The sequence below is a fragment of the Lolium perenne genome, chromosome 7 (genome assembly GCF_019359855.2).
Source record: "Lolium perenne isolate Kyuss_39 chromosome 7, Kyuss_2.0, whole genome shotgun sequence".
Classification (NCBI taxonomy): domain Eukaryota; kingdom Viridiplantae; phylum Streptophyta; class Magnoliopsida; order Poales; family Poaceae; genus Lolium; species Lolium perenne.
The window spans coordinates 218154450-218226538 of NC_067250.2; the positions used below are offsets into that span (position 1 = coordinate 218154450).

Here is a 72089-nt window from a genome sequence, read left to right on the forward strand (position 1 = left end):
TAATAGGTGCACTAGTTCGGCGAAGAGATAGTGAAATACATGTGGTATGAATAAATATGAGCAGTAGCAACGGCACCAGAAAAGTGCTTTGCTGTCCAGGACTGGCGTGTGGTTGATGGTGGTAATATTGCGGACAGTACAAATGCAGTAAAACAGTAAACAAGCAGCGATAGCAGCAGTATTTAGGAACAAGGCCTAGGGATCGTACTTTCACTAGTGGACACTCTCAACATTGATCACATAACAGAATAAATAGATAGATGCTAGACTCTACACCCTCTTGTTGGATGATGAACACCACTAACTGTGTAGGATTACACGAACCCTCAATGCCGGAGTTAACAAGCTCCACAATATTCGATGTTCATGTTTAAATAACCTTAGAGTGCATGACAGATCAACATAACCAAACCAAGTACTAACATAGCATGCACACTGTCACCTTCACGCTACGAAAGGAGGAATAGATCACATCAATACCATCATAGCAATAGTTAACTTCATAATCTACAAGAGATCACAATCATAGCCTACGCCAAGTACTACACGATGCACACACTGTCACCATTACACCGTGCAGGAGGAATAAACTACTTTAATAACATCACTAGAGTAGCACATAGATAAATTGTGATACAAAACACATTGCAATCATAAAGAGATATAAATAAGCACTTCACTATGCCATTCATAACAATGAATAAGTATTCTGTGAAATATAGCCTAAGAGACCCACACGGTGCACACACTGTCACCTTTACACACGTGGGACAAGGAGTCTCCGGAGATCACATAAGTAAAATCCACTTGACTAGCATAATGACATCTAGATTACAAGCATCATCATATGAATCTCAATCATGTAAGGCAGCTCATGAGATTATTGTATTGAAGTACATAGGGAGAGATGAACCACATAGCTACCGGTACAACCCTTAGCCTCGATGGAGAACTACTCCCTCCTCATGGGAGACAGCAGCGTTGATGAAGATGGCGGTGGTGTCAATGGAGGAGCCTTCTGGGGGCACTTCCCCGTCCCGGCGGCGTGCCGGAACAGAGAGTCATGTCCCCCAGATCTTGGCTTCGCGATGGCGGCGGCTCTGGAAGGTTTCTCGTACCGTGGCTTTTCCGTCTCGAAGATTTAGGTCAGTTACCTTTATATAGGCGAAGAGGCGGAGTCGGAAGGGCGACGAGGCGATGACACAATAGGGGGCGCGGCCCAGGCCCTGGCCGCGCCACCCTGTCATCTGGGGCCCCTGTGGCCCCCCTCTGGCGGCTCTCGGGTGTTCTGGAAGCTCCCGGGGATTCTAAGATGCTGGGCGTTGATTTCGTCCAATTCCGAGAATATTTCCTTACTAGGATTTCTGAAACCAAAAACAGCAGAAAACAGGAACTGGCACTTCGGCATCTCGTCAATAGGTTAGTTCCGGAAAACGCATAAATATGACATAAAGTATGCATAAAACATGTAGATATCATCAATAATGTGGCATGGAACATAAGAAATTATCGATACGTCGGAGACGTGTCAGCATCCCCAAGCTTAGTTCCTGCTCGTCCCGAGCAGGTAAACGATAACAAAGATAATTTCTGGAGTGACATGCCATCATAACCTTGATCATACTATTGTAAGCACATGTAATGAATGCAGTGATCAAAGACAATGGTAAATGACATGAGTAAACAAATGAATCATATAGCAAAGACTTTTCATGAATAGTACTTTCGAAACAAGCATCAATAAGTCTTGCATAAGAGTTAACTAATAAAGCAATAAATCAAAGTAAAGGTATTGAAGCAACACAAAGGAAGATGAAGTTTCAGCGGTTGCTTTCAACTTGTAACATGTATATTTCATGGATATTTGTCAATGCAAAGTAATATAACAAGTGCAATATGCAAGTATGTAGGAATCAATGCACAGTTCACACAAGTGTTTGCTTCTTGAGGTGGAGAGAAATAGGTGAACTGACTCAACATAAAAGTAAAAGAAAGGCCCTTCGCAGAGGGAAGCATTGATTGCTATATTTGTGCTAGAGCTTTGGTTTTGAAAACAAGAAACAATTTTGTCAACGGTAGTAATAAAGCATATGCATCATGTAAATTATATCCTACAAGTTGCAAGCCTCATGCATAGTATACTAATAGTGCCCGCACCTTGTCCTAATTAGCTCGGATTACCTGGATTATCATCGCAATACATATGTTTTAACCAAGTGTCACAAAGGGGTACCTCTATGCCGCCTGTACAAAGGTCTAAGGAGAAAGCTCGCATTGGATTTCTCGCTTTTGATTATTCTCAACTTAGACATCCATACCGGGACAACATAGACAACAGATAATGGACTCCTCTTTAATGCTTAAGCATTCAACAACAATTAATGTTCTCATATGAGATTGAGGATATTTGTCCAAAACTGAAACTTCCACCATGATTCATGGCTTTAGTTAGCGGCCCAATGTTCTTCTCTAACATTATGCATGCTCTAGCCATTAAATAAGTGGTAAATCGCCCTTACTTCAGACAAGACGGACATGCATAGCAACTCACATGATATTCAACAAAGAGTAGTTGATGGCGTCCCCAGGAACATGGTTATCGCACAACAAGCAACTTAATAAGAGATAAAGTGCATAAGTACATATTCAATACCACAATAGTTTTTAGGCTATTTGTCCCATGAGCTATATATTGTAAAGGTAGAGGATAGAAATTTTAAAGGTAGCACTCAAGCAATTTACTTTGGAATGGCGGATAAATACCATGTAGTAGGTAGGTATGGTGGACACAAATGGCATAGTGGTTGGCTCAAGGATTTTGGATGCATGAGAAGTATTCCCTCTCGATACAAGGTTTAGGCTAGCAAGGTTATTTGAAACAAACACAAGGATGAACCGGTGCAGCAAAACTCACATAAAAGACATATTGTAAACATTATACGACTCTACACCGTCTTCCTTGTTGTTCAAACTCTTTACTAGAAATTATCTAGACTTTAGAGAGACCAATTATGCAAACCAAATTTTAGCAAGCTCTATGTATTTCTTCACTAATAGGTGCAAAGTATACGATGCAAGAGCTTAAACATGAGCACAACAATTGCCAAGTATCACATTGTTCAAGACATCATACCAATTACTACATGTAGCATTTTCTGTTTCCAACCATATAATAATTAACGAAGCAGTTTCAACCTTCGCCATGAAAATTAAAAGCTAAGAACACATGTGTTAATATGAACCAGCGGAGCGTGTCTCTCTCCCACACAATCATTTATTCAAAAAAAAAAAAAAATAGAAACAAACAAACAGACGCTCCAAGTAAAGTACATAAGATGTGACCGAATAAAAATATAGTTTCAAGAGAAGGAACCTGATAATTTGTCGATGAAGAAGGGGATGCCTTGGGCATCCCCAAGCTTAGATGCTTGAGTCTTCTTGAAATATGTAGGGATGAACCACCGGGGCATCCCCAAGCTTAGAGCTTTCACTCTTCTTAATCATAGTATATCATCCTCCTCTCTTGACCCTTGAAAACTTCCTCCACACCAAACTCAAAACAAACTCATTAGAGGGTTAGTGCATAATCGAAAATTCACATGTTCAGAGGTGACACAATCATTCTTAACAATTTTGGACATTGCTCAAAGCTACTGGAAGTCAATGGAACAAAGAAATCCATCTCACATAGCAAAAGAAGCAATGCGAAATAAAAGGCAGAATCTGTCAAAACAGAACAGTCCGTAAAGATGAATTTTATTGAGGCACCATACTTACTCAAATGAAAAAGCTCAAATTGAATGAAAGTTGCGTACATATATGAGGATCAATCACGTAAATTGGCATAATTTTCTGAGTTACCTACAGAGAATTAGGCCCAGATTAGTGACAGCAAAGAAATCTGTTTCTGCGCAGTAATCCAAATCTAGTATGAACCTTACTATCAACGACTTTACTTGGCACAACTATGCAACAAAATAAGATAAGGAGAGGTTGCTACAGTAGTAACAACTTCCAAGACTCGAATATAAAATAAAAGTGCTGTAATAAAATAAACACATGGGTTATCTCCCAAGAAGTTCTTTCTTTATAGCCATTAAGATGGGCTCAGCAATTTTAATGATGCACTCGCAAGAAATAGTATTTGAAGCAAAAGAGAGCATCAAGAGGCAAATTCAAAACACATTTAAGCCTAACATGCTTCCTATGAAAAGGAATCTTGTAAATAAACAAGTTATATAGGCATAATGCAATAAGCATAGGAAAACTAGACAAGCTCATCTTCAAGATTTTAAGCATATAGAGAGGTGTTTTAGTAACATGAAAATTTCTACAACCATATTTTCCTCTCTCATAATAACTTTCAGTAGTATCATGAGAAAACTCAACAATATAACTATCACATAAAGCATTCTTATCATGAGTCTCATGCATAAAATTATTACTCTCCACATAAGCATAGTTATTCTTATTAATTGTAGTAGGAGCAAATTCAACAAAGTAGCTATCATTATTATTCTCATCATCAAATATAGGAGGCATATTGTAATCATAATCAAATTTATCCTCCATAACAGGCGGTAACAAAAGACTACTATCATTATAATCATCATAAATAGGAGGCAAAGTATCATCAAAGTAAATTTTCTCCTCAATGCTTGGGGGACTAAAAAAATCATGCTCATCAAAACCAGCTTCCCCAAGCTTAGAATTTTCCATATCATTAGCAACAATGGTGTTCAAAGTGTTCATACTAATATGTTCCATGGGTTTTTTAATTTTCGGATCAAACCATCCATGTGTTAACTCAGGAAAAAGAATAAGAAGCTCGTTGTTGTCCATTATGCCTAACTAGTGTAAACAAGAAACAAAAAGATGCAATTGAAGGATCTAAAGGAAATAGCTTCGAGTACTTACAACGGCGAAAATAGCTTAGTAGCCGAGATCCGGAGTGTGAGTACCTTTTACCTTTCCTCCCCGGCAACGGCGCCAGAAAAGTGCTTGTTGTCTACGGGTGCTTCTATTCTTGTAGACAGTGTTGGGCCTCCAAGAGCAGAGGTTTGTAGAACAGCAGCAAGTTTCCCTTAAGTGCATCACCCAAGGTTTATCGAACTCAGGGAGGAAGAGGTCAAAGATATCCCTCTCATGCAACCCTGCAACCACAAAGCAAGAAGTCTCTTGTGTCCCCAACACACCTAATAGGTGCACTAGTTCGGCGAAGAGATAGTGAAATACAGGTGGTATGAATAAATATGAGCAGTAGCAACGGCACCAGAAAAGTGCTTTGCTGTCCAGGACTGGCGTGTGGTTGATGGTGGTAATATTGCGGACAGTACAAATGCAGTAAAACAGTAAACAAGCAGCGATAGCAGCAGTATTTAGGAACAAGGCCTAGGGATCATACTTTCACTAGTGGACACTCTCAACATTGATCACATAATAGAATAAATAGATAGATGCTAGACTCTACACCCTCTTGTTGGATGATGAACACCACTAACTGTGTAGGATTACACGAACCCTCAATGCCGGAGTTAACAAGCTCCACAATATTCGATGTTCATGTTTAAATAACCTTAGAGTGCATGATAGATCAACATAACCAAACCAAGTACTAACATAGCATGCACACTGTCACCTTCACGCTACGAAAGGAGGCATAGATCACATCAATACCATCATAGCAATAGTTAACTTCATAATCTACAAGAGATCACAATCATAGCCTACGCCAAGTACTACACGATGCACATACTGTCACCATTACACCGTGCAGGAGGAATAAACTACTTTAATAACATCACTAGAGTAGCACATAGATAAATTGTGATACAAAACACATTGCAATCATAAAGAGATATAAATAAGCACTTCACTATGCCATTCATAACAGTGAATAAGTATTCTGTGAAATATAGCCTAAGAGACCCACACGGTGCACACACTGTCACCTTTACACACGTGGGACAAGGAGTCTCCGGAGATCACATAAGTAAAATCCACTTGACTAGCATAATGACATCTAGATTACAAGCATCATCATATGAATCTCAATCATGTAAGGCAGCTCATGAGATTATTGTATTGAAGTACATAGGGAGAGATGAACCACATAGCTACCGGTACAGCCCTTAGCCTCGATGGAGAACTACTCCCTCCTCATGGGAGACAGCAGCGTTGATGAAGATGGCGGTGGTGTCGATGGAGGAGCCTTCCGGGGGCACTTCCCCGTCCCGGCGGCATGCCGGAACAGAGAGTCCTGTCCCCCAGATCTTGGCTTCGCGATGGCGGCGGCTCTGGAAGGTTTCTCGTACCGTGGCTTTTCCGTCTCGAAGATTTAGGTCAGGGACCTTTATATAGGCGAAGAGGCGGAGTCGGAAGGGCGACGAGGCGATGACACAATAGGGGGGCGCGGCCCAGGCCCAGGCCGCGCCACCCTGTCATCTAGGGCCCCTGTGGCCCCCCTCTGGCGGCTCTCGGGTGTTCTGGAAGCTCCCGGGGATTCTAAGATGTTGGGCGTTGATTTCGTCCAATTCCGAGAATATTTCCTTACTAGGATTTCTGAAACCAAAAACAGAAGAAAACAGGAACTGACACTTCGGCATCTCGTCAATAGGTTAGTTCCGAAAAACGCATAAATATGACATAAAGTATGCATAAAACATGTAGATATCATCAATAATGTGGCATGGAACATAAGAAATTATCGATACGTCGGAGACGTATCATTAAGCACCTATGGAGCTGATTAATTCCTAATTACCTAGTTGGCTATCCGCAAAAAGAAATTACCCAGTTAGGTCATTGATGTAGCAAGAAATTTAGAGGCGAGGAAAGAACGCCATGTAACGAGATCAACATGCATTAAGCTACGTGCCAAATGCATTACAGCCTGGGCGTCTCCTCGAGCAGAGCGCTGGACAACCCATATTAACTACCTCTTTCTCAAGAGAACGGAGTCGTCCACTCTGCATGCCGTAATCATAGGTCATTATCATCACAGACTTGATTGATATGGTTCTGCAAGATCGTGCATGTGCTGTCCACAACACCGATCCGTGCCAGGGTAAATCTCACCCACTCATCTAGCTCCCCACGGTCAATGAGGGAAGGTGATCAAGAGAGAAACAGAATTAGCACAGACCCATCGTCTCCTTCCCGCTCGGGCCCCCCTTCTCAAAATTGAAACATCTACAAGTCGACTCTATAAGTAAGAAGCTCTCGTGACACACCGCGTGTGAATTGCGCGTGTGACTATGACTTAGACTTTGACTCTTGCTCGGAGAGGAGAGGAGAGGGCATGGAACGCTGGCCAGATCACGCGGTCGGACGGCCAGGAGAAGTAGAGCCATGGCCGGCAGCCGAACAACGATTCGTGATGGCAAGCGACCTGCAGCAGGTAATCATCCATCCTCCTCCTTCATCTTCCCTGGATCCACCTCCTTCATCTTCCCTGATCCTCCTTGTGATTTACAATTTTCCAAACGAAGCAGTTTGAGGTGTGACCCCAAAAATCGCGTCTCTTTCATTGCTTTGTAAGACTATCACATTAGTCTAGTCGTACGGAATTTGCGATTCCCTTGCTGGTCTTGATATTGATTCGCCCAAAACAAACTGGACATGGAAGGAGAGGTGTGATCATTTGATCAGCTGTTTCTTGCTGATCATTTGAGCAGCCTGGCCGTCGGTAAGAAGCTCCAGGAGCGGAACACGCGCAAGTAGTCCCCGTTTAGCACAGTGTAACTTGAGTCCACGGGAAGTTCCGCACCTTGCGTGCGTTCACCGGAGTTTCTGCCTCCTCTGCGTAGAGGAGCACCTCCTAGGGCATGCGCCTACAGGGGAAGCCGTGGTGTGGTTGCAACTCCTGTAAAATGAAAAATAGAAGGTACCCTTATTCTAGTGATCATTAGGAAACAGTTGCAGCATACCTTGACAGTTGCAGCATCTTTCTCAAACAAACCGTCATTAGGAAACAGGCTTTAAATACCTTGACAGTTGCAGCATCTTTCTCAAACAAACCGTCATTAGGAAACAGGGATCAAATTTCTCTATTTTCAGAAAGTTCCAGAAAGTGTGCAGTTCACAATTCAGCAACCAATACACAATTCTTCAGGATCCTTCTCAAGAAATTCGCAATAATGTCAAAGGAGAAAACATTTAGACTTCATAAATCATTCATATAATCTCTCAATGAAACAATAATTTCTTTAAAGCCAAAGATCAGATCTTATGCACCCAAAGGAAACGAATACTAATTCCCGATTAGAAGAGCAGTAAGATCGAGTTCTAGGTGCAAGGGGAGTGCCCCGCCTGTGTTGGTCATGGGCTCATGGCCAGCAACAACATAAGGGGGACCTGACTTTTTGCCATGAGAGTGAGAGAAAGAGCACGATGGACATAGGGGCACAAAGAGGATGCAACAACCACTCCGCCTCTCATATATATAGGTTGTCTCTTTTGCTGACCTCGCAAGAAAACACGACTGCAGCCTCCGCAAACCTGGCTTCTCTTTCCCTCCAACTATTCTCGACCGACCATGTTGCGTAGCCACCATCCGCCGTGTGATCATCCAACACCATTAAAGGAAGATGGAGAGAGCCACATCAACAACGACGGCGCGGAAGGGAGAGGAAAGGATGAAGATCGATGAATAAGACCAGGGCAAATCAGTTGCAATGGTCAAGTCAAGAAAGCCAATGGTATCATCTGCAATGGTATTAAAAAGCGCCTGCTAGAACCGCTTGAAAAGGCTCGACATACCTGGCCAGAAGAATTGCCAAGTGTCTTGTGGAGTATTCGAACAACACCAAACACGGCGACACAAGAAACTCCGTTCTTCTTAGTCCATGGAGCTGAGGCAGTACTACCGATTGAAATAGAGCATGACTCCCCAAGAGTCACAGAGTATGATGAAGAAACTTCAAGAAGAGCTTTGGAGGACGATGTAGATGCACTCAACGAAGCTCGAGATGAAGTACTTTCACGGGTCACCAAGTACCAGCAAGACCTGAAAAACTACCACAGTCGACGATTACGGCCAAGATCTTTTCAAGTCGGAGATTTAGTCCTACGGCTCAATCAGCAAAGTACTGAAAAACTCGAGTCGCCATGGCTTGGCCCTTACATCGTCACAGAAGTAATTGAAGGAGGAGCATACAGGATCAAGGACAAGAAGACAGGGGTTCCCGAGAAAAACCCCTGGAACGTGGCGCAGCTCAGGCGGTTCTACGCTTAGAGTCGAAATATAGTCCTCCTTTGTAAAAATACAATGTACTGAAACGCCCGCGAGTTTTCAGACGCACTCTTTTCCTTTTCAGGGCACCGAGTGGGGCTGGAAAGGTTTTTAATGAGGCGGGCTCACGGTGCTGCAATATAGTAAAAGATAGTGATGGTATACATCTTTTTCTTTGACAGGCTCGGGGGCTCATAACCCACGACAGCAAAATACATATATTCTCGCAAAACAGTAAATTCTTCGAGACAAAAAAATAGTATAAGCTCCGGCCAAAGGCTCGGGGGCTTCGCAATATAGATTACACTTTACAATATAGACAACTTCATCAATACAAAGAATTCGACGAAAAATATAGACATAACTTTTCGCAATATAGTACAACTCAGTCAATGCCTAATATACTATCTATGGATAAACCTTTGTTATTTGCAGCAGTTGTCTTGTGATCAGCATAGCTCCCCTTGACAAAGAATTCAGAATCCATCCGAAGAAGTTCATCCATCATCGCTTCGGCTACAGGAGTCACCATATCATTGATTTCATCGACGTTATTCTTTCGTCTCGATTTCTTGGCTAGGCATTCAGAGACAATCTTCGTCAGATCTAATTTTGGATGGCAGATATGTATCATGATCATGGCGAATCTTGCTCCAGCAGTCAATTGAGCTCGTACAAAGTTGTGAATACGAGGAGCATCCCGAAATTTTTCCATCAAACCAAGAAGAGTCTCGGGTGCCTCGTCTCGAGGAAACATTGTCTTATAAACAAGGGACAATGTTCTGGTGGAGCGATCAAGGGAATCGCGAACTTGACAGGCGCGGTCTTGAAACCTGACAATCTGTCGGGTCCGTTATGGAGTGGCCTAGAATAAACAACCATGATCAAGAGAAAAGTTAACGAGAAGATTGGTCCTCGCGTTTACCCTTTCGTCCTCAGCAGCAGCATCGAGAAAGGAACCTATTTGGAGACAGCACGAGAAATTCAAGAAAGATATAGCAGAAAAATAGAAAAAGTTCTGGTTTGAACAAACATACCGGACATATCAGCATTGGCTTCATTCATCAATTCAAACATGGAATTCTCTCGAGTGGTTGCCTTCTCAGCTTCAGAAACGGCGGTTTCCTTGGCAGCTATGGCTTCTCGAGCTTGTTGAAGAGCAAGTTCCTCTCTTTCGGATGCTTTGCGGGTTGCTCCATCATCACAAGAGTTTGCTTTTTCATGGATTGAAGTTGTTGGCGAAGTTCTTGCAAATCTTGCGAGAAGTGTTTACTCAAAGAACCTTCGATAAGGTTATCATCGACAAGTGTTTTCTTCGAGAAGAGGAAGCAGGAAAAGTATCGGCAGGATGAGGATTTGCGGAGTAGTTATCAAATATCAACTGGAAAAGAAAATTTCAGTATCAATGATCACGCAAAATAGAATTCCATTGATCTTTGGAAAATTTACACAGCTATTACAGAAGGAGTCTTCAAAAGAACTACCACGACAGTTGTCGCCAAAACTATTGTGACAACAACATCAAAAGAAACAGTAAAAATAAAAACAGAAAAAGATAGGGCATTCTACTAGACCTCCGACTTCGACGAGCTAGGAGCAGGAGTTGGCTTGCATCCAAGATAGGCGAGGATCTTCTTTGAGTTGGGCTTTGCAGCCCTAATCAGCGATTGCCACTTCGTGGTCTCCATCTCCTGTGTGTCGCCAACTTTGGTCCAGTCGACGTTTTGCTGGCTGTCAGCAACCAGAGCAATAGTGCTTTCCACGGCCACCTTCATATTTTCTTGGCGAAGCTTAAGTCCAAGATCTTCTGGGGGATTGAGGCACTTGGCAAGAGCAAGAAAAGTCGCGGGTTCCTTTTTCTTCGGGAAGAAGTAAGGGTAGAGCCGCGACAATTCTTCCCTAGCCGCAGTAAGACCTTCGCGTGCTTCATCTCCGTGAAACTCAAGGATAGCAAGTGCGTCAAGAAGGGGATCATTTTCGGGATCTTTAAGTTCATATTCTTGAGATGTTTTCCCTGTGAAGGCAAAAATTTATTGATCAACAAACGAGTAAAGAAAAGCAAGTCCAAAGAATGCAAAATAGCTCGGGCACTTACTGACAAAGCGACGGCTTTGCGATTCCAAGCGCTTGGTAATCGTTTCTTCACGAGCAGATTGTGCGGTTATATGCTCGCTCAAAGAAGTTTCCGCCTCATGAAGCCTTTTTCGGAGGTCTTCGACAGAGGCAGCATCTGCTTCAGCCTTCTTACGAGCTGATTTGCTTTGCTCTAATTTAATTGCAAGAGCGTCAGCACGTTTGTTGGCCTCGGCAATATTTTCTGGAGAAAACAGACAACGGTAAAACGTCACGACAAACATACTAAAGGAGTATGTAGCAAAGAGGGCAAGGGAAAAACAGTACCTTCTAGTTTATTCGCATGATCACGGTACCCGATGAATTGGGTACCGAGGCGAATAAATGACTGCATCACGGACTGGCAAGCAAACCAAAGGAGAAAAGAAGTCAATATAGAAGGTGAAAAGTCGGCAACAATTAAAAAAATAGAGGGAAGAGGCAAGTATTAACAAACGTCGAGACGAAAAGAAAGAAGAGAAATACTTACGTCATCCAATGAAGGAGTTGCGGACGTATTGGCCACCAAGACAGGGACCGTGGATGGTTCTATCCTAGCCCTCTTCGGTGAAGAGGCTCGGGGGCTTGCGACTGGTGTTGGATGCTTTGCATCTTGAGGAGGAGGCGAAGATTCATCCCCATCAGGATGAGCTTCAGAAATAACTGAAGTACGAGACGTACTCGTTCGAGTAGTCGCGTCAATAGGTTGAATTTCATCCTCATCATCACTACAAAAAAGGCGGCAGGACAATAATCAATATAGTCAAAGTAATCAATGGTGAGCAATAAAATAGCGATAGGAACTTATGAGCTGATGAGAGCATCGGCGTAAGGGTCGAAAGTTGTCCTCTTTTCAGTAGGAACAACTTCTTCGGCAGCAGGAGTGCTGGTCTTGGAGGGACCAGAGTCGACAACCTCATCCCTTTTCCTCTTGTTCGTTGGGGAAACAGCGGGAGGAGGAGAGTGTGCCGATGCGGTAGCCTCGGATTCAGCCTCCTTTTCAGAGGATCCCGCAGATTTTCGAGAACCTGCGGGTTCACTCTTAGGGCAAGGAGCACCCTGGTTGTCATCAGTGACAACGGCTCGTTCTTCGACTTCTCCACCTTCAGGAAGGGGGGGAAGAGAAACAAGATCTGGATGGTTCTGCAAAAAACAACGGGGGATGTCAATAAAAGAGTTATGCAAAGGATATCAAACAAAAATGAGCAAGTCGACAAAGGTTACCTTGGGGAGCGCATTGGTGGCGCTATATGGTTTTACGCGACAAGAAGAGGGGACAGCATCTTTCTTGCTGAGGGAGGAGATTTTCCGGACAAGTTTTTCTAAATCCTTGACCGACAAATCCACCGACAGCCGATCCACATCATTGTCGCCAGCATACTTCCAGAGGGGATTTTTGTGAGCCTGCAGAGGCTGCACTCTGATTCTAAGGAAATATGCCGTGATTTGGATACCCGACAGTTCTTTACCGCGGGTACTTTGAAGCTCGTGGATGCAAGTCATTAGTGCCTCCGTCGCCGTTTTTTCTTCGTCGGTAGCCTCTGCATCCCAGGACCGACGGCGATAGATTTTCTCGGCACCATCAAAAGGAGCAATGTTGTCTTCAACAGACCCATGATTCTCCTCGTGGATATACAACCATTTTTTGCGCCACCCTTGAACTGAGTCAGGGAATTTGACATCGAAGTATTCGACATCAGGGCGAACGCAGATACAAACACCACCTATGTTATAGGCGACATTGGCAGAGCCATTACGGCGACACAAAAAGATGCGTTTCCATAACGCCCAGTTAGGCTGGACGCCGAGGAAGGATTCGCAAAGAGTGATGAAAATGGAAATATGGAGGATAGAGTTGGGAGTGAGATGATGAAGTTGCAATCCGTAAACGAAAAGCAACCCCCGAAGAAAATTGTGAATGGGGGCAGAGAGGCCACGGATGAGATGATCAACGAAACTAACCCGATACTCCATTAGAGGGGTTGGGTAGCTCTCTTCGCTGGGGAAGCATAGCGCCTTTGGCTTCTTGCTGATTCCCAGTTTCTTCAGCAGGTTAATGTCTTGGGCAGAGATTTTGGATCTCTCCCACTCAGCGCTCCCCAGATCTGCGGAAGCCATCTTCGATTCAGGAGTGTTGTGCCTGATCAATCTGCGCGGTGGCATCAACAATGGCGCAGGAGTACAGCGTGAGAGTAGTTGAGCTCAAGGAGCTATGGGGCGCAAGAGGAGATTTTTGCAGAGGAGAGCAGAGGAGCGGCGCAAGCGAAAGTGCGGAAGGAAGAAGATGAAGACCTTAAATAGAGGTGCGGCGAATCGGCGCACCGTTAGATGGAAAAAGTGTGAGGCAGATGGTGTACACGTGGAGCAAGGGTAAAAAAGTAATTTCGCCCTGCAAGCGATACAGTGCGTGCGCCAGGAAAAGCGGAGGACGTGTGTCCCCCACTTGCAAGACGTGTCAATACGATGCGTAATTTGGGCCCGCAAGGCAGCGAGAGAGAATTTCTCGCGATTTCCAGGAACAGCGGTCGTGGCTATCGTCAGCAATGATGTCACCTTAGCAAGAGAAAATTTCGACTCAACAGTTTCATAAAAAAGGCGACAGCAAAAGATATTGGAGAGCCTTTGATCAAATACAAGTTTTTGATCAAATGCTCGGGGGCTACTTTGGAAAAATGAAAAATTCGAGAAAGACAAAATAGAAATGGTGAGAGCCTATGATCAAATACAAGTATTTGCTCATAGCCTCGGAGGCTACTCCCATCGGGAGCGCTGTTCGCGCACCCGAGAGATTTGAAAAACTATGTGACAAATGAAAAATATAGCGACGTAAGGCGTGGAGCCTACACCCAAGCACAAATCCTTGGCTGTAGCCTCGGGGGCTACTCCCATCGGGAACGCTGTTCGCGTACCCGATGAAATTATAAAAAAGAAAAATAGAAGAACAAGAGAGTATATTTCGAGTTATAAGTAACTCTATATATACTCCCATCGGGAGAGCAATATAAGTCATCCGTTGACTCAATAAAATGTGACATTCCAACAACAGAATAAGCACTCGACAATATATTCTCAGAACGCCAAAGTTGCGAACAATTTCTGAATGCCGCAAAACTTTGCGAAGGTAAGACCCCAGATCCGTTCTGTGTGGCGTGGCGCCGTCTCTGACGTCGGTTTGCTACTTTTATCCGTATCAACAGATACGAAGAAAAATCCTAACCGACGCGTTAGGTACCCGATAAATATGACTGGGACTCGACAGAATGGTAAGACCTTAAGCGGCACCTGTCGAAGTTTACACCAGTATCCCGAGATCATGTCCAGGGACGTGATCTTGAAGTAGGTTTTTGCGGATTGCCACTAGAGCAGTTAACTAGTACCTGATCCGTCAGATGAACTAGCACCAACTACCATTATCCCTGTACGATATAGAAATTCATATGCAAAGAAATATAGAAAAGTTCAAAGCTATCGAGTAAATATAATGGTGGAGATTTTCCCTGACTCCACGATTCAAGCAAAATCTCGGGGGCTACTGACATAGGCATCCCTAATGGGCCTGCCGAAGATAGTACCCGGGGTTTACTGAAGGCCCACGACTCGAAGAATAAGAAGAATCGGAAGCCCAAATTGCTATTAAGGAAAGCTAGAGTTGTATTAGGAGATAATATTTGTAATCTTGCGGGATGAGTTGGAAACCCTCCCGGACTCTGTAACTTGTACATTACGAATCCCTCGGCTCCACTTCCTATATAAGGGGGAGTCGAGGGACAAAGAAAGCATCGAATCATTGTCTCACAAACCCTAGTTTTCATATCGTCGAGTACTTTTCGGCTGAAACCTTCGAGATCTACTTGCCCTCTACTTCCAACTAAACCCTAGTCTACAACCCGTAGGCATTGACAAGTTAATACCTTGTCACCGGTTCCGGCATCATCAACCTGCATGGGCGAGGGACAACCTGCATGGCTGGGGATCCCATTAAGGAGAACGCGGCATGAGGCCGTGGAGAAAAGTGTCATCATAAGAGCCTGCCATCTTTGGGGGAAGCCGAGGCGTTGCATAAGATCTAACAAATAATCTCATCGCACCGTGTCAAAAGCCTTGGCGATGTCCAGTTTAATGACGAGGTCCGGAATTTTGTGTTTTTAATATAGAGAACCCAAACAAGACAGTAAATAAAGTAAATGCAAGTAACTAATTTTTTTGTGTTTTCAATATAGAGAACGCAAACAAGACAGTAAATAAAGTAAAGCAAGTAACTAATTTTTTTGTGTTTTTGATATAGAGAAAGCAAACAAAGAAATAAATAAAATAAAGTAAAGCAAGGCAATAACAAAGTAAAGAGATTGGATGTGGGAGACTCCCCTTGCAGCGTGTCTTGATCTCCCCGGCAACGGCGCCAGAAAAAGAGCTTGATAACGCGTGAAGCACATGTCCGTTGGGAACTCCAAGAGGAAGGTGTGATGCGTACAGAAGTAAGTTTTCCCTCAGTAAGAAACCAAGGTTATCGAACCAGTAGGAGATGAAGGCCACGTGAAGGTTGTTGGTGGAGGAGTGTAGTGCGGCGCAACACCAGGGATTCCGGCGCCAACGTGGAACCTGCACATCACAATCAAAATACTTTGCCCCAACTTAATAGTGAGGTTGTCAATCTCACCGGCTTGCTGTAAACAAAGGATTAAAAGTATGGTGTGGAAAATGATGTTTGTTTGCGAAGAACAGCAGAGAACAATGATTGCAGTAGATTGTATTCAGATGTAAAAGAATGGACCGGGGTCCACAGTTCACTAGTGGTGTCTCTCCAATAAGAAATAGCATGTTGGGTGAACAAATTACAGTTGGGCAATTGACAAATAGAGAGGGCATAACAGTACACATACATATCATGATGACTAATATGAGATTTACTTAGGGCATTACGACAAATAACATAGACCGCTATCCAGCATGCATCTATGCCTAAAAAGTCCACCTTCGGGTTAGCATCCGCACCCATTCCAGTATTAAGTTGCAAACAACAGGCAATTGCATTAAGTATGGTGCGTAATGTAATCAACACAAATATCCTTAGACACAGCATTGATGTTTTATCCCTAGTGGCAACAGCACATCCACAACCTTAGAACTTTCTGTCACTGTCCCAGATTCAATGGAGGTATGAACCCACTATCGAGCATAAATACTCCCTCTTGGAGTTACAAGTATCAACTTGGCCAGAGCCTCTACTAGCAACGGAGAGCATGCAAGATCATAAACAACACATATATGATAGATCAATAATCAACTTGACATAGTATTCCATATTCATCAGATCCCGACAAACACAACATGTAGCATTACAAATAGATGATCTTGATCATGATAGGCAGCTCACAAGATCTAAACATGATAGCACATGAGGAGAAGACAACCATCTAGCTACTGCTATGGACCCATAGTCCAAGGATGAACTACTCACACATCAGTCCGGAGGCGATCATGGTGATGTAGAGTCCTCCGGGTGATGATTCCCCTCTCCGGCAGGGTGCCGGAGGTGATCTCCTGAATCCCCCGAGATGGGATTGGCGGCGGCGGCTCTGGAACTTTTTCCGTATCGTGGCTCTCGGTAATAGGGTTTTCGCGACGGAGAGTATAAGTAGGTGGAAGGGCAGAGTCGGAGGTGGCACAGGGGCCCCACACCATAGGGCGGCGCGGGCCCCCCCTTGGCCGTGCCGCCTTGTGGTGTCGGCGCCTCGTGGCCCCACTTCGTATCCCCTTCGGTCTTCTGGAAGCTCCGTGAAAAAATAAGACCCTGGGCTTTCGTTTCGTCCAATTCCGAGAATATTTCCTGTGTAGGATTTCTGAAACCAAAAACAACACAAAACATGAACTGGCGCTTCGGCATCTCGTTAATAGGTTAGTGCCGGAAAATACGTATAAATGATATAAAGTGTATATAAAACATGTGAGTATTATCATAAAACTAGCATGGAACATAAGAAATTATAGATACGTTTGAGACGTATCAGCTTGCTTTGGATTTTGTCCGTAGCCGGTACAATCGTTGCGTTCTACCAGAATTCGAACTTTAGGGTTTGATTTAACTAAGAGCATCTCCAGTCGCGTCCTCCAAACCGTCCCCCAAAGGGATTTGAGACGCGCCGGATAAAAAAAAGTTCCCAGCCGTGTCCCCCAAAGCCATTTTTTTTGTCCGCGCGGTCCGATACGGTGTCCGGCGCCCCGAGCCCGTCCCCGCCCCACAGGGGACGCTCCGGGGACGCCGGACACACCGAAAAGCGAGGCGGGGAGTGGCGGGCCGACGCGTCAGTGGCACATTGAATTTTAACATAACCGTCGCCTACCTCGCGATGGAAATTATTGGCGCGCAGCGACGGTGAAGTTCCCGCAGAGGCGCAGCGAAGTATCTCGTCGCGACTAGCTCTGCGTGCCGACGTTAGTGAGCGCCACCGCTCCCCCGCCTCCCCCCGGCCTATAAAAAGGCCGCCTCTCATCATTCCTCTCACACACAAACCCTAGCGCCTCTCTCCCCAACCCTAGCCGCCACCATCTCAAGAGTCGACGCCATGGCTGGTAGAGGCGGAGGACGAGGCCGCGGTCGTGGTCGTGGCCGTGGCTGCGGCATAGCTGCATGCTTGATGTCGCCTGCGACACTGTCGTCTTCATCGTGGGACCTGTAGGAGGAGCAGCAGCACGTGCTGTCCGAGTTCGTCGTCGTCCTCAAGGCCGACCCACACGGCATCCAGAGTCTGCCGGACACCTTCGCCGACTTCGTCGCCGGCGACGAGCTGGGCTCGCTGCATCTACGGGGGGCTGCATGCGGCTGCTGCCGGTGGATCGTGGACGAGGACGACGATTGACTATTCTTTCTTTGCAGCGAAAATATGCTCGGAGGTTTCTGGTTGTTCTTCCTCGGAAGAACCAACAGGGCACCGTCAACAGCTGGATTTTCCAGTTTGGGTGACTGGGTGTGCCCTCGAGTGTTCTTTCTTGGCAGCGAACACACGAAATCTTCGATGCCCGGCCTAGTTAGGTTTAGTTATTTTGCAATATTTTATATTTCTGTCAAGCATGGTTCAAACTATGTATTAGTTTATGCAAACTATGGTCCAAACTATGTCTTCGTGTACGTTCCCAATTATATATTAGTTTGTGGAATGTTTCTTCTCTTTATTGAAATAAAAATAAAAAAAAAGTATTTTAATGTTTGGGGGCGATGTTTGCGGGACGCGACTGGGGAACGACGTACCCCAAACGCGGCATGAACAAAACACGTCGCCTGAATGCTCGATCCGGTACCGTTTGGGGATGGTTTTAAGGACGCGACCGGAGAAGCTCTAATGCCTACACAGGTTTGCTTTGAACTTTGTTCCTAGCCGGTAGAATTGCTGCGTTCTACCATAATTTGAACTTTTTTTTTTGCGTAGACCAGAATTCAAAGTTGAGGGTTTGATTTAACTAACGCCTACACAGGTTTGCTTTGGACTTGTCCGTAGCCGGTAGAATCATTGCGTTCTACCAGAATTCGAACTTCAGGTTTTGACTTAACCAACACGGGTACACATGATTGCGGTTTGATTTAACCAACAGTGTACACAGGATTGCTTTGGAAACACACATGGCACTCGTACTCGCGGAGGCACTCTATACATAGAGATGGGCTGGGGACGCTGGATAATATTTGGGGCACGTTTGGACCGAAGCGCCGTTTCAAGCGTACGACTGGAAGAGGTTAAGTGCCCGATATGTCCCAATTTACTTTGGGGGACGCTTTGGGGTCGTGACTAGAGATGCTCCGAGGGTTTGATTTAACTAAGGCGTTTGCTTTGGACTTTGTGCGTAGACGGTAGAATAGACGGTAGAATCGCCACGTTCTACCAGAATTCGAACTTTCAGGGTTTGATTAACTAGGGACTATCTATTTCACATTCGGTTGTTTTTCTTTTCACCAACACTCGAAAAAATATACCAATAAGATTGTTTCCCTCCTTCCACCACTTCTGTCATTCCCTTTATTAGTTCCGAACGGGAATCTGCAGGTCTCTTCTTCCAAGTGCCTATCTACATCTCCCGTGTGAAAACACAAATATATAGTACTGTACCTACAAATAACCAATACGAAGAGGAAAATTAGTTCTTACTCCCCTAGAAACTAACGTATTTACACTGGATTTACATGTGTTTTACGGAAAAACTGATGTATTTACAATGGTATCTTTTGGGAAAACTCATGTTTTATAGTGGATTTACATGAGATTGACGAAAAAACTCATGTATTTACAGCGCGAGAAAACTCATGATTTGTGGTTTTACAGTGGTTCATACAGTGGTATTTATGAATAAAAACCCATGTATTTTCATTTGTATTTACAGTAGAACTCTTACAGTGGTATTTTAGGGGGGGGGGGGGGGGTCATATTGATTTACATGAGATTTATGGAAAAAAAACTCATGTATTTACAGTGGTATTTATGAGAAAACTCATGTATTTACGTTAGAACTGACAGTGGAATTTACAAAAAAAATAATGATGTATTTACAGTGGTTTTATAATGGTACATGCAGTGGTACTTATGGAGAAAAACTCATGTATTTTAATTTTTATTTACAGTAGCACTTACAGTGGTATTTACAAAAAAAAACTCATGTATTTATAGTTGTATTTACGAATAAAACTCATATAAATACCATAGTAAAAAAATGAACATTTCTTTAAAAGCAGCGACTCATAATCAAAATGACTTCCCTATGGTTTGGAATTGCAAAATGAACATTTCATTAAAATTTGAAAAAAAAATAGAAAAGGTTTGGAGACACGCCATGCAAAATCACTGAATCACCATTCATTAAGCAAAACTTCCGTACATGAGTATGGCAACATGGGAGGTTCCAGTGATGATGAGTACTAGAAGGGCCTTGCGCGCGTTGCTGCGCTGTTTTCGCTATTTACGTGTTCTTCCCTATTGTGCGCATAATGAGCACTAAATGAAATAGCGGAAGTAAAATCCAAATTTCTTTTTCAAGAACACCAATATATAGCATAATGGCTTTCACAAAGGATGGCACTTTGGAAATAATTTCAGTTTCAACAAAATTCATAGGCCAACAAATGGATCATTGTTCCGGAGCATAGTTGCAAAGGTAAAAATGCAAGCCAAGATAAAAAAAGGAAGGAAATCAAATTTATTAAAAAAAGGTTTGCTCTTTGGTAAAGGATATATATCAAGAATATAAATATTGATACACAGATCTGAGATACTACCTCTCTCAACTATGAAAACCAAAATTCGAAATATTGAGTCACTCGACAAATATCGAAATAATAATTTTCCTTGTAAGTCAAATAAATCCTTTCTTTTCCATTTTCGAGTGTACACACATCAAGGGCAAACCCAGGGGACCGTCTTTCAAAATTGTTCTTAGCTATCTTAAATCTAAATCGAAAATATATCATGGACATAAGGTGCAAACCGGTATAATTGGCATCTAACCAAGAATACATAACATATGTGAGACAACAAAGTACAACATTTTATATCAAGTTGTCCATAAAGAACATAAAGGTCACCCATTTACCATAACTGTTTATACAACTATAAATAGCATATGTAGATTTGTACAAACGTGAGATTTTAATCTGAGCTCCTTTGTAATTATCGTCTCAGACTTGTATATATTCCTGAGCTCCAAGAATGCAAAATTCAAAAAGAAAATATCGCTCGGATCGGAACAGTCAATAGCTCTCACGTTTGAGATAAATATATGCTTCCATAGAAGTATTAGTAGCCTAGGTATTTACATAAGTCTGAGCGAGACAAATAAATTCAAATAACCGATTTGTTACTATAAACATTCATCATTAGTTACATGGCCTTCACGAAAGGCATCCGTCAAATACCGTAGGCTCAAAATAAATAAATTTCTACTTGGGTCCATTACTCAAAGCTCTGACACTGTCAAATTTTTTTGACCATAAATTCACAATGTACACAAGCAGGTTAATATTACTGTGATCTTACATTCATAGGCATGAAACTGAGGCAAATAAATGTTCACTGGTGTGGTGGTTTGCTATGTAGAGTGTGACTTATCTTAATCAAGCTGCATTTGGGGGCTGCCAAATGGGCTCAACTGGAAACGAAAAGCATTACTAAATACAGTAAGCATAGCGGGAATTCCATATATAAATAGCCCAATACTACCAGAATCATTACCTTGCAGGTCTTCTCCCCTTCAGACCCTGCCTCTACCTAGCTGAAATCAGTCATGGTCTCTACACGTAAACCCCACCCTCCTACCAATAAAGTAACACATAACATATGTCAAATTTCTCAAATATGTAAAATGATATATACAGAGACGATAGAATAAGAGGCAAAGAAACAATACCAGTTCAACTGCATATTCGAGAAATCAAGAACACCTAGCAAAGATCCCAAGTTGTGGCATATAAGGCAAACACCAAGGGCCATAGTGAGCAGGACTGCACCTCTGAGAATTTGTGGTGTTTTTGGGAATAAATATTACACATGGCAAATTTAACATCCAGTATACCGAACACAAGCACACCCCCTTGTTCTGCTGGTGGACATCGGCTCGTTAATACATTCAAGAGCGCCTACGGCTACGGGCACAACCCAAAAATGGGGAAAAACACCGATTTTACTAATTTCACACACTCTATATCTTCTTAATTCTCAATCTTTCTAGCCTATAGCTAGGATAAACTTTCATGCAGCAGTCATTCCATTCTGCAAAGTTCTACAAATAATCATCATACATACAGAAATTTGCAGCCAGGGAAATTAATGCATCAAACTGAAACTCGATGAAGCTACGGTTGCCAAAATATGCTCCTTGTCTTCATGAACCCACCTCTTGTCAACAGATCATCACCACCTGAGCCGGTGGAGGTGTGCATTCTGACGAAGGAATTAATAACATGCCAGCAGCGCCGCTGTCCATACTCCAAACTGCATTTAAGAAATTCAGATGGGACATGCCACAAAAGAAGAAACAGAGAAGGAGAGTTCAAGCTGCATAAATCGTGGTTGGTTCGCCGTTTTTGTATTCTAGCAGTCCAGGCGCAATGTGACCAAGTCGCTGGCTCCGCGGCGTAACATACCGCCGCAGCTAGGGGCTGCAAACCCTAGCATGCCAGGTTCTCCGAGTACGATAGAGAAATCGATGGTGGGGAGCTGGCGGGTGGGGTAGGTGGCGAGCCTCTGGGTAAAGGAGACGGTGGAGATGCGGGGTTGCATGCTAGTGGCGACAGGGATCAGAGGAGGACTCGACGGTTGAGCGATGTATTGGGATAATCGACGAAACGAACCGCCTTAGACTACCCACAATGGGAGTATCATAGCTAGTATCATGCATCACATGCATGCAAAAAGCTGATGTGTCACATCAATAAATGAAGAAAGAGATGGTAGTAGTATCATAGGTAGATACTGTATCATAGCACGTAGAACTAGAAAAATTAATATCAAAGCAATCTTGTACACACTTTTGCATTGAGATTCTACAAATCACTAAATATAACTAATCTATGATACTACTACATGATACTATGCATTGTGAAGATAGTATCACATACTAGTACCATATGCATGATACTACTATATGATACTCCCCATTGTGACTAGTCTTAGCATCATGTACTACTGAAGGTGCCCCACATATAGATGACTCTCACAGAGGGGCCCAGGCCAAGGGACATGGCTAGGAGCAAGGAGGGCAGCCCATTTCTAGGGTGCTTAGTGCTCCTAGAAGATGATCTACCTAGTACAATCAGCCGAAGTGAACTGGCATGGCCAATATTGAACTTCTAGTGATCCACAATCTCAGGTTGCTCAAGGCAGAGAGTTTCGAGGAGCTGTGCAACCAATGCATGACTTTTGTGCTATTTGGATATATCACTAATTAACCCCTTTAACATAATTAGTTTGGAATGAATTAATATACCATATTATAATTCCTGCAGGTATGATGGCCCTCCAACTGCCATAGATGGAAAACAAGGCATGTAGACATTTGTAGGTACCATCTAGTTTTTTCAAAAATAAACCATTATAGTACAATGCATCATCAACAAATAGGCACATACAATATGGCAACATGGAGAAAGTCTTTGTTCTTGTCCTAGCCCAAACCATGGCACCGAACGAAAAAGAAAATAGAGACTGACCGAACGCATAAAGAATTTGATTGTTGCCGAATTGAAAAACACTCGATTGTTAAATAGCACAAGTGTCGTTCTCGTCCTAGCCCAAACCATGGCACCGAACGATAAAGAATTTGATTGTTGCCGAATTGAAAAACACTGGGTTGTTAAATAGCACACAAGTGAAACAACACCTTTACAGCTACGTATGATTTGGACTTTGTCGGCCCAAAAACACACATGGCACTCTCGTACTCGCGGAGGCACTAGCTCATACTACGTCCGGCCCGGCGCGTCTATCCGTGGAAACCTGTCGATTCCATCCGCCCGGCGCGTCCCACGCGTCCTACCTATAAAAGCACGGGCTCCATCTCTAGCTCACTTCGCGGAGTAGTATTTGGTATGGCGACAGTTATCAATATCACCGCCGATGAATGCGAGTGCGAATCCTTCAATTCCCTCGTCAAGGCGAAGATGACGTACTGCTTCCTCCGCTTGGGCGGAGGCGCGGGCATAGCTGCCGCGCTCGAGTCCCACCCGGAGCGTGGCATCTGCGGGGACGGCGCGGACGTGCGTCGTCGCAAGGAGGCGTACGGCGAGAACACGTACCCGAAGCCCAAGCCGAAGAGCTTCTTCAGCCACGTCCGGGACGCGCTCAGCGACGTCTTGCTCATCGCGCTCCTCGTCTGCGCCGTCGTCGCTCTTGGCTTCGGCATCAAGGAGCACCGCCTCAAGGACGTGTTGTACGATAGCCTCAGTATCTTCATCACCGTCTTCTTCATCTCCGGCGTGGCTGCGGCCATCAGCCACGCCAAGGCCAAGTTGGACGAGAAGCTGGTCCGCGAGTCCGCCGACATCGGCGTCACCGTTGTCCGCGCCAGCCGGAGGCAAGAGGTCTCCGTATTTGACGTCGTCGTCGGCGACGTGGTGATACTCAAGACCGGCGAGGCCGTGCCGGCGGACGGAGTGTTCTTGAAGGGGCACGGCCTGCAGGTGGATGAGTCGACAATTACTTTCGACCTGAGCACCGTCTGCATCGATGCTGAGATCAACCCCTTCCTAGCCTCCGGCGTGACTGTCGTGGCTGGCCACGGCTCGATGGTCGTCACCGCCGTCGGCACCAACACCACTTGGGGCGAACTGATCAACACCGAGAAAAACGCCGACGAGCCGGTGCCGTTACGGGAGCGCCTCGACGTACTAACGTCGACCGTCGGCAAGATTGGCGTCGCCGTCACCGTGGTCACCTTCACCGTACGCCACTTTACCGGCGGAACGGGGAAGCTGGCGCTGTTGGACAAGGGCATCCCGCTACCGCTGGCGGTGTCACTGATGATCACCTTCTATATGATGCAGATGGCGAAGGATAACCTGCACAGTATGTCTGCGTTCGAGGGGATGGCTTCGGTCACGGCCATCTGCGCCGACAAGACCGGAATGCTCACCCTGAACCAGATGGTGGTGACCGACTTCTGGGTCGGCACTGACCAGCCGAGGGCTGCCACTTCCATTGCCGGAAGCGTCATTAATTTGCTCCGACAGGGAGCCGGGCTCAACACCACCGGAAGCGTGTACTGGCCGGACAACGCATTGCCACCGGAGATGATGGGCAGTCCGACGGAGAAGGCGTTGCTGTCGTGGGCTGTGGCGTACCTCGACATGGACGCAGCAACGTTCAAGACGACCGGCAGGGTCGTATATGTCGAGGCGTTCGACCACGCCGAAATCAAGGACAGGACCACCGGCGCGGTGATCGCGCACTGGAAAGGCACCGCTGAGGTGGTCCTGCCCAAGTGCTCAATGTACGTGGACATGGAGGGAAAGACGCACGAGATAGGCGTCCAGCAGATTAAGAAGCTTGACAAGATCATCGACGACATGGCGGCGCGTGGCCTACAGTGCATCGCCTTCGCGTACAAGCAGATCGCCGACGAGAAACCAACATTGCTGGGCTTGGTCGGCTTGAAAGACCCGTTCCGATTAGACGCCAAGGCCACTATTGAAGCCTGCGCGAATGCCGGCGTCGCTGTGAAGATGCTCACCGGCGACGGTTTCCTCGCGGCGCGCGCGGTCGCCACGGAGTGTGGCGTCATATCCAGCAACGATCCCGACAACGTTCTCATTGAGGGGCGAATGCTCCACACCATGCCATGGGCGAAGCAGTTGGAGATCGTGGACAAAGTCCGCGTCATTTTCGGGACACGGCCCGTGGACAAGCGGTTGCTGGTGAAGCTGCTGAAGCACAAGGGGCAGGTGGTGGCCGTGACCGCCAGCGGCAGCGGCACCAACGACGCGCTAGCGCACATGGACGCCGATGTGGTGCTGTCCATGAGCGTCAAGGGCACGGATGTTACCAAGGACACCATCATCCTGGACGACAAGTTACACACGGTGGTGACGGCTATCCGGAGGGGACGCTGCGCCTACAATTATCTCCAGAGGTTCATCCAGTTTCACCTCACCGTCAATGTCGTGGCCATTCTCGTCAACTTCGTGTCCACGATCACGACGGGCCATACTCCGCTGACAACCGCGCTGATCATGTGGGTGAACCTGGTGATGGGCACCATGAGTGCGCTTGCGGTGGCCGCGGACAAGCCTGCCGAGGCGCTCATGGGCCGCCCGCCCATCGACCGCACGGCGCCGCTCATCAGTCGTACGATGAGGCTAAACCTCGCCGCCCAGGCAGCGTTCCAGACTGCCGTGGTGCTGGCGCTCCAGTACCGCGGCCGCGACATCTTCGGCACCGACGACAAGGCCAACGGCATCATGATCTTCAACATGTTCGTGCTTTTCCAGTTGTTCAACGAGTTCAACGTCCGGGGCATCGAGAAGAGGAACGTCTTCGCCGGGGTGCTCGAGAAGAAAGGGATGATGTTCCTCGTCCTCGTCGCGCTGACACTCGTGCTGCAGGCGCTGACGGTGGAGGTGCTCACCAGGTTCGCCGGCACCAAGAGGCTGGGCCTGGGCCTTTGGGGCGTCTGCCTTGTCATCGCCGCAGTGTCGTGGCCCATCGGCTGGACAGCCAAGTTAATTGCTGGAGCATGCAGCCGTGCCACTCCCACTCGCACGGACGGTCCATGAGATCTCGAAAAGCTGGAATATTGTACCGTGCCAACCTAAAAAAAAACATCAAGATCCAAAAAAAAGGTCACATCTCACATATATACCTTAGGTGCTAGGTGGTGGTTGCTTCATACATTGGTTTTTTTACTTCTATCTTTTCGATGGATTGTACTACACAGTTAATAAATATATGCATTTTTTTTCTTTTTTTTCGAACAGGCAAAATGATTCATTTTCCATTAATTTCGATAAGAAGAGAGTTCGAACTAATAGAGCTATAAAGAAATTATTGGCGTGGTGGGTGGCGTAGGGTGGGGGGGAGGGGCAGGCAAAAGCAGATAACAAAGAAGAAGAATTTCAAATTCTAAACCATACGAGGAGTACTTCATAAATCAAGCTTTACAATGGAGTTCTCCTGTAGGAAAACTGGTACCGGGAATTAAGATGAGGCCGTGGAGTGAAATTTGGGGAGAGTAAATTGAATGAGCTGCTGCTATTTTGGAGAGGAGGTGCGCTTTACCTGGAGTGGCTGGGTCACCAGCTTGCCGCGCGGCTAGCTCCCTGGGCTTGCCGACTGGTCGTCCTAGCCTGCTCGCCGCCGCTACCCGGTGCTCCAGGCTTGCTCCTCGCCGAAGTGCCGGATTGAGGCTGCCTGGCTGCTGGTGCTGGACCTCCATCGGAAAGTCGCCACTGCTATTTAGAGCTGCATTGCCTCTTGATGACTATTTTATGCTCTGATGAACGTATTTGGTGTGGGTTAAGTTGCCAGCACGATCGATACACCATGCGATTCTGTTGATGAATTCAATACATCTGTTCGCTCTGGCATTGACCCGCGACGCGTTTGGCCAAGTATCTTAGTGGGCGTTTTAGTGTTATTCACGTTTCCTTATTCTTTCTCTTCTCGCGTCGAAAAGTTATACTCGATCCATTCGTCTAAAAATAGTTGCCTTAATTTTATTTAGTTATGGGTGTATCTTCAACTATAATGTATCTCGATATATTCATATCTAGATAAAAGTAAGATACATATTTTTAGATGGAGAGAGTATTTGATAACCCTGCCCGATTTGCCGCGCCCGTTGTGTATCTTAGCGTTGTCATGGTGATGACGAACTGGCTGCTTCAAACAACTTCACTCTCGTGTGTCTAATGCGCACAGAATCAGCACAACCTCAGATTCTTCTAAAGCAGGCCTCTTTATGGGCAGAAGTCGGTCAGAACTCAGATTATTCTAATAGCATATCTAGTCGCGTTCTCTAAAGTGTTCCTTAAATCGCGCTGGATCGAGGCGTTTGGAGACTTTTTTATTTGTGCCACGTTTAGGGATGTCGCAGCCACGAGGCCCCAACTCAATAAAAATGCACGAAAACAAAAGTTTTCATTTAAATCTGATTATATTTTACAAATTTGAATGAAAACGGCTAGATTATCTAACCCTACCCTACTGGCCGCCCGGCGGTGCGGTCGACGGCCCCTCCCCATCATCGCCTCCCCTCCACCGCTGCTCGTGCGCCGCGCGCCGCCTCTCCCTACGGAGTGTGACGAGAAGACACCGGTTCTCGTTCGTCGCGTCGTCGCCTACCCTCCGTAGCTGCTCCTGCTGGAGGCAGAGTTCGACGACACGGTGAACCCACACGTCGTTGTCCTCCTCGCGGGCACAAGCGTCGTCCTGCAGCCTTCTTCTGTGACTCGAATGACTCGAGGAGCGCCTGCTGCTGCGCCGCCGGCTCCTCCGGGTCCGGCCCATCATCGCCGGACCAGTTGAAGTCCTCCTCCTCCTTCCCCTCGTCCTCCTCATACTCTTCCTTATTCTTTCTCTTCTCGCGTCCAAAAGTTATACTCGATCCATTTGTCTAAAATTAGTTGCCTTAATTTTATTTAGGTATGGGTGTATCTCTAACTATAATGCATCTCGATACATTGGGTTTTATAGGTTGGTTATGTGTTTCATGGTGATCCCATGGTGGAGAGGTGCCAAAACAAGGGTTTTAGGGTCAAAATGTGTCTACCTTGGCCTAAAATATAGCAAACCACCTTGGATGGTGCCAATATTTGGCACACTTGTGCATGGTGGCATGCCCCACCCTTTATACCTTGGGTTTTCTAGGTTGGTTGTGTGTTTCATGGTGATCCCATGGTGGGGACGGGCCAAAACAAGGGTTTTAGGGTCAAAATGGGTCTATCTTAGCCTAAAATATAGCAAACCACCTTGGATGGTGCCAATATTTGGCACACTTGTGCATGTGGGCATGCCCCACCCTTGATGCCTTGGGTTTTCTAGGTTGGTTGTGTGTTTCATGGTGATCCCATGGTTCAGATGTGCTGAAACAAGGGTTTTAGGGTCAAAAGGATCTACCTTGGCCTAAAATATGCAAACCACCTTGGATGGTGCCAATATTAGGAACACTTGTGCATGGTGGCTTTCCCCACCCTTGAACTGTGGGTTTTATAGTTTTGTTGTGTGTTTCATGATGATCCCATGGGTTGGGATGTGCCGAAACAAGGGTTTTATGGTCAAAAGGGGTCTACCTTGGCATAAAATAGAGCAAACCACCTTGGATGGTGCCAATATTTGGCACACTTGTGCATGGTGACATTCCCCACCTTTTATACCTTGAGTTTTATAGGTTGTTTGTGTGTTTCATGGTGATCCCATGGTTGGGATGTGCCAAAACAAGGGTTTTAGGGTCAAAATGGGTCTACCTTGGCCTAAAATATAGCAAATCGCCTAGAATGGTGCCAATATTTGGCACACTTGTACATGGTGGCATACCCCAACCTTTATGCCTTGGGTTTTGTATGCTGGTTGTGTGTTTCATGGTGATCCCATGGTGGGACGTTGCCGAAACAAGGGTTTTAGGGTCAAAATGGGTCTACCTTGGCCTAAAATATAGCAAACCACCGTGGATGGTGTCAATATTTGGCACACTTGTGAATGGTGGAATTCCCAACCCTTTATACCTTAGGTTTTATTGGTTGGTTTTGTTTTTAATGGTGATCCCATGGTTGGGATGTGCCGAAACAAGGGTTTTAGTGTCAAAATGAGTTTACCTTGGCCCAAAATATGGAAAACCACCTTGGATGGTGCCAATAATTGGAGCACTTGTACATGGTGGCATTGCCCCACCCTTGATACATTGGGTTTTCTAGGTTGGTTATGTGTTTCATGGTGATCCCATGGTGGGGAGGTGCCAAAACAAGGGTTTTAGGGTCAAAATATGTCTACCTTGGCCTAAAATATAGCAAACCACCTTGGATGGTGCCAATATTTGGCACAATTTTGCATGGTGGCATGCCCCACCCTTTATACCTTGGGTTTTCTAGGTTGGGGTGTGTTTCATGGTGTTCCCATGGTGGGGAGGTGCCGAAACAAGGGTTTTAGGGTCAAAATGGGTCTACCTTAGTCTAAAATATAACAAACCACCTTGTATGGTGCCAATATTTGGCACACTTGTGCATGTTGGCATGCCCCACCCTTGATACCTTGGGTTTTCCAGGTTGGTTGTATGTTTCATTGTGATCCCATGGTTCAGATGTGCCGAAACAAGGGTTTTAGGGTCAAAAGAGGTCTACCTTGGCCTAAAACATGCAAACCACCTTGGATGGTTCAAATATTTGGCAAACTTGTGCATGGTGTCTTGCCCCACCCTTGATACCTTGGGTTTTATAGTTTTGGTGTGTATTTCATGGTGATCGCATGGGTTAGGATGTGGCGAAACAAGGGTTTTAGGGTCAAAAGGGCTCTACCTTGGGCTAAAATAGAGCAAACCACCTTTGATGGTGCCAATATTTGGCACAATTGTGCATGGTGACATTCCCCACCCTTGATACCTTGGGTTTGTTATCTACATCTAAGCACTATATGTGGTGAGTCCCTGACACAGATCAATTCCTACAAGTTTTAAGTTCCTAAAGAGGAGCGAAAATAGTTTCTTCGAAAAGCTTATTCTAGAAGACGCGAATTTATTTGACTGTAATAATAGTTTGTTAAGACGTAATCCGTGTAGTTTTGCAATAGAAGAAGAACTAGGTTATTCATGTCTTGTACCATTGTATACTTCTAAATTTCTTGTTTTGGTGTTTAAGTTTATATTGTTAGAGACTTGCCACTATCCAGGCTACATCCATCGCCTGCCTGTGTTGTCACATGCCCTCTTTGCACTTCCATATCCTCACGCCACTCATCGGTGCCTCTGTCGCAACATGCCTGAGTGTTGTTGCCCTCCCCGGTAATTTTGTTCACAATCCATTTCCTTACAGTCAACTTCTATTTTACTAATTTAATCCAAATTCATTCGTACATCTGAATATCAAATGGAGAAATCGATCGGTCGTTCTGAACATGTGTATTCAACATACCTGATTATTTTGTAGTAATTGTCCTTCCTTATTTCTTTTGCCTCTTTTAGCTTAAACTTACACTGGTCAGTCAATAAATTTGTTTGTTTTTCTGTTACAATGAGAAAATGGTTAATATGTGATTCTAGATGGAACCCTTAAAGCAATTGGTAAGAACCATTATTGGGCACTAGACATCTCAGTTCCTATCCATGTTTGATATCCTTCATATCCAATTCTTGTCATCATGAGCGTGTAGAGATAAAAATTTATATGCTTCTCTTTTTGTAGGCAACCAAGAGACAAGTAGGAGGCAATGTTCACGACGAGTTTTGCGTGTGTTCTATTTTTAACGTGAAGGTTGGTTATTTAAACCGTTGCAACTTGGCATGTTTTGATGATTTTTAGAGTTTAATAGGAATCATAGGTGGACTATTTAGCATATTTGCATTTATCCTATCTTCGGTTATTTGTATAGCTTTGAAATGTATGCCTAACGGGTAGTATATTCTCCGTTATTAGATTAGATGTTAAGAGGACACTAACACTGATCTGGATGATAAGTTGATGCTTTTTAGTTAGGGTAGGATGTGTATGTTATTGCAAGTGTCGGGAATTTTGATGCTTTCTTATTATTCCCATACATGTCTTCCTTTGATGTGGTGGAGCCTTTCGCGATCGCGTCTCAGATCGTGACGGTGCGATGTTGTGAAGCAGATGTGCCAGAGAAGTTGTGCACCAGCTTTTTTACTACAACACATGCATGTATGCCAACCAATTGCTACACCTCATTTATGTAAGCCAGCAAAAGTTCTCGAGAAAATGTTTAGAAAGCTGAATTCATAATGCATCAAAGCGTCCAATCATATTTTAGCCCCAAGAAGACTAACAATGCAAAGTTCCTGAAGATTGGATCAAAAACACCCATGCTGGACTCTACACTGACCTCACGTTCAGTAATATTGACTAAGCAGGTGGTGTTTTCTCCATTATTATGATACTATTTGTAATGTTGCGATGGTTTTTAATGATGGGTCGAATGACGGGTATCATATGACTGGAATGGAATTAGGAAGATGCACACCAGGTTTGTTTTTACCTTCTCCTTTAATGAAATAAGGCTATGTTGTTTTCCTCAAAAAATAAATTCAATTTTATTAAATAAGTCAGTATGTAAAACAAGTTAGTTTTTATGTTTATTTGATAATAGAATTTCAGATTGTCTAGAGATATGTGATCTTGTGAAGTTATAGCACATCACAGGTGGGAAAGATATAAAATAGGGTTAATTATTGGTTTGCCACTACAGCCCGCGCAACACTCAGTTTTGCCACTAGAGCAGAATGGTTCTCAGTTTTGCCACTAGTATGTGTGTAACGACTCGTTCCGTGAGTCTGCCGTTTCATTCAAGTCAAACGTCCTTGACTCGGCTGTTTCAGGTGGGACCAGGTGGAGACGCGTTTGAAAAGAGGACCGTTGCTGGCCGTTTCACGTGGGACCCACAAGGTTTGACTTTGGGCAGATGGTGAAAAATGAACAAACAAAAAATGGTGCGGCTGGGACTCGAACCCAAGACCGCTATGTTTGGTAGCATGAAGGATTGCTCTGGTAACCAGTGGGGCAGATGGAAAGATATTGAAAAGCGAATGGAAGAAATCTAGCTATAGATAGTTCTAGTTCGTGACTTGGTTTATATTTTGGAAAAATAATCAAACAAAAAAGGGTGCATCTTTATATTTTTGCAAGGGAAAAATGGTGCATTTATTTGATTTCAAGCATTGCGTGTTTGTGATTTTTTGTTTCATACTTATATGGTATCCTACTTATATTACATCAAAGTTCATACTTGGATCCATGTTTGTGATTTCATGATTCATACACCCTTGATATATTACATCGAAATCATAGAAAACTAAGATATATGAGATGCAAATATTGGTAGCCAGATCATCACGCAAAATAACTTAGATAAATTCGATACATAAGATGCTTAGTTCCACCATTACACGGAAATAACTTAGATAGATATATAGATGGGTACCCTAGATAGATAGATAGATGGGTATCCTAGATAGATAAGTTGAGTGACACACGACTTGACACGACTCAACACAGAACCACATACGTAAAGCTAAAAAAAACATGACGAGCTTGATGAGAGAACACATCTTGGCCGCACCACCTGCCGCACCACCTGCGCCGCACCACCGTCTTCACTTGTCGTACGGGAGGCAGTGCATAGGTTTCCCGGAGAAGAAGATGGCGTCGCAATCGGTGAAGACGTTGTAGGTGGTGAAGAAGATTGACTCGCAGCCGCACCAGAAGACCTCACCGAGGAGGGCGTACGCGTCAAATCGGTTGGCGAAGGTGACCGTGAGCAGCTTGAGGGCGACGCCTTCACGAGACTTGTTGACGTAGTACATGACGGGCGAGCCCGGTGGGAGGTGGGAGAAGCCCTCGTCGAGGAAGTCTCGAGTGAGCTCGACCTCGGACCTCCACCTCGACTTTGCCCACACACGGAGTGTTTTCTCGACGAGGACGTCCGCCGGATAGAGTAGCTCGGTCCTGTTGCGCGGACGGCGGAAGGTCGGTCCCGTGTACTGCATCTTCGGAGAGGCAGAGAGGTTTGCTTGGGTGCGTGGTGCTTTGGAGAGGGAGAGGAAGAGAGGCTCGCTCGTTTGGTGTGTGGGAGAGGAAGAGAGGCCCCTTATAAAGAGGTTGGCTCATAATTGGGTGGTTCCTAATGAATTAACGCGTGGCTAGCCGTCTTCCAAGAATAATTAAGCGTATTGACGATGGCAAAACTGATGCCGCTGCATCGCTGCGAGAGCTGAGACGATGGCAACGCTGAGACGCTGCGTCGATGCATTAAAAGGCTAGCCAACGGCGAGTGAGGCGTGGCGCCTGCATGGCGCATGTATGGCGCATGCATCACAGGCCTAGACACGCGGGACGGCCCAACGGACCAACGGACATTTCAGTGTTCTTATAGCCCACCCTACTCGTGGAGAAAAGAACCAATCATGTTGAAGAACGAGGGTGTCCACGGATCGGCCCAGAAACCTTCTAGAAGGCTAGATCGGATGGCTGGCGTTACCGCAGTGAACGGTCCACAATGCAAAACAGAGCAACCCACGGATCGGTTCGGTTTCCTTCTAGAAGAATAGGGTTAGCTAGTCAAAGTTAGGTTTGACTAAATTTGACATGAGCATAAAAAATTCAAAAAAAATCAAAAAAATGGAAAACCTTCTCATATAGACTTCTTATGTCATATACTACCCATTCTAGTTGATAAACATGGTCTACATGCTGTTCAACAAAAAAACCATGTGTCTAATGTGATATCTCAAACACTGGGGTACAAGTTCGAGGGTGAAGACAAGTGGTTTAGGGTTTGGAACATGAAAAGTTTCAAAAACCTCACCAAAGCTTCATTTTGGAGTGAATAACAAGGATCCATGCTTAGTTTTACAATTCCATGTTTAAAACTTGATAAAATGATGGTCAAAGTTAGGTTTAACTAAATTTGACATGAGCATAAAAAATTCAAAAAAAATCAAAAAAATGGAAAACCTTCTCACATAGTCTTCTTATGTCATATACTACCATTCTAGTTGATAAACATGGTCTACATGCTGTTCAACAAAAAAACCATGTATCTAATGTGATATCTCAAACACTGGGGTACAAGTTCGAGGGTGAAGACAAGTGGTTTAGGGTTTGGAGCATGAAAAGTTTCAAAAACCTCACCAAAGCTTCATTTTGGAGTGAATAACAAGGATCCATGCTTAGTTTTACAATTCCATGTTTAAAACTTGATAAAATGATGGTCAAAGTTAGGTTTGAATAAATTTGACATGAGCATAAAAAATTCAAAAAAAATCAAAAAAATGGAAAACCTTCTCACATAGTCTTCTTATGTCATATACTACCCATTTTAGTTGATAAACATGGTCTACATGCTGTTCAACAAAAAAACCATGTGTCTAATGTGATATCTCAAACACTGGGGTACAAGTTCGAGGGTGAAGACAAGTGGTTTAGGGTTTGGAACATGAAAAGTTTCAAAAACCTCACCAAAGCTTCATTTTGGAGTGAATAACAAGGATCCATGCTTAGTTTTACAATTCCATGTTTAAAACTTGATAAAATGATGGTCAAAGTTAGGTTTGACTAAATTTGACATGAGCATAAAAAATTCAAAAAAAAACAAAAAAATGGAAAACAAAAAAAAACAAGGGGCAGGTGGTGGCCGTGACCGCCAGCGGCAGCGGCACCAACGACGCGCTAGCGCACATGGACGCCGATGTGGTGCTGTCCATGAGCGTCAAGGGCACGGATGTTACCAAGGACACCATCATCCTGGACGACAAGTTACACACGGTGGTGACGGCTATCCGGAGGGGACGCTGCGCCTACAATTATCTCCAGAGGTTCATCCAGTTTCACCTCACCGTCAATGTCGTGGCCATTCTCGTCAACTTCGTGTCCACGATCACGACGGGCCATACTCCGCTGACAACCGCGCTGATCATGTGGGTGAACCTGGTGATGGGCACCATGAGTGCGCTTGCGGTGGCCGCGGACAAGCCTGCCGAGGCGCTCATGGGCCGCCCGCCCATCGACCGCACGGCGCCGCTCATCAGTCGTACGATGAGGCTAAACCTCGCCGCCCAGGCAGCGTTCCAGACTGCCGTGGTGCTGGCGCTCCAGTACCGCGGCCGCGACATCTTCGGCACCGACGACAAGGCCAACGGCATCATGATCTTCAACATGTTCGTGCTTTTCCAGTTGTTCAACGAGTTCAACGTCCGGGGCATCGAGAAGAGGAACGTCTTCGCCGGGGTGCTCGAGAAGAAAGGGATGATGTTCCTCGTCCTCGTCGCGCTGACACTCGTGCTGCAGGCGCTGACGGTGGAGGTGCTCACCAGGTTCGCCGGCACCAAGAGGCTGGGCCTGGGCCTTTGGGGCGTCTGCCTTGTCATCGCCGCAGTGTCGTGGCCCATCGGCTGGACAGCCAAGTTAATTGCTGGAGCATGCAGCCGTGCCACTCCCACTCGCACGGACGGTCCATGAGATCTCGAAAAGCTGGAATATTGTACCGTGCCAACCTAAAAAAAAACATCAAGATCCAAAAAAAAGGTCACATCTCACATATATACCTTAGGTGCTAGGTGGTGGTTGCTTCATACATTGGTTTTTTTACTTCTATCTTTTCGATGGATTGTACTACACAGTTAATAAATATATGCATTTTTTTTTCTTTTTTTTCGAACAGGCAAAATGATTCATTTTCCATTAATTTCGATAAGAAGAGAGTTCGAACTAATAGAGCTATAAAGAAATTATTGGCGTGGTGGGTGGCGTAGGGTGGGGGGGAGGGGCAGGCAAAAGCAGATAACAAAGAAGAAGAATTTCAAATTCTAAACCATACGAGGAGTACTTCATAAATCAAGCTTTACAATGGAGTTCTCCTGTAGGAAAACTGGTACCGGGAATTAAGATGAGGCCGTGGAGTGAAATTTGGGGAGAGTAAATTGCATGAGCTGCTGCTATTTTGGAGAGGAGGTGCGCTTTACCTGGAGTGGCTGGGTCACCAGCTTGCCGCGCGGCTAGCTCCCTGGGCTTGCCGACTGGTCGTCCTAGCCTGCTCGCCGCCGCTACCCGGTGCTCCAGGCTTGCTCCTCGCCGAAGTGCCGGATTGAGGCTGCCTGGCTGCTGGTGCTGGACCTCCATCGGAAAGTCGCCACTGCTATTTAGAGCTGCATTGCCTCTTGATGACTATTTTATGCTCTGATGAACGTATTTGGTGTGGGTTAAGTTGCCAGCACGATCGATACACCATGCGATTCTGTTGATGAATTCAATACATCTGTTCGCTCTGGCATTGACCCGCGACGCGTTTGGCCAAGTATCTTAGTGGGCGTTTTAGTGTTATTCACGTTTCCTTATTCTTTCTCTTCTCGCGTCGAAAAGTTATACTCGATCCATTCGTCTAAAAATAGTTGCCTTAATTTTATTTAGTTATGGGTGTATCTTCAACTATAATGTATCTCGATATATTCATATCTAGATAAAAGTAAGATACATATTTTTAGATGGAGAGAGTATTTGATAACCCTGCCCGATTTGCCGCGCCCGTTGTGTATCTTAGCGTTGTCATGGTGATGACGAACTGGCTGCTTCAAACAACTTCACTCTCGTGTGTCTAATGCGCACAGAATCAGCACAACCTCAGATTCTTCTAAAGCAGGCCTCTTTATGGGCAGAAGTCGGTCAGAACTCAGATTATTCTAATAGCATATCTAGTCGCGTTCTCTAAAGTGTTCCTTAAATCGCGCTGGATCGAGGCGTTTGGAGACTTTTTTATTTGTGCCACGTTTAGGGATGTCGCAGCCACGAGGCCCCAACTCAATAAAAATGCACGAAAACAAAAGTTTTCATTTAAATCTGATTATATTTTACAAATTTGAATGAAAACGGCTAGATTATCTAACCCTACCCTACTGGCCGCCCGGCGGTGCGGTCGACGGCCCCTCCCCATCGTCGCCTCCCCTCCACCGCTGCTCGTGCGCCGCGCGCCGCCTCTCCCTACGGAGTGTGACGAGAAGACACCGGTTCTCGTTCGTCGCGTCGTCGCCTACCCTCCGTAGCTGCTCCTGCTGGAGGCAGAGTTCGACGACACGGTGAACCCACACGTCGTTGTCCTCCTCGCGGGCACAAGCGTCGTCCTGCAGCTTCTTCTGTGACTCGAATGACTCGAGGAGCGCCTGCTGCTGCGCCGCCGGCTCCTCCGGGTCCGGCCCATCATCGCCGGACCAGTTGAAGTCCTCCTCCTCCTTCCCCTCGTCCTCCTCATACTCTTCCTTATTCTTTCTCTTCTCGCGTCCAAAAGTTATACTCGATCCATTTGTCTAAAATTAGTTGCCTTAATTTTATTTAGGTATGGGTGTATCTCTAACTATAATGCATCTCGATACATTGGGTTTTATAGGTTGGTTATGTGTTTCATGGTGATCCCATGGTGGAGAGGTGCCAAAACAAGGGTTTTAGGGTCAAAATGTGTCTACCTTGGCCTAAAATATAGCAAACCACCTTGGATGGTGCCAATATTTGGCACACTTGTGCATGGTGGCATACCCCACCCTTTATACCTTGGGTTTTCTAGGTTGGTTGTGTGTTTCATGGTGATCCCATGGTGGGGACGGGCCAAAACAAGGGTTTTAGGGTCAAAATGGGTCTATCTTAGCCTAAAATATAGCAAACCACCTTGGATGGTGCCAATATTTGGCACACTTGTGCATGTGGGCATGCCCCACCCTTGATGCCTTGGGTTTTCTAGGTTGGTTGTGTGTTTCATGGTGATCCCATGGTTCAGATGTGCTGAAACAAGGGTTTTAGGGTCAAAAGGATCTACCTTGGCCTAAAATATGCAAACCACCTTGGATGGTGCCAATATTAGGAACACTTGTGCATGGTGGCTTGCCCCACCCTTGAACTGTGGGTTTTATAGTTTTGTTGTGTGTTTCATGATGATCCCATGGGTTGGGATGTGCCGAAACAAGGGTTTTATGGTCAAAAGGGGTCTACCTTGGCATAAAATAGAGCAAACACTACAAGAAAAGTTGCCATGGCCGACGAAGTTGAAGTCGCGCCGTGGTTGTTGGTGTACCATGGCCAACGATTTTGGGTCCGTCTGTGGTGCATGTCAAAACTTTTTTTTTCTCGTTTTTGAGGCCACCTAGCCCGACGAAAGCGGCCAAAACGTCGCGTATGGTGGCCCGGGACGTGGTGCATCTCGAAATCTCGGGTTCGCCGGCCGAGTCAACACAAATCCGCACCGCCGAGGGATGTAGGGCCCAGATGGCAGCCTCTCTGGCATTGTTTTTTTTCTCGATCGCGCCATCTCGTTCAACGTTCTCCGATCGAGCCGTTTACGATGCAGGATCATGGGTCCCGCATGTCATCCTCTATGAACCAAAATTCTTTCTATTCTTGGATTTGTTTTGACCCCCTGATTTCTGGCTACTTCCTTTTTCTTTTGATCCCTTGCCGCCTTGGAAACGTTGAGACCGCTGCTGCTAAATGGGACCCGCATGTCATCCTCTATGTGCAATCAACTTTCTTTTCTTGGAGTTTTTTTTGGCACCTCATATTTGGTCACTTGCCTTTTTTTTTTGATCCCCTGCCGCCTCTCAAACGGTGATACCGCTGCTGCTAAATGGGACCCGCATGTCATCCTCTATGTACTATAAAACTTTCTTTTCTTGAATTATTTTTGGCACCTCATATTTGGTCACTTGCCTTTTTCTTTCGATCCCCTGCCGCCTCTCAAACGGTGATACCGCTGCTGCTAACTGGGACCCGCATGTCGTCCTCTATCTACTATAAAACTTTATTTTCTTGAATTATTTTTGGCACCTCATATTTGGTCACTTACCTTTTTCTTTCGATCCCCTGCCGCCTCTCAAACGGTGATACCGCTGCTGCTAACTGGGACCCGCATGTCATCCTCTATGTACTATAAAACTTTCTTTTCTTGAATTATTTTTGGCACCTCATATTTGGTCACTTACCTTTTTCTTTCGATCCCCTGCCGCCTCTCAAACGGTGATACCGCTGCTGCTAAATGGGACCCGCATGTCATCCTCTATGTACTATAAAACTTTCTTTTCTTGAATTATTTTTGGCTCCTCATATTTTTTCACTTGCCTTTTTCTTTCGATCCCCTGCCGCCTCTCAAACGGTGATACCGCTGCTGCTAAATGGGACCCGCATGTCATCCTCTATGTACTATAAAACTTTATTTTCTTGAATTATTTTTGGCTCCTGATATTTTTTCACTTGCCTTTTTCTTTCGATCTCATGCCACGTTTGAAACGTTGAGGAACCTGCAGGCTCATGGGACCCGCATGTCATCCTCTATGTACTATAAAAGTTCATTTTCTTGGTTTTTTTCACCCTCTGATTTTTGGCAATTTCTTTTTTCTTTTGATCCCCTGCCGCCTCTCAAACGGTGATACCGCTGCTGCTAAATGGGACCCGCATGTCATCCTCTATGTACTATAAAACTTTCTTTTCTTGGATTATTTTTGGCACCTCATATTCGTTCACTTGCCTTTTTCTTTCGATCACATGCCGCCTCTCAAACAGTGAGACCGCTGCAGCTAAATGGGACCCGCATGTCATCCTCTAGGAGCAATCAACTTTCTTTTCTTGGAGTTTTTTTTGGCACCTCATATTTGGGCACTTGCCTTTTTCTTTCGATCTCATGCCACGTTTGAAACGTTGAGGAACCTGCTGGCTCATGGGACCCGCATGTCATCCTCTATGTACTATAAAAGTTCATTTTCTTGGTTTTTTCACCCTCTGATTTTTGGCAATTTCATTTTTCTTTTGAACCCCTGCCGCCTCTCAAACGGTGATACCGCTGCTGCTAAATGGGACCCACATGTCATCCTCTATGTACAATAAAGTTTCTTTTCTTGGATTATCTTTTGCTCCTGATATTTTGTCACTTGCCTTTTTCTTTCGATCTCATCCGCCTTTGAAACGTTGAGTAAGCTTTGGCTCATGGGTCCCGCATGTCATCCTCTACGAACAATAAAAGTTTCCTTTCTTGGAGTTATTTTTGACCCCTAATTTCTGGCTATTTGCCTTTTTCTTTTGATCTCCTGCCCCTTTGAAACGATGAGGACGCTGTTGGCAGGTCGGTCCCACAAGTCATCCTCTATGAACAATAAAAGTTTCCTTTGATGGATTTTTTTTGAACCCCTAATTAATTTCTGGATATTTCCTTTTTTTTTCTTTGATCCCCTGCCGCCTTGGAATCGTTGAGGATGCTGCTGCCTCATGGGTCCCGCATGTCATCCTCTCAGAACGGTAAATGTTTCTTTTCTTGGATATTGTTTACCAAATGATTTTTGGCTTATTTTTTCTTTCGATATCCTGCCGCCTTTAAAACGTTGAGGACGCTGCTGGCTCACGGGTCCCACATGTCAGCCTCTATGAACAATAAACGCTGAGGATGTTCTTTGCCTCATGGGTCCCGCATGTCATCCTCTCAGAACGAAAATGTTTTCTTTTCTTGGATTTTTTACCAACAGATTTTTGGTTTATTTTTTCTTTCCATCCCCTGCCGCCTTTAAAACGACGCTGCTGGCTCATGGGTCCCCGATGTCAGCCTCCCCGTACAAGAAACATGTGATATCTTGATTATTTTGCAGACAATAAACAGTGTATTGCGCTCTGAGCTATTTCAACGGATAAATTAAATATTTATTTTTACATAAACAAATTTATATGCTGAATCTCCTTGTTTTTGTTTTTGCGAAGCATAGGACTTTCCTGTTTTTTTTAGAAAAATCCGAACTATCCTGTTTTGGAGTGGGCTGAAATTGTACGAGTCAAAAGGCCCAGCAGGATAGTTCGAATGCCCAGATGTCCACATGCAGCCCAATTGAAATCGTTCTTTTTTTGGAATTTTTTCACCCCCTGATTTCTGGCTACTTCATTTTTCTTTTGGTCCTGTGCCGCCTTGGAAACGTTGAGACCGCTGCTGCAAAATGGGACCCGCATGTCATCCTCTATGTACAGTAAAATTTCTTTTCTTAGATTATTTTTGGCTCCTGATATTTGGTCACTTGCCTTTTTCTTTCGATCCCGTGCAGCCTCTCAAACGGTGATACCGCTGCTGCTAAATGGGACCCGCATGTCATACTCTATGTACAATCAAGTTTCTTTTCTTGAATTATTTTTGGCTCCTGATATTTGGTCACTTGCCTTTTTCTTTCGATCTCATGCCACGTTTGAAACGTTGAAAAACCTGCTGGCTCATGGGACCCGCATGTCATCCTCTATGTACAATAAAACTTTCTTTTCTTTGATTTTTTTGGCACCTCATATTTGGTCACTTGCCTTTTTCTTTCGATCCCCTGCCGCCTCTCAAACGGTGATACCGCTGCTGCTAAATGGGACCCGCATGTCATCCTCTATGTACTATAAAAGTTCATTTTCTTGGTTTTTTTTTCACCCTCTGATTTTCGGCTATTTCCTTTTTCTTTTGATCCCCTGCCGCCTTTGAAACGTTGAGGACTCTGCTGGCTCATCGATAAAACTTTCCTTTCTTGGAGTTTTTTTTACCCCCTAATTTCTGGCTACTTTCTTTTTCTTTTGATCTCAAGCCGCATTTGAAACGTTGAGACCGCTGCTGCTAAATGGGACCCGCATGTCATCCTCTATGTACAATAAAGTTTTCTTTTCTTGGATTATCTTTGTCTCCTGATATTTTGTCACTTGCCTTTTTCTTTCGATCTCATGCCGCCTTTGAAACGTTGAGTAAGCTGCTGGCTCATGGGTCCCGCATGTCATCCTCTACGAACAATAAAAGTTTCCTTTCTTGGAGTTATTTTTGAACCCTAATTTCTGGCTACTTCCTTTTTCTTTTGATCCCGTGCCGCCTTGGAAACGTTGAGACCGCTGATACATCCAAAACGTATCTACTTTCCCGAACACTTTTGCTATTGTTTTGCCTCTAATTTGTGTATTTTGGATGCAACTAACACGGACTAACGCTGTTTTCAGCAAAACTGTTCTGGTGTCTCGTTTTTGTGCAGAAATCCAACTTTCGGGAAAATCCTCGGAATTTATGCAGAAGGCCCTATTTTCCCAGAGAACTGACGGAGCCAGAAGGACAAACCAGGTGGAGGCCCGAGGGCCCCACACCATAGGGCGGCGCGGCCCAGGGGGGGCCTGCGCGGCCATGTGGTGTGGCCCCCTCGGCCGGCCTCCGACGCCCTCCTTCGGACTATTTATCGGCCTCGACCTAAAAACGCACGGAGAGAAGTCGAAGTCGCTAAAAAGCCTCCAGAACGCCGCCACATCGCGAAACTCCGTCACGGGAGCCAGAAGTCTCCGTTCTGGCACTCCGCCGGGACGGGGAATTGGAGGAGATCATCGCCATCATCACCGCCAACGCCTCTACATCAACCAGCCATGTTTCCCCCATCCATGTGTGAGTAATTCCCCCGCTGTAGGCCGAAGGGGATGGTAGGGATTGGATGAGATTGGTCAGGTAATAGCATAAGATTGTTAGGGCATAGTGCCTAGTGTCCGTAATTGGTACTTTGATGATATTGTTGCAACTTGTTATGCTTAATGCTTGTCACTAGGGCCCGAGTGCCATGATCTCAGATCTGAACATGTTATTGTTTCATCATGATATTCATTGTTTATTGATTTTACCTGCAAGTTGTATACACATGTCACTGTCCGGAACCGATGGCCCCGAAGTGACAGAAATCGGGACAACCGGAGGGAATGGTAGTGATGTGAGGATCACATGTGTTCACGGAGTGTTAATGCTTTGCTCCGGTACTCTATTAAAAGGAGTACCTTAATATCCAGTAGTTTCCATTGAGGCCCGGCTGCCACCGGCTGGTAGGACAAAAGATGTTGTGCAAGTTTCTCATTGCGAGCACGCACGACTATATATGGAACACATGCCTATTGATTGCTTTGTACTAGGACACCGTTTTATTATTATCTGCAAATGCCCTGCTATGATTGTTACATGAGTTTCTCTCATCCATGCAACACCCGTCATCCGTCCCCGTGCCTACAGTATTTTAATCCTGCTGTTTACTAAAATCACTACTGCTGTCTTTGTTACTCTGTTGCTGTTATTTCACTATCGCTATCGCTATAAAATCATTACTGATAAACTCTTGCGAGCAAGTCTGTTTCCAGGTGCAGCTGAATTGACAACTCCGTTGTTAAGGCTTCCAAGTGTTCTTTGTCTCCCCTTGTGTCGAAACAATAAATTGGGTTTTACTTCCCTCGAAGACTGTTGCGATCCCCTATACTTGTGGGTCATCAACCGCTGCTGCTAAATGGGTCCCGCATGTCATCCTCTATGAACAATAAACACTTCCTTTCTTGGAGTTATTTTGTACCCCTAATTTCTGGCTATTTGCCTTTTTCTTTTGATCCCCTGCCGCCTTTGAAACGTTGAAGACTTTGCTGGCTCATGGGTCCCACATGTCAGCCTCTATGAACAATAAACACTTCCTTTCTTGGAGTTATTTTGTACCTCTAATTTCTGGCTATTTGCCTTTTTTCTTTCGATCCCCAGTCGCCTTCTAAACGTAGAGGACGCTGCTGGCTCGTGGGTCCCAGATGTCAGCCTCCATGGACAATAAACCTCTCCTTTGTTGGATTTATTTTTCACCCTCTGATTTTGGCTATTTCCTTTTTCTTTTGATCCACTGCCGCCTTGGAAACATTGAGTAAGCTGCTGACACATGGGGCCCGCATGTCATCCTCTATGTACAATCAACTTGCAAGATCTTCGAGCGAAAGAGCTTGTATTAGTGGGACCCATATGTCAACCTCTATGTACAATAAAAGTTTCCTTTCTTGGATTATTTTTAGCTCCTGATATTCGGTCACTTTCCTTTTTCTTTCGATCTCAAGCCGCCTCTGAAACGTTGAGTAAGGTGCTGGCTCATGGGACCCACATGTCATCCTCTGTGTACAATAAAGTTCCTTTTCTTGGATTTTTTTACCCCTGATTTTTGGTCACTTGCCTTGACGCTGCTGGCTCATGGGTCCCACATGTCAGCATCTATGAACAATAAACCTTTCCTTTGTTGGATTTATTGTTTACCCCTAATTTCTGGCTATTTGCCTTTTTCTTTTGATCCCCACCGGCCTTTGAAAACGTTGAGGAACCTGCTGGCTCATGGGACCCGCATGTCATCCTCTATGTACTATAAAATTTCTTTTCTTGGTTTTTTTTCACCTCTGATTTTTGGCTATTTCCTTTTTCTTTTGATCCCCTGCCGCCTTGGAAACGTTGAGTAAGCTGCTGACTCATGGGACCCGCATGTCATCCTCTATGTACAATTAACTTTCTTTTTTTGGAGTTTTTTTACCCCCTAATTTCTGGCTACTTTCTTTTTCTTTTGATCTCAAACCGCATTTGAAACGCTGAAACCGCTGCTGCAAAATGGGACCCGCATGTCATCCTCTATGTACAATAAGTTTCATTTCTTGGATTATTTTTGGCTCCTGATATTTGGTCACTTGCCTTTTTCTTCCGATCTGATGCCGCCTTTGAAACGTTGAGTAAGCTGCTGGCTCATGGGTCCCGCATGTCATCCTCTACGAACAATAAAAGTTACATTTCTTGGAGTTATTTTTGACCCCTAATTTCTGGCTACTTCCTTTTTTCTTTTGATCCACTGCCGCCTTTGAAACGGTGAGGATTCTGCAGACTAATACAAGCTTTTTCTCTCCAAGATCTTGCAAGTTGATAGATTAAATCATGGAATTATTAGGATATGTTTTAAATTTCAAATCCACTTTATGAATTATTAAAAATACCGTTATCCATGTGGGTATGGAGCGAACAAGGATTTTCATATTGGGCATGAGCAGTTTCAAAAATTGGAACCCAATAATTCAAAATAAATAAAAACAACTTTTATGTAGAATCTCCGCGTTTTTTTCTTTTGCCATTCATAGGATCTGTGTTTCATTAGAAAAGGGCCGAAATTGCATGAGCAGAAAGGCCCATTTGTAGTTATTGGGCTTCGACAGCCGGAGCAAGTAGGCCGAGAGCAATTACCATGTAGATGGCCGTTGGCAACCCAAAGTGAAATATTGGGCCCAACAGGGGAAGGCTGAACAGTACTATTTTCTAATTGGAAGGTGGTACATGGCGTAATCCTGCCAAAAAAAAAAAGATGGACACGGGTTGCTGAAATTTGCCCATCTGCGCCTAATATCGCCGCCGCGGCTCCGCTTCCGCCGCCGCCGCCATGCCTTGTCTCGCGTCGAGCTCGCGGTACTGCCGCGTCTCGGGCACGGGGTACCGCGGCGTCCGCGCGCGCCCCAAAGGTACGTATTACGCGGAGATACGTGACGGCGGCGAGCGCATCGGCCTCGGCACCTACGAGACCGCGCACGAGGCCGCGCGCGTGTACGACGCCGTGGCGTGGCGGCTCGGGCGCCCGCGATCGTCGATGAATTTCCATGACGTGTGGACGCGCCAGCAGGCCGAGGATCTCACGCCGCCGCCGTACATCGTTAGACAGGAGGAACAGCACCGCCGCCGCGAGACGGAGCGCCGTTTGCGCATCGCCGAGCGGGACGAGCGCGCGGCGCGCGAGTGGGCGGCCCGCTTCCCCGAGGACGTTGCCGCCGAGAACGAGCACTTCCGCAGACGGAGGGCGGAGAAGGCGACGAGGCGGGCAGCGAAGAAGGAGGACCGCGCACGACGGAGGGCGGAGAAGGCGACGAAGCGGGCCTTCATCGAAGCGCAGCTCGCCGGGCCGACCACCATTGGCGAGGACGACCCCCGTTGGATTGACCTCTTCTCGTCGGATCCGGTGTCGGGCACGACACCGGACTCGTCGATGTCGAGTTTTAGTTTAGTTTTATCGCACTACTTTGTAAAAATATGAACTACGGAGTATCTATCAAGCTAATTTTATCCTATTTTATGTCTATTTCTAGTCTTTGTTTGATCTTCTGTTTTACTGCACTCTATTTTTCATTATATTCTGTTTTTGGCGCTGCATTTATAGCGCCTCTGAAAATACGCTGTTTCAGCCCTGCATTTGGCCGCCACAGTTTGCAGCTTCCGGTGAAGCTATTGCCGGCTCCATGCGCAGCATCAGCCATTCAGCCCACAGCGCCAAAATATAGAGCCACTGCTGGAGTTGCGGTAATATGTTTGTCAGCAGGAGCTTACCTAATTAGTTAAAAAAAAGATGTTCAGCGTGGGATTCGAAAAAAAGATCTTCATGTTTTTTTCCTAGCTATCCTAGTTCGGACTTTTTATTGTGTTGGCTAGTGCATGAAGCTTGACACCTGTATTATGTGATCCTGATATGAGGATAAGAACACCTTCAGCTTGCATTGCTAATGGTGTCTACTGCAGCAGTGGCGTACATTCAATGGAGACTGATGCAAGAGAGTTGGTACTGGTGAGCCTGCACTTGACATCATCGTGCCACCTGAAGTAGGTGGTGTATTGGGATTAGACTGATAAGCATAGCACCTTGCAAAGAACAAGATGATGCTAGTGTTGGTTAACGTGATTTTACGCCAAAAGTCATGTATGCTCAACAGGTGCCGTACCTAGTTTGGATATTGTGTTGTTACCCTTTTGTGGTTTGGTGTTTGTCCAACAGAGAAAGCTACTCTTTTCCCGTGTAAGTGTTATTATGTGAACAAAAGTTGTGTGTACATATATATTGGTCAGAGAACCAAGATTGCATATTCTTGCCTGGTTATAACACATAAGTCATAATAACAATTAAAGAGAAAAGGAACATTTGCCTTTGCAATGTGATTGTGCCAAGTAGATTAGACAACCAACCACAAACATTACAGGTCAACAGCCAAACGCATGCGAAAGTCCTAAGGTAAGCTCCATAATACATGTTGAAACCAAAAGCCTAGAAACCATAATAAATGTAGCTCCAAATCACAGTTCCACGACAGCAGCATACTGATCATAAAACATATATCAAGTCAGGACAGCTGCACCACTGGGTAAGCATCCATGGGGTCTGGCTCAAGAGCGAAGACTGTGTGAATGCTGCAAAATGTGGCTCTTGCCTCACCCCACCCATACATCTTATCATGGAACCTTACCAAATCAGCATGAATCATCTTGACATAAACATAGCTCCTCTCTCCATGCTGATGGGATTGAACAATGCGCCAGTTGCAGTGCTTCAGCTTGTCAAACAGTATGCAGGAGATGACGAAGCATGCTGGCTGGTCTTTTGTAGTGACAATGGCTTGGAGTAGCTGGTCCTGTGAACCACCCAACTGGATCTTTAGAGCTTGAAGGACAGTCCGTGCTATATAAGCTACCGTTGCTGACTTCAGCTCAGGTTCAGGTGAATGACAGCTGACATCTTGTCCTAGAGATGCAGATCCTTCTTGATCAGATTCAGCGGAATCATCACCACTACTTACAGGTGCGTCAGGTTCTACAGAAGGCACATCAGGTACATGCTCCAGTTCATAGGAGTCGGGTGGGACAGCACCGTTTGCTGAAATCTCTACAATACCAGCTCCAGGTAGACCACTAGTCTCTACAGAGGGTAAACCACCAATATCCACTTCAGAAGATTCTCGTGGCACGACACCTTTCGCTAGAGGCTCTACCCTACCAGCTCCAGGTCCACCACCAGTCAGTACTGTGGGCATAGTCATGACGGGTTCTACCAATACAAAACCTCCTTCGGGTGCGGGATCATCGGTAGCAACTCCAGCATCAGCACCGATTAAATCGGTCTTGACAATAGGTAAACCGTTTTGCTCCGATTCGAGAGAATTCCCGTGGCGCGACACCGTTCACTAGAGGCTCTACACTAGCAGCTCCAGCTGCACCACCAGTTTCTACAGCAGGGGGTAAACCCAATCCACAACCTTCTTCATGTGGCACGATGATGCCAGGTATAGGCTCATCAGTACCAGGTCCAGCTGCATCAGTCTCCATAGACGAGTAAACAAGGTGGCGTCGGAGGTTTAAAAGATCGGCATGCCATTTCACCTTTGTCATCGGACAATATAGAGTTTTCTTCAACTCTATGTTTCTGCAATAATAAGCACATGAACAGAAATTAGACCAGAGCATCTAGCCATCTAACAGGCAGCGGCAAAACAAGCGTCGGTCCATATGTTTACCTTGTCATCTGGGATATCGAACACACAGATTTAGAAGTCATTTCACATAGCATCCGCTTTTCGTTCCTTCCCTACGTCCATCTGGAATAAGTAATACTATTGATCACATAAAACTAATTAATCAAATATATGCATATGTTGAGAAGTTTGCACGGCAAATTGTGGATTCTGCTTTTATCACCTACGAATCGTCGTTCTATATATTTACCTTGTTATCTGGGATATCAGAAGTCACAGAATGAGAAGTCATCTCACTAAGTATCGGTTTTTTCGCTCTTTCCCCTCCATACATCTGCAATAAGAAGTACTATTGATCACATAAAGCCAATTCATTGAATATATGCATATGTTGAGAAGTTTGCACAACAAATTGTGGATTCTACTTCCAATCACCAAGTAATCTCGTGAGAAATGCATGATCAAGATATGTTTCTCCCTCTTGATCGACATCTGCATCTCCATTAAGACTAATCATCGTGCGATGGTGCTGGCGCATACACTTCCAATCACCAGACAAGCAAAAAATTGTTGATTCTAGTAATGCTTAATCAGCAGTGGCCATGGAACGACCACAGATCGACCAAGCAAAAAAATAAATCACCAGCCTACTGACCACCAGGCAAAACAAACTAGGCCCATACATGGCCTCACAAATCATCATCAAACGTCGATCAAACTAGCAAGTTTGAACATGGATTACTAATTTATTTTCTGATAAAGTGAGTATATTAATATCGAAAGATATTGATTACACTGAGCCTCTGCAACAACGCAATACCTTACTGGTAGTACGGATGCACATGGATTCCTAATACTCCCTCTGTTCGGTTTTAATTAGTCGACGCGAGGGAGAGAAGAAAATGAACTGTCGATGCTTTCAACTAGAGTCAATTAAATACGAACGGAAGAAGTACGTAGTAGTATTGACAAATATCCGGATCTAGTCTAAAAACAAATTGGCATGTAAATCCTAGTAGTCTACTAAACTAGGATCAATACCCTAGATTAGGGTTGCAAGCGGTGTCCGCGAATCGTCCCGCAAAGCAGAAAATTAGAGCAAATAGTGGTTGAGATTAGAGCAGATTTAAAGCACTCGCACTGAAACTAGCTAGCCCGCTACCCACCCCGCTTGACACCCTGCCCTAGATGTGAATCTACACCAAATATTCAAACAAGGATGAGCAACCGCCAATAAAATTTTATCCGCACATCATCATCTCTACCATACACAAGGGTATGGTGATTTCACATACAGCCATTGTTGCCGCGGGACGAGGATGAGTGATGCGCCGCGGAGAAGGTGCCTCACGCCTCTGTCGCCGCCGCCGTCGAAGAGGAAGTCGAAGCCGCGCGATTGTGGTCCGTCGCCGATATGGAGGTGGAGCTACTAGGGAAGAGATGGAGGTGGAGGTGGAGAGGGAGTGATGGTTTGTACTAGTGGCGGCCGGTGAGGTAGTTATAAATACAGCCTCTCTCTTTTTTGGCAAGGAATGCAGCTTCTCTTGGAAGGCAACGAGGCAACGCACTCCAGATTTCGTATATTACTATAATAATATGGGCGGAGAAATTTGGACGCATCTGTGTTGTCTTGTCAAATGAATCACCAGGATTTGCTTTTAGTACTCCAGATTTGGGCGACCCAAGGAAGTAGAGACAGTAATGTACGCCATCTAGCTGCACGCTATCAAATCAAATAAATGGTCATGCCATTTACTTTTAAGATGGTGCAGCAGTTATTCTGACCAAAGAAACATGCACGTCTGCTGATTATTTCTGATGGGTATACATTTACCGTCCGCTAGCAAAGATTGTTTGGCACATTGTTCTTATGGCTTTCAACATCACACCCCTTAATAATATTATTAATCAATGTTTGGGCAATCAATTGAGTGTGTTAATAAAAAATTAAAACCCACAAATCCAACTGTACTATTTTTAGGGCCATATGAAGGACAAGGAATGATTTTAAATGCCATATGGAGTACCTCCAACCATGTGAAATATGGTTCTGTCATGCAGGTGATACCCATGGCTTCGCATTGGATCTGTATATTGTCCTACATACAGTCAACTATGAAGTACCACGATTTGGTTTTTGGGTGCAACCGGCTAGAGAATGATGCACGGGTTTGTACAGCCAGTACAATTCACATTAAGATTTTCTGATAGGATGTTGATGTGTATATGTAAGAATCGTACACTAGAATGTCTTCTATGTTTAGATGGTTGATCTACGTTTATATTTTCTGTGAACCATGAGGTTAACACCTTTGTACTGTAATAAAGATTGCTAAATAACAGTATATATGTATGCCTCTAGGGACACTGAAACAGCCAAACAACCATGCATGTGCATAGACCGTATTTGATCAAATTAAAAGAAGCACCTCGGTTCATGCAAATAGCATCAGTTAATCACCTAAGTCCATTAGCTATAAATAGTTAAATAGGAGTCAAGACCAACTGAGCTAGCTAGTAGTATGATCCTACTATTACATAAATATCCCTAACTCTGATTGTCTTTGTTCCAGTCCAGCGCGTTGGTGTAGCTTGGGATGAACCAAAACCCCGTATGCCAGTTGGCCCCTGGACCGCTGCTTGAGAAAGAGATGCTTTGGTGGTCTTCGCCATTTAGACTGAAGCGGAAAATTTCTTGATGTGATGTGTCAAACTGAGAGCCAATGGTCTGAGGCGTGGTGTAGATGCAGTTTCTTCTTGTCAAATATCCTGGGGGAAATGTTGCACCACCCACTGGCATGAAAATCGGATAGTTCAACCCAAGAAACATTGAATAGTCTCCAAGATTAGTAACCCTTTCCCACGGGTTGGCTGGAAGTAACTGACTAGTGTCATTCGAGAATACAATGCAGGTATACCCCGAATAGCTGTGAACAGCGCGACCGCAATGGACAGAAGGGGTACTATCATAATAATACATTGGAGCACCGTCAGCGTCAAAATCCATTACGCCACGTGCATAGACCAGGAGAAGTCTAGAACGATCTTGAGATCTTGCCAGCCACCACGTACGACTATTAGAGTCAAAATCATCATAGCCATCAAATCCAGCCTGGCGCGGAATGAATGGAGCAGGGAGCACTATAGGACCTTGAAAAAGGAAAGAGCACGTCACATGAAAATATATTTCATGATTTATCTACTAGTGATATTGATTTGATATTGGGATGCCAATACTAGTACTTTAAAAAATAATGGTCGAACATAAGATGGTTTGAAATATATTTCGAACATCTTGGTAAAACTTCATATGGATTAAAAACATGTTCCCCAAAATATTGGTCCAAATTTTAGATGGTTTGAATATAGTACTCCTTATTCTCTAGAACCGGGGGAATATAAACAAATGAAAGTCTTTATCAATATTGCATGGCAGCTTTATTGATTCTATTTCTACTCTACCTTAAATTTTCTAGGGAGTAATAATAAAGAAACTTAATTACTAGGGGGCCTTTTTCCTAAGGAACAACATGCACATTAGACCATACTAAAATTCCTATAGATGTTAAATTCTAAATATGTCCATACCACAAGAGGGTTATGGTGTGCGCCTATGGAATTCCTTTAAGCCAAAAGATGCCAAGACAGTTCAACAAATAAGAGGTGATATAAGTTACGTATATAAAAAAGATAGGGAGGAAATGTTACCAAATTGATTAGGATCCCATGCATAAACATTTCCAAGCTCAGTAACGGCGAACACAAGTCCGTTATGTATAATTGCATCGCAGTATATGGCGCAGTAATGAAACTGGTTTTCAAGAAATATCCATGTACGAGGATATACGCCATGGAGGTAGGCACTTGCAAAGTCGAAGATTGCGACAAGGGAGAAATCTTTATACCCCCTAGCAGCTGTAGGAACTTGGCAAATAGCTATCTTCTGCAGTTGAATAGCAGAACGCTGATACTCGAATATAAGTGGATTGCGTGTGGTTTCCAACTTCTTCCTCAAAGATGGAAGCTTAATCTTGCGATGAGTGTAGACATTGAGGAGGTTCCACTTGCCTTCGGGGCCAACTATGGCGATCCAATCTCCATTGGCGCCTGCCCGCTCCTCATCCTTACCGTGTGGCATTAGGCCATCATAGGAGAACCTGTCCAGCGGCAGTAGTTTGCACTTGCTGTGCACCGGCAAATCCTCCTTGAACACCCATGGTTTATCCGCCGGGTCACAACAGAGAACACACGGAAGGCCAAACGGCTGAGAAGCAGGCAGAGTGGCACTGTATTTGGCTGACTGAAGAATACTTTTGGAGGAACCGACTAGGGACGCGGCGGTGATGGTGTCGCACTGGCTGATGAGCACTTCAAGGGGGCCTTCCGTAAACACCTTGTGAAACAGCCCAGATCCACAGACCCTGCTCGATTTCGCCATCGCAATGAGGCAGGTGGTACAATGGGGTTGGTATTTTCTTGGGAGATCTATTGATTCGAAATTTGGGAGAGAGATGGCGATCAATGGCGGCAGGTGGGGGTTTGAGTTGGAGAACAGAGGCTCTCAAACTAGGCACTGCTGGATAGGATGCGAAAGCGCCATGGCGGAGACGCAGGCGCGTGCTATGGAAGCTGGGCGGAGTGGGGATAGACGACGGAGGTGAACCGAGACGCTACTCCTGCCTACTGCAGTTTCGAGGAGAGTGTGAATGTGTTCAAAAAAAGAGGAGAGTGTGACTGTGACCCGACACCCGAGTAGGAGCAGACGGACTATAGGAGTAGCCCCATCATTACAGAACATTAATCGTGCTTCCTACAATAAATAAGTGAAACATCCCAGGCTTGTGTTGTCTAATCAAATCGATGGCCATGTCAGTATTATGGTGAACAAATAAAACAAATACACACCAACCTTGTTCTTTTTGCAACGTACACCAACCTAGCAAGGCATCAACCTTCTCGCCATCAACTACGACTCCGTGGCTACTTCATGCTAGTATCGGCCACTAATTCAAATTTCAACTGAAGGCGTGCTATTTTATGGTCCTGAAAATTGCCAAAAAAAAATACAACCCAAAAATGCAACAGATCCATGTTAAGGGGGTATACCCTACGCAATATACATTAAGAAACTTCGAAACTTCAGCGACCTTGTAAGAATGCCCATGACAGTGCAGTTTTGCCAAATTAGGAAGAGATGAAATATGAATTCAACCAAAGAAATCTAAACGAATCCTTAGAGAATAGCATAGTTAACACGTTCAGAAAAAAATGATGACTCCAAAAGAACAACATTAGCAAGAAATACTCTATTTTAGTTTGAATTTGCAGTCACATACATATACTAGTAGTACTGCCAAAATACTATAATACTCCGAGCTGCATTCTAGCACTCCAACTAGCTAGCTAATAGTTCTGGAGTAGTAGTACTACTATACAAGTCCAAAATACATCCGAACGAACCCTACTTCGAACTAAACTACTCCCTCCGATCTTCGAGTAACTACATTGCAGTATGACTAAACGAAGATTATTGTATAACCTTCTTGTTGATGCAAACGCAGATAGGCAACACACACTTCCCTCCATTCTGCTTCGCGTAACAGGGCGGCACCGCCAGGAAAGAAGTGAGCTGCTGCAACATGATCGAGCTAGGCGTCGGGGAGCTCGTCGGCTCGATTACCGCCATCAAGGTGTCCGTCGAGAGGTCACTGGTCCCAGCCGTCGCCGGCGCCGGTGGACCAATCACCAGCAGCTGCGCCTTGTACATCGGAAACAAGCACGCGGCCGACCTGATGCACACACAGGACACAATGGTGGTCGGGCCGAGCGCGCCAACGGTGATGGCGAACACGCTACCGTCTTCTTCCCCACTGCCGATGAACAGGTGTCCCCGCGGTTGTACCGGAACACGAACTATGCACCAGGCGGGTATGCCATACTGGAACGTAAACACTGGGATGGAGTGGGATGCTTGGAGGTGTACCAGGAGCTCCCGCGGCGGGCCGGTGAAGCTGCAGCCGGTATTGATGGCCTCTCTGCAGCCGCACGGACCATGCGGGCACGCGATATAGTGCTTGTAGGACTCCGTGGAGGCGACCAAGCTCTGGCAGCCGACGCACTTGACCATTGCCCCAGATCGATTCGACGGCGGCAATCTTGCCCCAGATCGATTCGACGGCGGCAACCTCGCTGGCTGCTCGCACTTCTTGCACGGGTTCGGCGCAAGCTCGCCGACGCAGCGCCGACAGCCCATATGACCGCCCTTGCACTGCACGGAACAACGTACGTGGCATCAGTTGTCATTGACATTTCTCACAGGTGAACCTAAGAATGAAATCGGAAGGGAGCGACCTTGGATATGGGGGGTTTGAAGGGCAGCAGGCAGAGGGGCAACAACAAGAGGGCCTCCTCCATCTTCAGAGAAGAGTGATCGGGAAAACGAGAACGGGATGGGTTCTTTTTTTTATACATGCCTTGGAGTGGAGTATGGATACTACTACTTATAGGAAGAACTTCCTTGCTAAGAATCAGCGTCGGCCGTACGCAACCAGAGATGCACCAGCGGCTCTGCGGTTGTCCAAATAAAAGGACAGAGCTGCGGTGACTTGAAGTCTCCAGCTCTCCTCGTGCCTTGGTGCCACCATCTACCAACCATTTGAGATGCAACGTTCCAACCTATCTCTTATTTCGAACCTAAAAACAAAAATTATGAAAAAAATCCAGTAAAATGTAGATGCCTTGTTCTAAAATCTGTGAATATGTCATCCCACTCGGACGATTAGTTTGAGATTAAAGAGCTTTTTTACGTATACGAGCACTAGTTTAAACTAAATACTCCTTCGATTCATATTAATTGACTTCAATATGGATGTATCTAGAACTAAAATGTGTCTAGTACATCCATATTAGAGTCAATTAATATGAACCGGAGGGAGTATATATTTGCTCACAAACCTTTGATTCAAATCGAATGAAACTTCACCAAAATATAAATCGAAATATGCACGATTAACTGGAAGTTCTTGAAATATTTCTGAGCAATTATAATAATTATTTAGTTTAAATTCTAAGTCGATCGCATACATTGGATCTGAGATGGATGGTGGATGGTGGCACCAAGTCACTGTGAGACTTGGAAGTATCAAGTCAGTGAAGCTCTATCCCAAAATAAAAGCTTCGTGAAGGGGGCAGTTTGGTTCGAAAAAGAAGACAGTGCCAAGCAGTTGTCAAACAATACCCATATAGTCAAATGTACTCCCTCTGATTCAAATGAATTGACTCAACTTTGTCTAGATATATGGATGTATCAAGTCACTGAAGCTAAAATAAAAGCTTCATGAAGGGGGAAGTTTGGTTCGAAAAAATACAGTGCCAAGCAGCTGTCAAATAGTACCATAACGTCAAATGTACTCCCTCCGATTCAAACGAAATGACTCAACTTTGTATTTTGCATGTTAAAGGTTTTTCGTAAAACTTGGCCAATCTTAACATAGTTTGCCTTTCTAAAAAAAGATATAAGCCCTAAGGCTCCTTTGATTCATAGGATGGGAAAACCATAGAAATATGAAAAACATAGGATTGAGATTTAATGGCTAGTTGAATCATATAGGAAGATGAGTTGTGTTTGATTGTGCCAAAGGAAATTTTCCATGAGGTATGACCTAATGTTTTATTCTTATAGGATTTGCACTGCAAGATTCCTATAGGATATGTTCCTATGAATCAAACAACTAGTGTGGGGAAAATTCACATGTGATCTAAATCCTACATAATTCCTATACAAATCCTATATATGAATTTTAGTTGTTAGGTCACTTAAAATGACTTCACTTGAAGGGTTACATTTTTGTTTTTTCTGAATTAGTAGTGATGCCTAACCATATATATACCTAAACCAAGAGAATCAGCATAAACTTATGTATATTAATAGTAAGCGCATATATGAATGTTTTTTTTGTCTACAAACCCAGGGTCATATATATGTACATAGAAACATGCATATATGCTAGTTTTTGTACCTTGGTGTGTTCCTCTTTTGGGCTATCTCTTTTTTGTTCACCGGTTCACAACCAACGCCCTAGATTAATTTGGCACTTAGAAAATAACATTTTGTTTTTGGCGCACTAACACAAATAGTAGTAGCACGGTCAACACTGTAGAGAAGTACAAAATAAATGTGTGTGGGTAATAATAAAATCCTTAATATGCCTTGAAAACCCACACGTACGCTCTTTCTAGGACAGAGGCAGTATGAGGTAATGCACCCACGCGCTGTCATCTGCCCGTTCGTGCTATGTCTCCCAAATCTTGAAATATCGTCAGTTATCCATTTCACGTCCACACTTCTCCCTCTCTCCACGGACTAGGAAAAAACCCTCTCTTCACTTCCCCTTCCCATTCCACCGATGGAGAGCCCAACCGACGCCGTCAACGCAGCGAAAGCGAAAGCCGCGCGGCTGGCCTTAGCCGCAGAGGAGGCGTCCAGAGCCGCGACCGCAGCACGCATGGCCGCAACGGCGGCGATCATCGCCGCAGCGGATGCCAAAGACGAAGCGGAGGCCATTGCCGAAGGTCGGGCCATCGGTCGCTCATCGGCATCTGATGCTGTTGGTAGATGGGTCCACTCTCTTGGGAAGCATCCCCTAGATGACGAGGACGAGGTTGAACTCATCTTTGAACCGCCGCCGCCGACCTTCGACGAGAATATCGTCGACGAGGGGGAGGAGGTATGTTCCGATTCACCTCTCTCCCTTATTCAACATAGCCCTGTATCGATTTGCGCTATGGTCTCTCCCTCTTTTTTTGCGCTATAGCGTTTTGAATTAGCGTCAGAATCTTTTTAGATTCATATTCAGTATTAGTTGCAACTGCTACATATTTGCTTCACATCCGATTCACCTCTCTCCCTTATTCAACATAGCCCTGTATCGATTTGCTCTATGGTCTCTCCCTCTTTTTTTTGCGCTATAGGGTTTTGAATTAGCGTCAGAATCTTTTTAGATTCATATTCATTATTAGTTGCAACTGCTACATATTTGCTTCACCTGTTTATTTGGCATGTATCAGGTTGCTACTGATGAGGTTGACAGCGATGTCGAGTCGCGTCATAGGAAGGCCAGGGCCACTCTCAACAAGCTTAAGGCGGGGAAGTTCGACAAGTATTGGAGTGAACCCTGGACTGGTGCCATGAACAGCTGCCCCTTCTGCACAAAGAGCATAAAGGTTGACTTTCGAAGCGTCCTGCAGCATGCCGAAGCCGGTGGGTCCGGCTGTCTCAAAGTTGGGGAAACTGTTAACCGATCCGGCTTCATAGCGAACCACATGGCCTATGGGCTATTCCTAAGGAAGAAATTGAACCAAGCTATCGAGACCGGTCGTGTGCCTCCTCCCAACCCCAAGCCACCAAAGATTAAAGGTATGGGCAGCAAGAAGCAGAAGAAGCGGGACCGGGAGGAGGCGACAGGAAGAAGATGGTAAATATACTCCGTAACTGTTGTGCATGTTTGTCTCTCCTACTGCTTCAAAAGCAGCATCTTTTGTTGAACTCTGTTTATGTTTGCTGCTCAGCAGCGTTTGTGGTGAACCTATTAGCTTAATTAGGGGTTGTTGAACTATGTCTGTGTTGAACCTTGCTTAATTAGGTTGTGTTGAACTCTGTTTGTGTTGGCGTGGGAAGGGGGGCATGATGCTACCCTGAATTTGCGGGACCCCCAAAAAACTTGCAAATACGAGTGATGCATCCAAAAGGAACAAACTTTTACATGGTAGACCCCAGTCTGAAAGCAAGAAATGCGATCGGGTCCTTAACAGCCACCGCCCGGATTGATCGGGTATTTTTCCTACCTACCGCATGTGACTTGTGCTCACTGAAGTTTGGGACCTCACGCATGGGCACCACACGTAAGTGACAGACCTGTTGGTGTAAAAACTCGGGTGATTATTATACTGCATTAGTACAAAGTTTCCTATGGATTCAAGGGTTGGAAAGCCAAGTTAACTCATTTTCATGACTAAGAAGGAGCCAGGCTTACTTTTTCATTTTCATGTTTTAACTTGTTTAAATCTTGGTCAAACAAAGGATTTGACCAGGATTCAAATGGGCATAAAAATTCAAAAAAGAAATAAAAAAAAGCACATAAGCTTCTTATGTCATATAGTAAGCATTACAGTTGATCAATGAGTCTAGACATATTCAAACCAGAAAAATCATGTATATACCCCCTAACCCTAAACTCTGTCTTATGAAGTCAAGCATGAAGAAAAGTGGTATTGGGTTTCAAACATTGGAAATTGAAAAAACTCCCAAAAGCTTCATTTTGGAGTGACTAAGAAGAATCCAGGCTTACATTTTCATTTTCATGTTTTAAACTGGTTTAAATCTTGGTCAAACCTAGGATTTGACCAAGATTCAAATGGACATAACAAATTCAAAAAAATCAAAACCAAACACATAGTCTTTTGATGTCATATAGTAAGCATTCAAGTTGATAAACAAAGTCTAGACATATTTAAACAAGAAAAATCATGTATATACTTGGCCCCTAACCCTAAACTCTGTCTTATGAAGTCAAGCATTAAGAGAAGTGGTTTTGGGTTTCAAACATGGAAATTTAAAAAACCTCCCAAAAGCTTCATTTTGGAGTGACTAAGAAGAATCCAGGCTTACTTTTCATTTTCATGTTTTAAACTGGTTTAAATCTTGGTCAAACCTAGGATTTGACCAAGATTCAAATGGGCATAACAAATTCAAAAAAAACCAAACACATAGTCTTTTGATGTCACATAATAAGCATTCAAGTTGATAAACAAGGTCTAGACATATTCAAACCAGAAAAATCATGTATCTACCCCCTACCCCTAAACTTTGTCTTATGAAGTAAAGCACGGAGAGATATCATTTTGGGTTTCGAACATGGAAAATTAAAAAAACCTCCCAAAAGCTTCATTTTGGAGTGAATAATAAGAAGGATCCAAACTTACTTTTCATTTTCATGTTTTAAACTTGTTTAAATATTGGTCAAACCTGCTAGGATTTGACCAAGATTCAAATGGGCATAACAATTCAAAAAAAATTAAACCGAAAACCACTTCTCTTCGTGCTTGACTTCATTAGACAGAGTTTAGGGTTTGGGGTATATACATGATTTTTAATGTTTAAATATGTCTAGACTCCGTTGATCAACATGAATGCTTACTATAACTTAAGAAGCTTATGTGCTTTGGTTTTTCATTTTTTGAATCTTTTATTGAATTTTTATGCCCATTTGAATCTTGGTCAAATCCTAGGTTTGACCAAGAATTAAACAAGTCAGTAACATGAAAATGAAAAAGTAAGCATGGATCCTTCTTATTCACTCAACAAATGAAGCTTTTTGGAGGGTTTTGAATTTTCCATGTTTGAAACCCAAAACCATTCCTCTTGTATGCTTGACTTCATATATATGACAGAGTTTAGCCTTAGGGGGTATATACATGATTTTTCTAGTTTGAATATGTCTATACCTTGTTTATCAACTTGAATGCTTACTATAAACCAAAAATTCATGTATCTACCCCTAACCCTAAACTATGCATGAAGAGAAGTGGTTTTGGGTTTCAAACCTGGATATTTCAAAAAAAACCTCCCAAAAGCTTCATTTTGGAGTGAATAAGAAGGATCAAGGCTTAATTTTTCATTTTCATGTTTTAATCTTGTTTAAATCTTGGTCAAACCTAGGATTTGACCAAGATTCAAATGGGCATAATTTAAAAAAATGAAAAATCTAGGCACATAGTCTTCTTATGTCATATAGTAAGCATTCAATTAAGTTGATAAACAAGCTCTAGACATATTCAAACCAGAAAAATCATGATGTATCTACCCCCTATATATCCCTAAACCCTGACTTATGAAGTCAAGCATGAAGAGAAGTGGTTTTTGGTTTCAATCATGGAAATTTCAAAAACCCTCCCAAGAGCTTCATTTTGGAGTGACTAATTAAGAAGCATACATGATTACCTTTTCATATTCATGTTTTAAACTTGTTCAAATCTAGGTCAACAAACCTAGGATTTGACGAAGAATCAAATGGGTATAAAAATTAAAAACAAGCTCTAGACAAGCTCAAGTTGGAAAACAAGTTCTAGACATATTCAAACCAGAAAAATCATGTATCTACCCCCTATATATCCCTAAACCCTGACTTATGAAGTCAAGCATGAAGAGAAGTGGTTTTTGGTTTCAATCATGGAAATTTCAAAAACCCTCCCAAGAGCTTCATTTTGGAGTGGCTAAGAAGGATAGATGCTTAATTTTTCATATTTATGTTTTAAACTAGTTTAAATCATGGTCAAACCTAGAATTTGACCAAGATTCAAATGGACATAAAAATTCAAAATAAATGAAAATAAATGAAAAACCAAGGCACATAGTCTTCTTATGTCATATAGTAAGCATTCAATTAAGTTGATAAACAAGGTCTAGACATATTCAAACCAGAAACATCATGTATCTAGCTACCCCTAGCCCTAAACTCTGTCTTATGAAGTCAAGCATGCATGAAGAGAAGTCATGGTTTTTTGTTTCAAACATGGAAATTTCAAAAACCCTCCCAAGAGCTTCATTTTGGAGTGACTAAGAAGGACATATGCTTAATTTTTCATATTCATGTTTTCAACTTGTTTAAATCATGGTCAAACTTAGGATTTGACCAAGATTCAAATGGGCATAAATTAAAAAAAACAATAAAATGAAAAACCAATGCACATAGTCGATCTTCTTATGTCATATATATAGTAAGCATTCAATTAAGTTGATAACAAGGTCTAGACATATTCAAACCAGAAAAATCATGTATCTACCCCCTAACCCTAAACTTTGTCTTATGAAGTCAAGCATGAAGAGAAGTGGTTTTTGGTTTCAAGCATGGAAATTTCAAAAACCTCCCCAAACTTCATTTTAGAGTGACTAAGAAGGATACAAGCTTCCCTTTTCATTTTCATGTTTTAAACTTGTTTAAATTATCTTGGTCCGCCCATGCTATAGTCTGGATCCGCCCATGCTATAGTTTGAGGCCATTTGGATGACGTCGAAAAAATTCTTTGATTACAAATGGGGTTGTTCGAACCCCGTAGTTGGATTTTTTTGAACCTTGATCTGTAGTACTGGGCAAAACCCTAGTTTAACCTATTTAATTATAGATTCGTAGGTTGATTTTTCTACGTTCCTTTTTATTAGTATTACTCTACTATGCAGCACATATGTGTTTGCCCGTCGAGTGAAACTCGGAGGAAGAGGGATCACTCGGAAGGAGAGAAGAAGGAGGGAGAGCATTATGGTGTCTCCCCTTTTTCGGGTGATGATGTTGACTGTTGTGCAGGGTTTGTCAGTGAGCAGGAGGTGCGAGTGAGCGAGCGAGCGAGCGAGTCGAGCGAGGCCGAGAATGAGAGAGATTTGTTTTTTTTGTGTGAGAGGGACAACCGAAGGATCCTGAAGGACCCAGAGACTTCCAATACGCATCCTGATGCTTCTTCTCTTGACAAAGAAAATGGCTGGGAGTTTGCGTACCTAATGCACGTGACTTGTGCTCACTGAAGTGTGGGACCTCACGCATGGGCACCACACGTAAGTGACAGACCTGTTGGTGTAAAAACTCGGTTGATTATTATAGTGCATTAGAACAAAGTTTCCTATGGTTTCAAGGGTAGGAAATCCAAGTTAACTCATTTACATGACATTATTTTTTCCATGAAGCAAAGTTAACACATCTATCAATTGGTACATTTTGGAGTGACTAAGAAGGATCCATGCTTACCTTTTCGTTTTCACGTGTTAAACTTATTTAAATCTTGGTCAAACCTAGGATTTGACAGAGATTCAAATGGGCGGAAAATTCAAAAAAAAAACAGAAAAATGAAAAACCAAAGCACATACGTAGTTTTCTTATGTCATATAGTAAGCATTCAAGTTGATAAACAAGGTCTAGACATATTCAAAACATACAAATCATGTATGTACCCCTAACCCTAAACTATGTCTTATGAAGTCAAGCATGAAGAGAAGTGGTTTTGGGTTTCAAACATGGAAAATTCAAAAACCTCCCAAAAACTTCATTTAGAGTGACTAAGAAGGATAAATGCTTCCCTTTTCATTTTCATGTTTAAACTTGTTTAAATCTTGGTAAAACCTAGGATCTGACCAAGATTCAAATGGGCATCAAAAATAAAAAAAATCAGAAAAATGAAAAACCAAAGCACATAGTCTTCTTATGTCATATAGTAAGCATTAAAGTTGATAAACAAGGTCTAGACGTATTCAAACCAGACAAATCATGTATCTACCCCTAACCCTAAACTCTGTCTTATGAAGTCAAGCATGAAGAGAAGTTGTTTTGGGTTTCAAACATGGAAATTTCAAAAACCCTCTCAAAGAGCTTCATTTTGGAGTGACTAAGAAGGATCCATAGGAAACTATGTACTAATACAGTATAATGATCACCCGAGTTATTAGAGCAACAAGTCTGTCACTTACGTGTGGTTCCCATGCGTGAGGTCCCACACTTCAGTGAGCACAAGTCACGTAGTCTTCTTATGTCATATAGTAAGCATTCAATTAAGTTGATAAACAAGGTCTAGACATATCAAACCAGAAAAATCAAGGCACATAGTCTTCTTATGTCATATAGTAAGCATTCAATTAAGTTGATAAACAAGGTCTAAACATATTCAAACGAGAGAAATCATGTATCTACCCCCTAACCCTAAACTCTGTCTTATGAAGTCAAGCATGCATGAAGAGAAGTGGTTTTTGGTTTCAAGCATGGAAATTTCAAAAACCCTCCCAAGAGCTTCATTTTGGAGTGACTAAGAAGCATACGTACGTGCTTACTTTTTCATATTCATGTTTTTAACTTGTTCAAATCTTGGTCAAACCTATGATTTGACCAAGATTCAAATGGGTATAAAAAATGAAAACCAAGGTCTTCTTATGTTATATAGTAAGCATTCAATTAATTTGATAAACAAGGTCTACACATATTCAAACCAGGAAAATCATGTATCTACCCCCTAACCCTAAACTCTGTCTTATGAAGAAGTCAAGCATGCATGAAGAGAAGTGGTTTTTGGTTTCAAGCATGGAAATTTCAAAAACCCTCCCAAGAGCTACATATTGGAGTGACTAAGAAGGATAGATGCTTAATTTTTCATATTCATGTTTTAAACTTGTTTAAATCATGGTCAAACCTAGGATTTAACCAAGATTCAAATGGGCAAAATTTTAAAAAATGAAAAATCAAGGCACATAGTCTTCTTATTTTTGGTTTCAAACATGGAAATTTCAAAAACCCTCCCAAAGAGCTTCATTTTGGAGTGACTAAGAAGGATCCATAGGAAACTATGTACTAATACAGTATAATGATCACCCGAGTTATTAGAGCAACAAGTCTGTCACTTACGTGTGGTTCCCATGCGTGAGGTCCCACACTTCAGTGAGCACAAGTCACGTAGTCTTCTTATGTCATATAGTAAGCATTCAATTAAGTTGATAAACAAGGTCTAGACATATCAAACCAGAAAAATCATGTATCTACCCCTATATATCCCTAAACCCTGACTTATGAAGTCAAGCATGAAGAGAAGAAGTGGTTTTTGGTTTCAAACATGGAAATTTCAAAAACCCTCCCAAGAGCTTCATTTTGGAGTGACTAGTTAAGACGCATACATGCTTACTTTTTCATATTCATGTTTTAAACTTGTTCAAATCTTGGTCAACAAACCTAGCTACGATTTGACGAAGATTCAAATGGGTATAAAAAAATTAAAACCAAGGTCTGCTCATGTCATATAGTAAGCATTCAATTAAATTGATAAACAAGGTCTAGACATATTCAAACTAGTAGGAAAATCATGTATCTACCCCCTAACCCTAAACTATGTCTTATGAAGTCAAGCATGCATGAAGAAAAGTGGTTTTTGGTTTTCAAGCATGGAAATTTCAAAAACCCTCCCAAGAGCTACATATTGGAGTGACTAAGAAGGATAGATGCTTAATTTTTCATATTCATGTTTTAAACTTGATTAAATCATGGTCAAACCTAGGATTTGACCAAGATTCAAATGGGCATAAAAATTCAAAAAAATGAAAAACCAATGCACATAGTCATCTTATGTCATCTAGTAAGCATTCAATTAAGTTGATAAACAAGGTCTAGACATATTCAAACAAGAAAATTCATGTATCAAGCTACCCCTATCCCCAAACTCTGTCTTAATTATATATGAAGTCAAGCATGAAGAGAAGTACGCGGTTTTTTGGTTTCAAACATGGAAATTTCAAAACCCCTCTCAAGAGCTTCATTTTGGAGTGACTACGAAGGATACATACTTAATTTTTCATATTCATGTTTTAAACTTGTTTAAATCATGGTCAAACCTAGGATTTGGCCAAGATTCAAATGGGCAAAATTTTAAAAAATGAAAAATCAAGGCACATAGTCTTCTTATGTCATATAGTAAGCATTCAATTAAGTTGATAAACAAGGTCTAGACATATTCAAACGAGAGAAATCATGTATCTACCCCCTAACACTAAACTCTGTCTCATGAAGTCAAGCGCATGCATGAAGATATGTGGTTTTTGGTTTCAAACATGGAAATTTCAAAAACCCTCCCAAGAGCTTCATTTCGAGGAGATTAATTAAGAAGCATACATGCATGCTTACTTTTTCATATTCATGTTTTAAACTTATTCAAATCTTGGTGAAACCTAGGATTTGACCAAGATTCAATTCCGTATAAAAATTTAAAAATAAAATAAAAAAACAAGGTCTTCTTATGTTATATAGTAGGCATTCAATTAAGTTGATAAACAAGGTCTAGACATATTCAAAGAAGAAAAATCATGCATGTATCTACCCCTAACCCTAAACTATGTTTCATGAAGTCAAGCATGAAGATATGTGGTTTTTAGTTTCGAACATGGAAATTCAAAAACCCTCCCAAGAGCTTCATTTTGAAGTGACTAAGAAGCATACATGCTTACTTTTTCATATTCATGTTTTTAACTTATTCAAATCTTGGTGGAACCAAGGATTTGACCAAGATTCAAATGGGTATAAAAGTTCAAAAAAAAACAAGGTCTTCTTATATGTTATATAGTAAGCATTCAATTAATTTGATAAACAAGGTCTACACATATTCAAACCAGGAAAATCATGTATCTACCCCCTAACCCTAAACTCTGTCTTATGAAGAAGTCAAGCATGCATGAAGAGAAGTGGTTTTTGGTTTCAAGCATGGAAATTTCAAAAACCCTCCCAAGAGCTACATATTGGAGTGACTAAGAAGGATAGATGCTTAATTTTTCATATTCATGTTTTAAACTTGTTTAAATCATGGTCAAACCTAGGATTTAACCAAGATTCAAATGGGCAAAATTTTAAAAAATGAAAAATCAAGGCACATAGTCTTCTTATTTTTGGTTTCAAACATGGAAATTTCAAAAACCCTCCCAAAGAGCTTCATTTTGGAGTGACTAAGAAGGATCCATAGGAAACTATGTACTAATACAGTATAATGATCACCCGAGTTATTAGAGCAACAAGTCTGTCACTTACGTGTGGTTCCCATGCGTGAGGTCCCACACTTCAGTGAGCACAAGTCACGTACGCTAGGTAGGCAAACTCCCGGCCATCTTCTTTGTCAAGAGAGAGGCATCAACACTCTCTCTCTCTCTCTCTCTCCAATTATCCACCTCCGTTGGCTGCCGGTTTTGGCAGGTCGTTTCTAGCTCAGCTCGTAGGCCATGGTGTGCAGGCTCTGTAGCCATGGCGATTTGGTCGCGCCAAGTGGTTCGTCCCCGGCTCCGACGAGGATCAATCCGGACGGTGCCTATTAAGGACCCGATCGCATTTCTTGCTTTCAGCATGGGGTCTACCATGTAAATCTTAGGGATTTAGACGTAATTTCCTGTTTATTTTGTGTCCTGCTGTAAACTCCGCTCTGATGCGTATTGGAAATCTGGGTCCTTCAGGATCGTTCGGTTGTCCCTCTAAAAAAAACATCTCTCTCATTCTCGGCCTTTCTCGCTCGCTCGCACCCCCTGCGCACCGACAACCCCTGCTTGATCCAACATCACCGGAAAAAGGATAGACACCATAAATAAGTGGGGCCCCGTGACTGCTCTCCCTTCGTCTCCTCCCGTGTGATCCCTCTTCCTCCGACTCCCGACCTTGCGGAAAAGAAAAATGAAATGAAAGAGTTTCACTGGACGGGCAAACACATGTGCTGCCTAGTAATAATAATAATAACGTAAAAAAATCGACCTACGAATCTATTATTAAATAAGCTAAACTAGGGTTTTTCCCAGTACTACGGATCAATTTCTGAAAATCAAACTACGGGGTTCGATTTTGGCCTGCTAATATAAAATTATATAATCCGAACTAGTATTCCTCTAAAAAATCATTTTGGTATGCATCGTTTGGTACTTTTCATAGCTAGAGTGCTTACTCCCTCCGTTAGCAAATAGTCTTCGTATGTCATATAGTAAGCATTCAAGTTGAAAAACAAGCTCTAGACATATTCAAACCAGAAAAATCATGTATCTACCCCCTATATATCCCTAAACCCTGACTTATGAATTCAAGCATGAAGAGAAGTGGTTTTTGGTTTCAATCATGGAAATTTCAAAAACCCTCCCAAGAGCTTCATTTTGGAGTGACTAATTAAGAAGCATACATGCTTACCTTTTCATATTAATGTTTTAAACTTGTTCAAATCTTGGTCAACAAACCTAGGATTTGACGAAGAATCAAATGTGTATAAAAAAATTAAAACCAAGGTCTGCTCATGTCATATAGTGAGCATTCAATTAAATTGATAAACAAGGTCTAGACATATTCAAACTAGCAGGAAAATCATGTATCTACCCCCTAACCCAAACTCTATCTTATGAAGTCAAGCATGCATGAAGAGAAGTGGTTTTTGGTTTAAATCATGGTCAAACCTAGGATTTGGCCAAGATTCAAATGGGCAAAATTTAAAAAAAAATCAAGGCACATAGTCTTCTTATGTCATATAGTAAGCATCATTCAATTAAGTTGATAAACAAGGTCTAGACATATTCAAACGAGAGAAATCATGTATCTAACCCCTAACCCTAAACTCTGTCTCATGAAGTCAAGCGCATGCATGAAGATATGTGGTTTTTGGTTTCAAACATGGAAATTTCAAAAACCCTCCCAAGAGCTTCATTTCGAAGTGATTAATTAAGAAGCATACATGCATGGTTGCTTTTTCATAGTCATGTTTTAAACTTATTCAAATCTTGGTGAAACCTAGGATTTGACCAAGATTCAAATGGGTATAAAAATTCAAAAAAAAACAAAAAAGGTCTTCTTATGTTATATAGTAGGCATTCAATTAAGTTGATAAACAAGGTCTAGACATATTCAAACAAGAAAAATCATGCATGTATCTACCCCTAACCCTAAACTCTGTTTCATGAAGTCAAGCATGAAGATATGTGGTTTTTGGTTTCGAACATGGAAATTCAAAAACCCTCCCAAGAGCTTCATTTTGAAGTGACTAAGAAGCATACATGCTTACTTTTTCATATTCATGTTTTTAACTTATTCAAATCTTGGTGGAACCAAGGATTTGACCAAGATTCAAATGGGTATAAAAATTCAAAAAAAAAACAAGGTCTTCTTATGTTATATAGTAAGCATTCAATTAATTTGATAAACAAGGTCTACACATATTCAAACCAGGAAATTATGTATCTACCCCCTAACCCTAAACTCTGTCTTATGAAGTCAAGCATGCATGAAGAGAAGTGGTTTTTGGTTTCAAGCATGGAAATTTCAAAAACCCTCCCAAGAGCTTCATTTTGGAGTGACTAAGAAGCATACGTACATGCTTACTTTTTCATATTCATGTTTTAAACTTGTTCAAATCTTGGTCAAACCTATGATTTGACCAAGATTCAAATGGGTATAAAAAATGAAAACCAAGGTCTTCTTATGTCATATAGTAAGCATTCAATTAAGTTGATAAATAAGGTCTAGACATATTCAAACCAGAAAAATCATGTATCAAGCTACCCCTAACCCCTAATTAACTCTGTCTTATGAAGTCAAGCATGAAGATAAGTATGTGGTTTTTTGGTTTCAAACATGGAAATTTCAAAAACCCTCTCAAGATCGAGCTTCATTTTGGAGTGACTACGAAGGATACATGCTTACTTTTTCATATTCATGTTTTAAACTTGTTTAAATCATGGTCAAACCTAGGATTTGACAAAGATTCAAATGGGCATAATATAAAAAAACAAAAAATGAAAAACCAAGGCACATAGTCTTCTTATGTTATATTATAAGCATTCAATTAAGTTGATAAACAAGGTCTAGACATATTCAAACCAGAGAAATCATGTATCTACCCCCTAACCTAAACTCTGTCTCATGAAGTCAAGCATGATGATATGTGGTTTTTTGGTTTCAAACATGGAAATTTCAAAAACCCTCCCAAGAGCTTCATTTTGAAGTGATTAATTATGAAGCATACATGCATGCTTACTTTTTCATATTCATGTTTTAAACTTATTCAAATCTTGGTGAAACCTAGGATTTGACCAAGATTCAAATCCGTATAAAAATTAAAAAACAAAATAAAAAAACAAGGTCTTCTTATGTTATATAGTAAGCATTCAATTAAGTTGATAAATAAGGTCTAGACATATTCAAACCAGAAAAATCATGTACCTACCCCTAACCCTAAACTTTGTCTTATGAAGTCAAGCATGAAGAGAAGTACGCGGTTTTTTGGTTTCAAACATGGAAATTTCAAAAACCCTCTCAAGAGCTTCCATTTTGGAGTGACTACGAAGGATACATGCTTAATTTTTCATATTCATGTTTTAAACTTGTTTAAATCATGGTCAAACCTAGGATTTGGCCAAGATTCAAATGGGCAAAATTTAAAAAAAAAATCAAGGCACATAGTCTTCTTATGTCATATAGTAAGCATTCAATTAAGTTGATAAACAAGGTCTAGACATATTCAAACGAGAGAAATCATGTATCTACCCCCTAACCATAAACTCTGTCTTATGAAGTCAAGCATGCATGAAGAGAAGTAGTTTTTGGTTTCAAGCATGGAAATTTCAAAAACCCTCCCAAGAGCTTCATTTTGGAGTGACTAAGAAGCATACGTACGTGCTTACTTTTTCATATTCATGTTTTTAACTTGTTCAAATCTTGGTCAAACCTATGATTTGACCAAGATTCAAATGGGTATAAAAAATGAAAACCAAGGTCTTCTTATGTTATATAGTAAGCATTCAATTAATTTGATAAACAAGGTCTACACATATTCAAACTAGGAAAATCATGTATCTACCCCCTAACCCTAAACTCTGTCTTATGAAGAAGTCAAGCATGCATGAAGAGAAGTGGTTTTTGGTTTCAAGCATGGAAATTTCAAAAACCCTCCCAAGAGCTACATATTGGAGTGACTAAGAAGGATAGATGCTTAATTTTTCATATTCATGTTTTAAACTTGTTTAAATCATGGTCAAACCTAGGATTTAACCAAGATTCAAATGGGCAAAATTTTAAAAAATAAAAAATCAAGGCACATAGTCTTCTTATTTTTGGTTTCAAACATGGAAATTTCAAAAACCCTCCCAAAGAGCTTCATTTTGGAGTGACTAAGAAGGATCCATAGGAAACTATGTACTAATATAGTATAATGATCACCCGAGTTATTAGAGCAACAAGTCTGTCACTTACGTGTGGTTCCCATGCGTGAGGTCCCACACTTCAGTGAGCACAAGTCACATACGCTAGGTAGGCAAACTCCCAGCCATCTTCTTTGTCAAGAGAGAGGCATCAACACACACACTCTCTCTCTCTCTCTCTCTCTCTCTCTCTCTCTCTCCAATTATCCACCTCCGTTGGCTGCCGGTTTTGGCAGGTCGTTTCTAGCTCAGCTCGTAGGCCATGGTGTGCAGGCTCTGTAGCCATGGCGATTTGGTCGCGCCAAGTGGTTCGTCCCCGGCTCCGACGAGGATCAATCCGGACGGTGCCTATTAAGGACCCGATCGCATTTCTTGCTTTCAGCATGGGGTCTACCATGTAAATCTTAGGGATTTAGACGTAATTTCCTGTTTATTTTGTGTCCTGCTGTAAACTCCGCTCTGATGCGTATTGGAAATCTGGGTCCTTCAGGATCGTTCGGTTGTCCCTCTAAAAAAAACATCTCTCTCATTCTCGGCCTTTCTCGCTCGCTCGCACCCCCCTGCGCACTGACAACCCTGCACAACAAATAACATCACCGTAAAAAGGATAGACACCATAAATAAGTGGGGCCCCGTGACTGCTCTCCCTTCGTCTCCTCCCGTGTGATCCCTCTTCCTCCGACTCCCGACCTTGCGGAAAAGAAAAATGAAATGAAAGAGTTTCACTGGACGGGCAAACACATGTGCTGCCTAGTAATAATAATAATAACGTAAAAAAATCGACCTACGAATCTATTATTAAATAAGCTAAACTAGGGTTTTGCCTAGTACTACGGATCAATTTCTGAAAATCCAACTACGGGGTTCGATTTTGGCCTGCTAATATAAAATTATATAATCCGAACTAGTATTCCTCTAAAAAATCATTTTGGTATGCATCGTTTGGTACTTTTCATAGCTAGAGTGCTTACTCCCTCCGTTAGCAAATAGTCTTCGTATGTCATATAGTAAGCATTCAAGTTGAAAAACAAGCTCTAGACATATTCAAACCAGAAAAATCATGTATCTACCCCCTATATATCCCTAAACCCTGACTTATGAATTCAAGCATGAAGAGAAGTGGTTTTTGGTTTCAATCATGGAAATTTCAAAAACCCTCCCAAGAGCTTCATTTTGGAGTGACTAATTAAGAAGCATACATGCTTACCTTTTCATATTAATGTTTTAAACTTGTTCAAATCTTGGTCAACAAACCTAGGATTTGACGAAGAATCAAATGTGTATAAAAAAATTAAAACCAAGGTCTGCTCATGTCATATAGTGAGCATTCAATTAAATTGATAAACAAGGTCTAGACATATTCAAACTAGCAGGAAAATCATGTATCTACCCCCTAACCCAAACTCTATCTTATGAAGTCAAGCATGCATGAAGAGAAGTGGTTTTTGGTTTTCAAGCATGGAAATTTCAAAAACTCTTATGTCATCTAGTAAGCATTCATCAATTAAGTTGATAAATAATGTCTAGACATATTCAAACCAGAAAGTTTATGTATCAAGCTACCCCTAACCCCAAACTTTGTCTTATGAAGTCTAGCATGAAGAGAAGTACGTGATTTTTTGGTTTCAAACATGGAAATTTCAAAAACCCTCTCAAGATCGAGCTTCATTTTGGAGTGACTACGAAGGATACATGCTTAATTTTTCATATTCATGTTTTAAACTTGTTTAAATCATGGTCAAACCTAGGATTTGACCAAGATTCAAATGGGCATAAAAATTCAAAAA

At 43.2% G+C, this 72089-nt stretch overlaps 2 protein-coding genes across 2 annotated transcripts; both read left to right on the plus strand.

Annotated features, from left to right (window-relative positions):
• Positions 1-23909: 23909 nt before the first annotated feature.
• LOC127312244 (calcium-transporting ATPase 7, plasma membrane-type) lies at positions 23910-26744 on the plus strand. The gene has a single exon (XM_051342795.2). It carries the CDS (start codon positions 23910-23912, stop codon positions 26589-26591), a length of 2682 nt encoding a protein of 893 aa, XP_051198755.1. The 3' UTR covers positions 26592-26744.
• Positions 26745-35210: 8466 nt separating this feature from the next.
• On the plus strand, positions 35211-35990 carry LOC139833852 (calcium-transporting ATPase 7, plasma membrane-type-like). Its single transcript, XM_071824208.1, has one exon. The coding sequence runs from the start codon at positions 35211-35213 to the stop codon at positions 35988-35990; it is 780 nt and encodes a 259-aa protein (XP_071680309.1).
• Positions 35991-72089: the final 36099 nt, after the last annotated feature.

Coding starts and splice junctions, on each gene's coding strand:
- LOC127312244 (XM_051342795.2), top strand. CDS start 23,910: ATGGCGACAGTTATCAATATCACCGCCGATGAATGCGAGTGCGAATCC.
- LOC139833852 (XM_071824208.1), top strand. CDS start 35,211: ATGGACGCCGATGTGGTGCTGTCCATGAGCGTCAAGGGCACGGATGTT.